We start from the raw sequence: 72,089 nt of genomic DNA on the forward strand, positions 1-72,089 counted from the left end.
AACTCCTTTACTACTTTAAGTGTCTCATTTCCTAATCTAATTCCCTCAGCATCACCCTACTTAATTCGACTACATTCCATTATCCTCCTTTTGCTTTTCTTGATGTTCATCTTACACCCTCCTTTCAAGACACTGTCCATTCCGTTCAACTGCTCTTCCAAGTCCTTTGCTGTCTCTGGCCGAATTACAGTGTCATCGGCGAACCTCAAAGTTTTTATTTCTTCTCCATGGATTTTAATACCTACTCCGAATTTTTCTTTTGTTTCCTTTACGGCTTGCTCAATATCAGGGAGAGGCTACAGCCCTGTCTCACTCCCTTCCCAACCACTGCTTCCCTTTCATGTCCCTCGACTCTTATAACTGCCATCTGGTTTCTGTACAAATTGTAAATAGCCTTTCGCTTCCTGTATTTTACCCCTGCCACCTTTATAATTTGAAAGAGAGTATTCCAGTCAATGTGTGCCCTTATAAGAATTTATAAATGTTCTATAAATAATTCTGTGTATTTTTATGTATGTCATGATTTGTGTAACTACATGATCTGTAAATAGTGGTTATTTAGGTTATGTAATTTGTTTCCTATGATATGTGTTAATATGTCACCACTGAGAGCCACGAACTAGTGTTCTAAAATGAATGAACTTTTGGTCCAGGTGCAGGAATATAACAATGCGATTTACTAATGGCTACTTTCAAAAAAAATGGTTCAAATGGCTCTGAGCACTATGGGACTCAACTGCTGAGGTCATTAGTCCCCTAGAACTTAGAACTAGTTAAACCTAACTAACCTAAGGACATCACAAACATCCATGCCCGAGGCAGGATTCGAACCTGCGACCGTAGCGGTCTTGCGGTGCCAGACTGCAGCGCCTTTAACCGCACGGCCACTTTGGCCGGTGGCTACTTTCAGCATGCTTGATTTTCTTGTCGGTTGTTAGTACTTGTAGGATAATCTGCATATTGTTTTTTTCTGATTCTGTAGGTTAGTCTATTTTTTTGCAAGTTTATTTTTTTGTCTTAGCGTTAAGTGAGTTTCGAGGATTATTTCGTCTGAATAGAGTATCCTATCTCTTTTCCTGTTCTTTTGTCCTTTATTAGTCTAGTGCTCTAGTTGTTTTATAACTTTCAGATCGTTAGACAATTTTTTTTTTTTTTTTTTTTTTTTGGTGCTGATCAGGTTATGAGCGTATATTAGATCACAGACGGAAGCATTGTTGCTGTTTGACTGCAAAGGTAAAACTTGAAAATATTATTTTGTACATGTGATTGTTCTATAACATTATGTGTTGTTTTCTGTCGCGATTACTGTCTCTCGTGCTAACTTGTGACTGTTCTAGACAGTATTCTTAGGAATTGTGTGAAATCCCCTTCAGCGATATAAAGATAATGAACTTTGTCCTGTGATTTGTTTCAGGCCTGTGTCCTATCTGACAACGGAACTTCAGCGGAAGTGTTGTCGATTGACAATGATGTTGACTAGTGTAACTATGCAAAGACAGTGATCCATCCTGTTCATTCGCTAGTAGACATGTGACTGTTTTCACCAATCTTCTCTGAAGAACTCTAGTGTCATTTTTGAATGTAGCTGTGGATACTCTGGACAACGTATCTGGTGTTGCACAGTGTACATTGTTTTCACTGTGCTGTGAATGTTTTTCCTTCTTTTGTTTGTTTGTTTGATGAACACTCTGGAGGCAAGTACAAACATGAACCGAAGTGGACTGTTTATAAACAGAAGCGAGTTGGGTATAGTTGAACGCTAACCCGTTTTATTTCAGATAGGCCTTGTTGTATGTCGTGAGAGCTTCCACACTGGCGCTGTGAGGCCTTGGTAGTTCCATCCCAGACTCCAGTCCATCCAGTCCTTCACTAACAGCTTCGCATTTAACCACCTGACCAATCATCACCACCGACCGCCATTCCATCACGATGTCTTACAGCTTCTCGCCATCCTACTGTACCATCGGAATCGCACCGTCGATATCGTACCTTAATCACCGCATCGTCGACATAATATCCAGAACATGATTGTTAAATGAATCTTGAATTGTGTGAATAACGCCATTTTCAAAGTTTTTTGTTCCATACAAACTGAGAAACATATGTTTGATTCAAAGTTCTGGTGTTTTTGCAAAATATGATAATTACAGCCGGTCTTGGGTTTCCTCCGCCATCCGCGCTCGAATATGATAATTTGTGACAGTCGGTAATAAGAGTTGTTAAGAAACTACCTACAATGCAATGATATAACTTGTGTGTGGTTACATAAACGTTTTGTAAAGAAAGAAAAAAAATTGTGATTAAGAGAGGTCATGTAATGTCGCTATGTAATGTAATATACCGGCTGCGAGTACCAGCGATGATGCGCTACAGTAATAGAGACGACAACGCGCTTTGCCATCACGTCAACGCTCTTTTTTCTGTAAAAAAAAGGAGCTTCTATATCCTATGTTTGTGGTAATTGTTGGAGGTGTGCTGATTGGACATTGTGCTTTTTTGAGGTCAGATAAGTTTGCATATAGAAGTAATTTGAATTACAGACGTCAAATTGTAATAGCAATCATCAAGAATAAAAAAATTGAAGTTGTAAAAAAAAAGAAGGTAAATATCGTTTACGAACTTTTATTCGGTGTTAGGTCCCTGAACCGTCATAAAACGATTAGTGTGTTTAGCAATACACTGCATAGTGATTTCTTCGCAAATTAACAGTACTAGGCAAAACTGCTACTATCACGGTCCGAACGAGGCGCAATATCTCGCCGTCAGCTTGTGTGTTAAAGGCGTTCCCTAAGCGACCAGTTGGTTAGTCAGAAGATGTTATACTACTACTGTTGTTCAACCTTCTCATTCTGAAAGTGTTTCTAGAAAATCTTACGGCTACTGTAAGTACTTTAGCTGCCAAGAGAGACGGAATATTCATCGAGAGTCGTAGCAGTTTTCTCCGACCTTGCCTGGTGTTCTCTGAGAACCGGAGAAACGGAAACCTCCGACCGCCAACTAGTCCTATACCTAACCCGTTCTCTCGTCACAGCAGCCACGAAGAAAACATAATCATCTATAATCAATTTTTTTCACAGATTTTGATCTTAGACAGGTGAAAAATTTTAAAATGTATGCATCTAGGCAAAGAATGAAAAGAGAGTTTCAAATGTAGTACCTGTCTTATCTGAGTCAAAGACAAAGGTCAGGTTAGTAAGTTTATTATTTTTTTTCCCCTTTACGACGTAGCAGTATCATTTTAGGGTGCAGGCAGGCTATTCGGTAGGGATGTCCTGTCCTAGGTGTGATTGACTAAGTCATCCCCAGTCACCTGCTGATGGTTGGTGCTGAGGTCCTCCTGACCGGCCGCAACCTCAAACATTTGCACCTCCTATTGCCTACGACAACGTCTCGATTTTACACTGAGTACCTTCTGAAATTGCCTGCCCATACTTGGGAGTCCACGTGCTAGTAAGGTGCAGAAGGTTGAAGATGGTGCTAGGTCTGCGCGCACGTAAACTTTCAGCAGCACTATGTCCAGGGTAGCACCATGGGTTGCGAGGATCAAATGAGTGCTCCCCTGAGTCAACTGTCGGCATTATCTTGAGCAACTGCGTTTTGGATACCCTGACTATCCGCATGGCTTGCCGGTTTGATGCTGGATGGTAAGGGGTGGTAGTGAAATGCTCAGTGCCGACACTTTTACAACAATTCTGAAATGCAAACGTCGGGAATTAGAGCCGTTGTCGGAAAGCAGAGTTCGAGGTGCCCCCAGTATGGGGAGGGCTCGGATAGCAGATGTGATGGTGATGGTAGCCATCTGTGCCACAAAGTTATAGAGGGCATCGACTACTAGTAATCACATTTCTCCGTGGAATGATCTTGCAAATTAACATGTATTCTTTACTACGGGTGGTCAGGACGTGACTAATGGTTGAAAAGCTACTCCATAACATCATAACAAACAATATGCGCACCATGCTGTGTCTGTCGCCTTGGACTCCTCCTCCGGCTAACCCGACTGTACAGCAGACAATACCTGTTTCTGTTGCTCTTCACGTGCCGGTAACTGAGAAATCTTCGAGGGTTATCGTCTAACACAAAACACAACACTTCTCGCTTATCATACTCTATATTTGGTCCGCTCGGGCAAGCAGTAAGTGCGTACGCGTTTGAGCGCTGCGTGGTGCGCCTGTAATGGATCTTGTACTTACAGCTACTAAGGAACAATGCCCACTGTTGCAGTTATTACATCGTTTTATCGGGAAGTTACGTGTGGGAACCAAATAGTGAATGAGGGTCTTGTGATTAGCAATTAGGTGACACTTTCTACCATAGATATATATATATGAAACTTCTTGACGTTGTATACGGTACCCGATGTCTGTTCCTCTATGTGAGAGTAGTTTTGCTTTGCTATATTTAATGTTTAAATGCAAACACAATGGGCTGTTCTGTGCCATCGGCGTATTCATGGCATAGTACTGCATCGATGCCGCAGTCTAACGCATCGGTGGCAGTTGTTAAGTGTTTGCTCTGGTTGAACGTTACTAAACGAGGGTACAACTTAAGGCAGTTTTTAAATTGCACACCTCTGACCACACGAACTCAACTCCTTCTTTACGCTGTTGATTAAATGGATAAGAAACTTGGGCTACTTTGGAATGAATTTCGCATAACAATTAACTTTGACGGCCGGGGTGGCCGAGCGGTTCTAGGCGCTACAGTCTGGAATCGCGCGACCGCTACGGTCGCAGGTTCGAATCCTGCCTCGGGCATGGATGTGTGTGATGTCCTTAGGTTAGTTAGGTTTAAATAGTTCTAAGTTCTAGGGACTGATGACCTCAGCAGTTAATTCCCATAGTGCTCAGAGCCATTTTTTGAACCAATTAACTTTGTCCAGGAACGACTGTAGTCCTTCGAGGTTCTTAGGGGCTGGCAAGTTATTGTTTGCACCCACGTGGTACTCTGCTAGCGGAGGAGGAGGAGATTAGTGTTGAACGTCCCGTCAACAACGAGGTCATTAGAAACTTCCTGGCAGATTAAAACGGTGTGCCGGACCAAGACTCGAACTCGGGACCTTTGCCTTTCGCGGGCAAGTGCTCTACCAACTGAGCTACCCAAACACGACTCACGTCCCGTCCTCACAGCTTTAATTCCGCCAGTACCTCGTCTCCTACCTTCCAAACTTCACAGAAGCTCTCCTGCGAACCTTGCAGAACTAGCACTCCTGGAAGAAAGGATATTGCGGAGACATGGCTTAGCCACAGCCTGGGGGATGTTTCTAGAATGAAATTTTCACTCTGCAGCGGAGTGTGCGCTGATATTTCATATCAGCAATCGACCATATGTTAGCCCTGGAGATGGGCCCTGCGATGGGATGAAACCGGTCGGCACTAAATAAATAAAAAACGCGATTAAGACTGTTTTCTTAATACTTAGTTAATTTTTACTAATCGCTGTTACTTCATAACCATGTTGTCAAAACTGTTAGCTGTCGTCCAAGAGCTTACTATGAGAAGGATAATTTGCCAAAATACATTTTTATACTTGGGCGTCGATCTGAGCCCGCAACAAAATCAGCTGTCCGTCGTGCATGTCACCACTTTGCTCTGAGGATACCTCAGCTGTGTGGAGCCGACACCCTTGTCCTATTGGAATTGTGCCTTTATTCCATTAATTTCCAATTGTAGTATGAGCTTCTGCATTTGGTCAGCTGGCGCTGTTGGCACCGGAAGATAACGACCAGAACACTGGCGGCTGTTGTTATCACCCGTCAGCCTAGGCAGACACTTGCTACATGTGCCGGTTTGCGGCATGAAAAACAAGTGACGTGACAGAATAGGCAATGACGTTGTTGATGCCTTGGACCGCAGTGTGGATATGACTTGATTCCCTATCGTTTCTGACATTCTTTTACTACTCTCTCTCGTTTAGGAAAACGCTGACGGCCAACAAAGCGCTTCTGTTTATGCACGTCTACCAACGAGGAGAGCGGCGGACTAATAAGTAATGCACTAACTACTTGATCCCATTGCACCATATTACCGAATAATCGAGACCTTGGTAAATCAGATGATGATGTTGAATGGCTGTCATCAGTTTTGATCATAGACCACAACAGCGACTACCACTACTAAGAAAGTCGACACCGAAATTATTGTGAAAGATAACATGCGCAGATGCTGTTACTTCGTAAGCTTTAGTAATTTATAACACATCTCAGAGATTTGGATCAGGGGACTGTAAAGCCTTCGCGCTTACTTCTCTGTCAGCTTCTAGACATGCAATAACTTTTCGGATTAATAATACTGCATATGATGCGTCACACAGTCTATAGGCAAAATGTCATTTGGTTGCCAAACCTTGCAAATTAGGAGCTCGTCCTGCGTATGCTTGCTCATGTTACTTAACATGCTGATTAAATTTGAGTCTAGTTGCAGTCTTATGGGTTTGGGCACCGTAATAGTCAGTCAGAAAATCATAAACATCAGAAAATTTCGTACTACTGGGGTCTGAGAATGGACATCATTTTTTGCACCAGTTCTTACAAATCAGCACCAGGAGACAGTAACAATGCACTCTGACGTTCGGAGTCAGTTATTTGGCTTTCCCTGCTGTGAAGAACAAAATGACGGAAATAGATGCCTTGACTCTCGTTTTTGAAGCAAAAGAATAGTTGAGCGAAAGCAGTGATACTACAGCTGCGTATTGTTGCCAGTTTTCCATCAGTTGTAACAGTAATGTCTGTCGTTAGTGTTGCTGCTTTAGGAATTGCCACGTTTTTGCAATTGCTGCAGTTGTTGTTGCTGTTGCAGCAACTACTGCTGCTGCCACAACTTTTGAGACTCAGGGTGCATGCTTCATACTGAATAAGGTGCACAGTCAGAAATTCCTCGTCGTCAGTTTTCTATCCTACTCGGCGTAGGTGGAGCACAGTTTATGATCACTCCCACCGGTGGTGGCACAGAGACCGGTGGAAAGAACAGGGGGATCCTGTGACCGGTCTTGGTAGAGCTCACGAAGTGAACGGCTAGCCAGAAGCAAAGTCCAGAGCATAGTGAAAGTCGTTGTAAGTGTGTACATACTTTCTGTGGAGTGATACGAATTGAAAAACGTAAACACAATCTGGGTCAGTCGCTCTGCTACGACTGTGAGTATCAAGGACTTCAGAGAACAGCGAGATGTTCCAGGCAAGTGGCAAACGAAACACGCAGACTGATTTTATATGTTTCGATTGACAGTTGTTACATGTCTGAAGAGCACACGCTGCTCGTGAAGTCTTCTACGGAAACCATGCGCTATTATTGGTTGCCGTTACATACATGTACGAAAGGATGCTTTTTGTCGTTCATGCTACAGGGCCTGAAGATGAATAATAGCTTAAAGGAAAAGTTATAAAAATAACGGCTTTTGGCATATAATTTTTACAATTCATCGCTCAGCTGCAGTCCCACATTCTATAATTGCAGGACGGATCTATGTAAACTAAAGGTGGGTAGGTTATAGACCTATTGAGTTTTCCTCTCGGCTCCATTCTAAGTTCTGACGTTCAGAGTATTGTTCTGACTATAAATTATTGACAGTTGATGGCAGAGGAAAGAAAATTGCTGTTTGTTGTGCGATTGCATCTATGTTGCTCAATTCTTTCCCAATCGCTGATCGACGGTTGATTACTTCCTCCATTACGCTATCATGTGTCTCGTCAGTTTCCAAAAGTTTCAGTTATCCTGCTAAAACATCGACCCAGCTACCTACCTTTTTTACGCGATTGGAATATGAAGTATTTTGTATACCACAGCCGGCCGCGGTGGTCTCGCGGTTCTAGGCGCTCAGTCCGTAACCGCGCGACTGCTACGGTCGTAGGTTCGAATCCTGCCTCGGGCATGGATGTGTGTGATGTCCTTAGGTTAGTTAGGTTTAAGTAGTTCTAAGTTCTAGGGGACTGATGACCAGAGATGTTAAGTCCCATAGTGCTCATAGCCATTTGAACCATTTTTGTATATCACAAGACTCAGAAAGATTCCGGAAGCCTGCAATGAAAGCCATAGAAGCCTCTACGCCTCTTTATGCAGATCATGATTTCAGCACCTTATGGTTTAGGTGTCTGGCGTCTATAAGACTACACAAACTGTACGATTACTGGAGGCGACTGCGCAGTTTATCGTTGCAAAAGAATGAATGTGCCTACGCCGATTAAGATGTCGCGGCGGTTAGCGCTCTCAGTCAGCTCGGGTCAATAGTAGCGTAAGTATTTCGGTCATCTCCGGTCGCCTCTTCAGCGCGTGGTAATGACCATGACATTGGCGTTCGAGTCAGCACGCATCGCAAGCAAGGTGGCTCGCATGAGCACACGGCGTCCACCACCTCGGCACGAAAAAGGTAAGACTGTGCACGAGGTGAGCGAACCAGGTCCAGTCCGTCACTCATGGTCTAGTGGCTAACGTTGCTGCCTCTGGATCTCGGGGTCTCGGGTTCGATTCCCGGCCGGCTTGGGGATAGTCTCTGCCCGGGAACTGGGTGTTTGTGTTTTCCTCATCATTTCATCATCATCATCATCATCATTCGGACAGTTGTTAGATTGGACTGTGAAAGAAATTGGACTGTGTAAAAATTGTGACTTTGTCTGGGCGCTGATGACCGTGCAGTTGAGCACCCCACAAACCAAACATCATCATCATCATCATCGAACCAGGTCCATAACTTTGTTTCCTTCCTCTCTCCTCAGGCAGCAGCAGTGGCCAATAGAGTCTGGCCACACGGATATACGTCGTGAGGTAGTTATCTATTTGTGATCCAATTCTGATGTGAACAGGAATGCGTTATTATTCTTTCATGTATCCATTATACTAATTCCCTTATGCACTCGCATTAAATTCGCTCTTAATTTTCTGGGGAACTGTTTTCATCGGTAATAAAACATGGCGATGTCTCAGTGTATTACTTTTTGACAAGTAATGCCTTCTGACTTCCCAAGTTGCGCTCTATCAGAAAACATGATACAACAAATTAGTGAAGTTCAGTAACCATGTCAATAAGATCGAATCTTATTCAGCCTTTATGCACTCAGTTTAATTGCATATAGGGATTATATTCATACAGTCTGAGAGAAAAAGACCGCTTTACAAAACTTTTTTGAGTCATCATACCAATGGTTTGATGCGGTCCCGCCACGAATTCCTCTTCTGGCCAATCTTTTCATCTCAGAGCAGCAGCTGAAACATACATTCTCAATTATTTGCTGGATGTATTCCAATATCTGCAGCTTTTAGCATCTACAGCTCCCTCTAGTACCATGGAGTTTATTCCCTGATGCCTTAAGAGATGTTCTATATCCCGGCTCTTCTTCTTTTTAGTGTTTTCCATATACTCTTTTCCTCACCAATTCTGCGGAGAACCTCCTTATTCCGTACCGTATCAGTCCAACCAGTTCAAATGGTTCAAATGGCTCTGAGCACTATGCGACTTAACTTCTGAGGTCATCAGTCGCCTAGAACTTAGAAGTAATTAAACCTAACTAACCTAAAAACAGCACACACATCCATGCCGGAGGCAGGATGCGATCCTGCGACCGTAGCGGTTTTCTCGGTTCCAGACTGCAGTGCCTAGAACCGCACGGCCACTCCGGCCGGCCAGTCCAACCAGTTTTCATTATTGTTCTGTAGCATCACATCTCAAATACTTCGATTCTCTTATTTTCCTCCCACGTCCGGCCATCGTGATTTAGGTTTTCCGTGATTTCCCTAAATCGCTCCAGGCAAATGTTGGGATGGTTCCTTTCAAAGTGCACGGCCGACTTCCTTCCCTAATCCGATGAGTCCGATGACCTCGCTGTTTGGTCTCTTCCCCCAAAACAACCCAACAACCCAACTCTTATTTTACGGTTTTCCCACAGTCCATGTTTCACTACCATGCAAGGCTGTGCTCTAAACATACATTCTAAGAAATTTCTTCCTCAAATTAAGGCCGATGTTTGATATTAGTAGACATCTTTTGGCCAGGAATACCCTTTCAGCCAGTTCTAGTCTGCTTTTTATATCCTTCTTGCTCTGTCCGTCATGGGTTATTTCGCTGCCTAGGTATCAGAATTCCTGCCTCGTGATCGCCAATCCTGATGTTAAGTTTCTCGCTGTTCTCATTTCTGCTACTTCTCATTACTTCCGTCTTTCTTCGATTTACTGTCATCCGTACACTGCACTCATTAGACTGTTCATTCCATTCAGCAGATCATGTAATTCTTCTTCACTTTCACGCAGAATAGTAGTAACATCAGCGAATCTTATCGTTGATATCCTTTCACCTTCAATTTAATCCCACTCCTGAACCTTTCTTTTATATCCATCATTGCTTCTTCGATGTATCGATATCGATTGAACAGTAGGGGTGATAGACTACATCGTTCTCTTAAACCCTTATTTAATCCGATTACTTCGGTCTTAGTTTTCCACTGTTATAATCTACTCTCGGTTATTGAACGTATTATATATTACCCGTCTTTCCTTACAGATTACCCCAATTTTTCTTAGAATTTCGACCATCTTGGACCAATTTACATTGCCAAACACTTTTTCCAGCTCAACAAATCCTACGAACGGGTCTTGATTTTTCTTCAGTCTCTCTTCATTATCAACCACGACATCAGAATTGCCTCTCGTTGTCTTTACCTTTCGTAAAGACAAATTGATTGTCACCTAACAGACACTCACTTTTTGATTGTACGACGATTCTCCCTCTTGTCGACTCTTACTACCTTCAGAATTGTATGGATGATGTTTCTCTGGAAATCTGATAATACATCGGAAGTCTCATAATTACACAAAACAACACGAATAGTCGTTTTATTGCCACTACCCCCAATGATATTAGAAATTCCGATGTAATGTTATGTGTTCCTTCTGCCTTATTCGATTTTGTCCATTGCTCTTTTAAATTCTGAATCTAATATTAGATCCTCTATCTCTTACCTGTCGACTCCTGTTTCTACTTCCACCACGTTATAAATCAAGTCCTCCCTGTGATACAGGTCTTCATTGTACGCTGTCCACCTATCCGCTCACTCCATTGCATTTAATTCCCATTCTCATTTCACCCTTAATATTATCGCCCTCGCTTTTAGGTTCAGCAAATATTATTTTGACTCTTTTGTATGCAGATCAGTCCATCAACAATCATTTATTTTTCGATATCTTCGCATTTTTCATGCAGCAGTTTCGCTAAGTGACATGCATTTCTGTATTCCTGGTTTTCCTTCTTTCGTCGGTCAACTGTAGTATTTCTTCTGTTACTAATGATTTCTTCAGAGTTACCTTCCTTGTACCTATGTTTTCCTTTGCAACTTCTGTTATTGTACTTTTTAGACAAGTCCATTCCTCTTCAGCAGAACTGCCTGCTGAACTACTCATTACAGCAGCGTGTAGCTCAGAGAACTTCAAGCGTATCTTTTCAGTCCTTAGTACTTTCGTATCCCACATTACAACACTCATAATCTGATTAAGTTAAATAAATAAACTAATAAAATTTTAATTTCTTGTGTATAGCATTTAATTAAAAGACAACGTACCGGAAAGCAAAGGCTGTACAGTCTGTAAAATAAATTAGGAGCAGTTTTATTCAGAAATGGTTGCAAATGAGTTGGCGAGATAATAAAGTGGCAATGAAAAATACGGAAGCTTTCCATTCTTAGATAATTCCAGCCCCCGCATGTACTCTGAGACGGGTACACCTGTTCTTGAGGAAGGGCGGACAAACTTTTAATAAAGACGCGACCCATCCCTCACTCCGAATAATGGAGCACTACATTATCTGCCGGCCTGATGACGGCAAGAAATTCCTCGTTATAAAATCGGTGATCTCGCAGAATCTGCGCGTTCCGCAGCTGTGAAGCATTTTGCTGTAACGAGCCGCCACGCCTCCGTTGTATATTACAGGCTGTGTGATTAAAGGCTGTGGCGCGCGCGCACCCTGCAGGACTACCTGGAAATTCGGTGGTCGGCTGCGGAACACACTATGCTCTTCAAGTCCTTCCCCTCCTTCTTCTTCTTGGTAAGGTCTTCAACTAGGGGTTTACAGCCTGTAGGACGAGGGCAACTCAAAACATTTTTTTTTTCCTTGTCGGCCAATATTACCGGTTTAGTCCCTATAGTTTCACGAAGTTCCGATAAGAGATAGTGTTATATTTATCCTTTATACTTGGCCGACAAAATGGTGACTGTAGCAGTGGTGTGTTCCAAGCAGAGAGCTGTCTTTGAGTTCCTTTTGGTGGAAAATCAGAGCGTTGCAGATATTCATAAGCGCTTGCAGAATGTCGCTGGAGATATGGCTGTGAATAAAATCATGGTGAGTAGTTGGACGCGGCGTCTGTCATCACCGCAACAAGACCACACAAAACCGCCCAATCTCCCCCGTGCCAGCTGGCCGCACACAGCTCCTTCAATGTTGGAACGTGCAGACACTCTCATTCGCGTTGCTTGACGGATCACAGTCAAACACCTTGCTGCACAACTCAACATCTCTGTTGGTAGTGCTGACACAGTCATCCACTAGTTGGCGGTACTCAAAAGTGTGTATCCGCTGGGCTCCTCGCAGCCTGACATAAGACAATAAAGAGCACCGAAGGGCTACCTGTGCGGAATTGCTAACGCGTTATGATGCTGATCGTGACAATTTTTGTCGCTATGAAATATGGGTTCATCACTTTGAACCATGGACCTTGCCGTTGGTGGGGGGGGGGGGGGGGGGGGGGGAGAGGCTTGCTTGCCTCAGCGATACAGATAGCCGTACCGTAGGTGCAACCACGACGGAGGGGTACCTCTTGAGACGCCGGACCAACGTGTGGTTTCTAAAGAGAGGCAACAGCCTTTTCAGTAGTGACAAGGGCAACAATCTGGGTGATTAACTGATCTGGCCTTAACCGAAAAGACCTTGCAGTGCTGGTACTGGCTGAAAGCAAGGGGAAACTACAGCCAAAATTTTTCCAGAGGGCATGCAGTTTTACTTTGTGGTTAAATGATGATGAAGTCCTCTTGGGTAAAATATTCCGGAGGTAAAATAGTCCCCCATTCGGATCTTCGGGCGGGGACTACACAGGAGGACGTCGTTACCAGGAGAAAAGAAACTGGCGTTCTACGAATCGGAGTGTGGTACGTCAGACCCTTTAATCGGGCAGGTAGGTTAGAAAATTTAAAAAGGGAAATGGATAGGTTAAAGTTAGATATAGTGGGAACTAGTGCAGTTCGGTGGCAGGAGGAACAAGACCTTTGGTCAGGTGAAAACAGGGATATAGATACAAAATCAAATAGGAGTAATGCCGGAGTAGGTTTAATAATGAATAAAAAAAATAGGAGCGCTGGTAAGCTACTACGAACACAATAGTGAACGCATTATTGTAGCCAAGATAGACAAGAAGTGTACGCCTACCACATTAGTAGAAGTTTTATGCCAACTAGCTCCGCACTATCTGAATAATTTCTTTCATCTCCTTATACATTGTACGACGAAAATTTAATAATCATGGGGGACTGGAATTTGAGCGTAGGCAAAGGAAGAGAAGGCAAAGTAGTAGGTGAATATCGAATGGGGGTAAGGAATGAAAGAGGAAGCTGCCTGGTCGAATTTTGCACAGAGCATAAGTTAAACATAACTAACACTTGGTTTAATAATCATGAAAGAAGGTTGTATACTTGGAAGAGGCCTGGAGACATTGGAAGGTTTCAGATAGATTATATAATAGTAAAACAGAGATTAAGGAACCAGGTTTTAAATTGTAAGACTTTTCCAGGGGCAGATGTGGTATCTGACCACAATTTATTCGTTATGAACTATAGATTAAAACTGAAGAGACTGCAAAAAGGTGGGAATTTAATGATGTGGGACATGGATAAACTAAAAGAACCAGAGGTTTTAGAGAGTTTCACAGAGAGTGTTAGGGAACGATTGACAAGAACGGGGGAAAGAAATACAGTAGAAGAAGAATGAGTAGCATTGAGAGAGCAAATACTGAAGGCAGCAGAGGATCAAGTAGGTAAAAAGACGACGGCTAATAGAAATCATTGGGTAACAGAAGAGATATTGAATTTAATTGATGAAAGAAGAAAATACAAAAATGCAGTAAATGAAGCAGGCAAAAAGGAATACAAACGTCTCAAAAATGAGATCGACAGGAATTGCAAAATGGCTAAGCAGGGATGGCTAGAGGACAAATGTCAGGATGTAGAGGCTTATATCATTAGGGGTAAAATAGGTGCAGCCTACAGGAAAATTAGAGAGAGCTTTGGAGAAAAGAAAACCACTTGAATGAATATCGAGAGCTCAGATGGAAACCCAGTTCTAAGCAAAGAAGGGAAAGCAGAAGGGTGGAAGGAGTATATAGAGGGTCTACACAAGGGAGATGTACTTGAGGGCAATATTGTGGAAGTGGAAGAGGACGTAGATGAAGATGGAATGGGAGATATGATACTGGTTGAAGAATTTGAAAGAGTACTGGAAGACCTAAGTCGAAACAAGGCCCCGGAAATAGACAACATCCCTTTAGAACTACTGATAGCCTTAGGAGAGCCAGCCATGACAAAACTCTACCAAATGGTGAGGAACATGTATAAGACAGGCGAAATACCCTCAGACTTCAAGAAAATTATAATAATTCCAATCCCAAAGAGAGCAGTTGTTCACAGGTGTGAAAACTACCGAACTATGAGTTTAATAAGTCACGTCTGCGAAATACTAAACCAAATTCTCTACAGACGAATGTAAAAATTGGTGGAAGTAGACCTCGGGGAAGATCAGCCGTAGAAATGTTGGAACACGCGAGGCAGTACTGACCCTACGACATATCTTAGAAGATAGACTAAGGAAAGGCAAACCTACGTTTCTAGCATTTGTAGACTTAGAGAAAGCTTTTGACAATGTTGACTGGAATACTCTTTTTCAAATTCTGAAGGTAGCAGGGGTAAAATACGGGGAGCGAAAGGCTTTTACGGTTTGTGCAGAAACCAGATGGCAGTTATAAGAGTCGAAGAGCATGAAAGTGAAGCATGTGTTGGGAAGGGAGTGAGACAGTGTTGTAGCCTATCCCCGATGTTATTCAATCTGTATATCGTCAAAAGAAAAATTTGGCTTAGGAATTAAAATCCATGGAGAAAAAACAAAAAGCTTGAAGTTTGCCGATGACACTGTAATTCCGTCAGAGACAGCAAAGGACCTGGAAGAGCAGTTGAACGGAATGGACAGTGTCTTGAAAGGAGGATATGAAATGAACGTCAACAAAATGAAAACGAAGATAATGGAATGTAATCGAATTAAAATAGGTGATGCTGAGGGAATTAGATAAAATGAAATGAAATGATCGGATGGCATTGTCGGCCGGGAAGTCCCTGTCGGGTTCGGCCGCCAAGCGCAAGTCTTATTTCATTTTACGCTACATTGGGGTACTTGTGGTCAGTTATTGTTGTTGTGGTCTTCAGTCCTGAGACTGGTTTGATGCAGCTCTCCATGCTACTCTATCCTGTGCAAGCTTCTTCATCTCCCAGTACCTACTGCAATCTACATCCTTCTGAATCTGCTTAGTGTATTGATCTCTTGGTCTCCCTCTACGATTTTTACCCTCCACGCTGCCCTCCAATGCTAAATTTGTGATCCCTTGATGCCTCAAAACATGTCCTACCAACTGATCCCTTCTTCTAGTCAAGTTGTGTCACAAACTTCTCCCCAATCCTATTCAATACCTCCTCATTAGTTACGTGATCTACCCACCTTATCTTCAGCATTCTTCTGTAGCACCACATTTCGAAAGCTTCTATTCTCTTCTTGTCCAAACTGGTTATCGTCCATGTTTCACTTCCATACATGGCTATTGTGGTCAGTGATGAGGATGAAATGATAATTAGGAAAACACAACACCCAGTCGCCAAGCAGAGAAAATCTCGATCGCGGTCATGAATCGATGCTAGGCCCAGTGGGTGGGTGGCAAGCACCCAGCTAGCAGGCGGACAGAGAATTAGATTAGGAAATGAGACACTTAAACCAGTAAATATGTTTTGATATTTGGTGACCAAAATAACTGATGATGGTCGAAGTAGAGAGAATATAAAATATAGACTGGCTATGGCAAGGAAAGCATTTCTTAAGAAGAGAAATTTGTTAACGTCGAGCATAGATTTAGGTGTCAGGAAGTCTTTTCTCAAAATATTTGTATCGAGTGTGGCCATGTATGGAAGTGAAACATGGACGATAAATAGTTTAGACAAGAAGAGAATAGAAGCTTTCTAAATAAGGTGATACAAAAGAATGCTGAAGATTAGATGGGTCGATCACGTAACCAATGAGGAGGTAGTGAATAGAATTGGGGAGAAGAGGTATTTGTGGCACAACTTGAGTACAATTAGGGATCGGTTGGCAGGACATGTTCTGAGGCATCAAGGGATCACCAATTTAGTATTGGAGGGAAACTTGGAGGGTAAAAATTGTAGCGGGAGACCAAGGGATGAATACACTATGCAGATTCAGAAGGATGTAGGTTGAAGTTTTTACTCGGAGAAGAAGAGGCTTGCACAGGATAGAGTAGCGTGGAGAGCTGCATCAAACGAGTCGCTGGACTGAGGACCGCAACATCAACAACGACAACAGTTTTGAACCGGTAACAAAAGGAAATTCATGGAGAGGCGCCACACCACCTCTCCTCCAAAGAAACACCCTCAGCCGGTAAAGGCATGGCAACCGTCTTCTGGGACTCTGAAGAGGTTATTCCGTGTGATGTTCTCACTCACGGTGCAACGATCAACTTTGAAGTGTACTGTGCTATCCCCAGGAAACCGAAGAAGCGACTTCATCGTGTCCGTCGCCACAAAAATGCAAACGAACTTCTCCTTCTCCATGAAAACGCAAAGCCTCACACAAGTTTGCGCACCCGAGAGGGCTCCATTGGACTGTTCTTCCTCATCCATCCTACAGTCCGGATCTCGCACCTTCCGACTTCCATCTCTTAGGCTCAATGGAGGACGAACTCCGTGGGAAGCGTACGTCGATGCTGGGGAGGTTATTGATGCGACAAGACGTTGGCTCCGACGTCGACTTGTAGAGTGGTACCATGCGGGCGTACAGTCCCTCCCATTAAAGTCGTATAAGTCCGTCGCACTGAATGTGTATTATTTTTTTTTAAAGAAAGGTTTTTTTAGCCACGAGAGTGGGGATAATTTGGTGTATTGGAATCCTGAAGAAAACCAACCTGGTTTTAGAAAAACCCCCCGTAGTTATTAAATGAAGGCGTTGCTCATATTTTTGGCCGTAATAACTAGACAGACCTCGAAGAAAACGATCAATGGAAAAATTGCATGGATTCAGAAAATATCGTTTTTGCGCAACAACTAGCTCTTTATTCTGCTGAAATTATGAGTGGTATCGACAGGTAACTTCAAACTGATTCCTTATTTTTGTATTTACAGACGGCTCTTGGTACCGTTCCTCACAAGCAACTTCTAGTCAGACTGCGTGTCTACGGTGTACCGCCTCAGTTGTACGACTGGGTTCGTGATTTCTTGTCGGGAACTTTTCGTAGTGACTGACGGAAAGTCACTGAGTAACACGGAAGTGATATCTGGAGTTTGTATATGAAGTGTTATAGGCCCTCTGCAACTCCTAATCTTCGAAAACGATTTAGGAGACACTCTGGGCAGCCCTCTTAGATTGATTGCAGATGATAATGTCATTCACCGTATCGTAAATTCATCAGAAGATCGAAACTAATGTTTTAGACAAAAATCTATATTGTGCGAGAAGCAGCAATTCACCCTAAATAATGAAAAGTATGAGGTCATCCCCATGAGTACAAAAAGTAGTAAGTTATATTTCGGTTACACGATAAATCACGTAAATCTAAAGGCTGTCAGATCAACTAAATACCTAGGGGTAATAACTACGAACAACGCAAACTGGAAAGATCACAAACGATATTTGATAGAGAAGGTGAACCAACGACTGCGTTTCATTGGCAAAACACTTAGAACAGGTAACAAATCCCCTAAAGAGTCCGTGTATACTTCGTTCGTCATTCCTTTGATACAGTGTTATTGTGCGGTATGGGACCCTTACCAAATAGGGTTCACGGAGGTTATCCAAAAAGTCCAGAGAAGGGCAGCTCTTATTTTAGTGTCGCGAAATAGGGGAGAGAATGTCATGGATTCGATAAGTGGGTTGGGTTGGCAATCATAAAACAAAAACATTTTGCGATACGACAAAATCTTTTCATGAAATTACAATCTCCAACTTACTTCTCCGAATCCGACAATGTTTTGTTGTCACCTCCCTCCATAGGGAAATAATCATCGTAATAAAATGAGAGAAATCAGAGAGTTTCTCATCCGTGCTGTTCGAGAGTGGAACGATATATCAATAGGGTGAACTTGTTTGATGATCTCTCTATCAGGCATACTGGGAAGTCGTTCGATGAACCCTCTGCAGGCACTTAAGTGTGAATTGCAGGATAGTTACGTAGATGTAGACGTAAATTTAGATAAACACTCAAGTTAATGCGTCCCACACAGTTATTTGATTTTGGTGACAATGGATTTACACCACGCGAAACTGGTCGCCGAGACATCAACGTGAGTTCACTATAATCCACTTCAAACAACTGTAGCACGGTTCTAGCTCTGAGACACGGACAATTAAACTGGCGAAAAATGACGTTACCTTCGGGGAAGACATCAAGCGTAAAGAAATGCATGTGGTTCGCAGCTGTGTCTTCGATCACTACCACAGGTCCCATGCACGTGCAGGAGAATGTCTCCCGTAGCATAACATTGCTCCCACCACCCTGTGTCCGTGGCGCGCTGCACTTTTCTATCTGCCGTTCACCTCGATGACGGCGTTTGTGCAGACGAGCACCGACCTAGTATAGCAAAAATGTGATTCACCCGAAGAGCCGATACTTTTCCATCGATCGACCGTCGAATTCCGGTGGTCCTGTGCCCACTGCAATAGTAACTGACGATGTTGTTGGGTCATCATGTGAACACGTAGGGGTGGTCTACTGCGGAGTTCCATATCCAACAATGTACGATGAATGGTGTGCTCCGACACACTTGTTCATGCACAAGCATTGCGCTCTTTCGGCAGAGGTGCCAGGCATTATCATCTATCCTACTCTGCAGAGCAGACAAGCCTCCGAACCCCACGTTTTGTGAAGAGTCGTGGACAGCAGTATGTCTATGTTCGTTCTGGAACACTTGTATATACGCAGCGATTACGTGTACGCTACGGCACCGTACCCATATGAGTCACGCGCTCTGGCCGTTGTCCAATGTCGGGCAGCCGTCCAGATGAGTTTGTTACGTACACTCACACACACACACACACACACACACACACACAATGTTTACAATTACAGTTTGCTTTGTGATCAAATATACTTTGATTTGTTTCTTGAAAGGTCTTTAAAGGACGCACACGCACACACACACACACACACACACACACACAATGTTTAGAATTACAGTTTTCTCTATGATCAGTACACACACACACACACACACACACACACACACACACACACACACACACACACACATACACACACACACAATGATAACAATTACAGTTTTTTCTGTGTGTGTGTACAAGAGCTTAAAATTTGCATAATTTAATATGGGAATGTTGTGAACTTCTCTTTCTTACGAATTATCAGTTCAAGTATTAAAATGGTCGGTTTAGGCCGGTTGAGGTGGAAAAATGACACCTTGCGTGTGTCATTTTTCCAGTGTGTTGTGCAAGTGTAGGTTAGTTCGATTTGTGTACCACGGAAATAGGTCTATAGGTCAACCACTAACAAAGTTCGGTTTAAGTACCACGGAGATATTTCGTTCTGTGCACCACGGCCTGTGTACCACGGTTGATCAAGTCTGTCGCTATCCTTCGACTTTACCAGAAGAGTGGCGGCGGCAAGGAGAACTGGAGCGAAATGTAGCAGCCAAGATTCCTCACCCCTTGCAGTAATGAGAACTAAACCAAAAAGGTAACAGATAAGAGCTCGCCTGCGACCTCGCAAATTTTGGAAATAGATGACGTACCACCAATATCTGCATCTGAGAAACTGAACTTTACGTATTCTGAAAATTTCCGTTGACCAATTTGCAGTGTATCCTTTGTCAAAGACTGTCTTCTGTTTGCTAATACCGACATAATCGCCAATTTTAAGTTTCGAAGGGCGTGGATCGATCATTTTGATTTTATTATACACCTCCGCTGGCTGCATTTTAATTGTACTGTGTTTCGTGTGATTATATTGCTTTACGAATCCTTGTACAGTATTAATCAATTTGTAGGAGCCCTGAGCAGTAAATTTTCTGAACATAAGACTCTTGAGAGTTCTGCTGAAACGTTTAACTATGGAAGCTTTCATATTTGAAAAAATGGACTAATGATTAATTCTGAGATGTTGAATTAACTTTTTGAAACTAGTATTGTAGAATTATTTCCCAAGATCAGTTTGTAAGTGTACTGGAACCCGCCTGCTTTCTGTGTAAATTTTTTTAAGCGCGTTTACAACTGCAACACCGCCTTTAGTCTTCAGAGCGTATTTGGAATAAGCATCAACCACTGTTAATAAATATTTATTTCCAGAATTCCATTTCGAATATGCAATCATGTCAGTTTAGTATGCTTGATGGAGGTTGCCAAATCCTTTTGTGATAACTGCCCACCTAGGATACGTTAATGGGCAGGACCATGAAGCTCATCAGCAATCACAGCTTGCAACTCTCTTTAACTTGATGCTTATTGAAAACATCTGCCCAAGCCCAATTCAACGCCGTTTGCTACTCAACAAAAGGAGGCCCCTACTGTTAGTAATAATGCCTCTACTCAGGTATTAGGGGAAATGGAATTAATGATGGACGACAAAATGAAAGAATCGCAAAGGCAGTTACAATCTGTTCGGGAGGAAAACAAAGAAATGTGGGAGGAAAACAAACAAATTCAGGAGAAAATCAGTTCTAAATTGAACACGTTAACAGATACTGTCAATCATTTGCGATCCTAGCTTACTGAGATGTTCGATGAAAAACATGATCAGCTCAGATAGGGATGTACAGTCAAACGCGAAGAAATCGAAACGGAAACCCAAGAATTTCGGACCCACATTGACAAAAAAAAATGCAAACAAATAATTAAAATGGTTAGTAAAGCTCTTGAGAAAACACAGGCGCAAATGATGAGATAATTAAAATCAATAATACAAGCAAAAAGGACAAAAATCGATGAGTATAATGGTTAACGGCGTACGGTTAGTGCAACGAATTGAACAATGAAGTAGACAAAATCCGTAACATAACTACTGGCAGTAACGAAAAGTCAGGCGCATTTAGTAAAGAGAATTTGCGTAACGAAATTAATGCTGTGAGTTCAGAACTCACAGAAGTTACGACTTTAAATCACAAATTTAATTGAAATATCTACAACTAGTGACAGAATACTACTAGTGCTGCACAGCAATAAGGGCAAACAATATGAAAATTGTCAAGAAAAAAATTCAGAATATGAAAAAGTACTTATTTTTCGTAAGTCAAGTTAAAGTGCCACCTCCAGCATGTGACCAGATTAGAAAAAACACCGATTCCAAGAACTATCCCACTAGAGATGCATTAAAGTAAAATGCAAGACACGTCTAAAGGAAATAAAATACACTGCAGCAAGAAAAGAGGGGTTTTTTTTTTTATAATACGAATATCTCTTCGCAATGTTCGCTCGAAAACTCGTTGAAACGGATCTGTGTTCACTGACAACAGAAATTCCTGTCAACTTTAGAGCTTCGTAGGCACGTTGAACAGTCCGCGTTGATATACCAACAAATCTATCTTCTATGATACTGTATCTGTACGCTGAGCAAATAGTACAGGCAAAAACGGAGACATTTGAAAAGGGAATTAAACTTCAAAGAGAAGAAATGAAAACTTTCGAGTTAACAAGATTAGCATTTCTCAAAACACAAAATTTGCGTACATCGAATATCAAATAAAGTGTTACGAATTCATTTCACAGTTCAGACAAGGAGAGAATATTTGAACAATGGTGTTACAGAAAGGTGGTTATATACCTAGAAGAGACCTTGAGACAGTGGAAGGTTTCAGATTGATTATATAATGGTAAGACAGAGATTTCGGAAGCAGGTTTTAAATTTTAAGGCATTTCCTGGGACAGATGTGGACTCTGCCAACATTTTATTGGTTATGAGCTGCAGATTAAAAGCGAAGATACTGCAAAAAGGTTGGAATTTAACGAGGTAGGACCTGGATAAACTAAAAGAACCAGAGGTTGTACAGAGCTGCAGAGGGAGCATTAGGGAACGACTGACAAGAACAGGGGAAATGAATACAGTACAAGGAGAATGGGTGGCTTTGAGAGACGAAATAGTGAAGGCAACGAGGACCAAGTACGTACAAAGATGAGGGCAGTAGAAATCCATGGCTAACACAAGAGATACTGAATTTAATCAATGAAAGGAGAAAATATAAAAAAATGCAATAAGAGGCAAGTGAAAGGGAATACAAACGTCTAAATGAGATCTACAGGAAATGCAAAATGACTAAGCAGGAATGGCTAGAGGACAAATGTCAGGATGTAGAGGCGTGTATTATTAGTGGTAAGATAGATGCTGCATAAGGGAAACTTAGAGACCTTCGGAGGAAAGAGAACCACTTGTATGAATATCAAGAGCTCAGATGGAAAACCAGTCCTAAGCAAGGAAGGGAAAGCAGAAAGGTGGAAGGAGTGTATAGTGAGTGTATACATCGGTGATGTACTTGAAGGCAATACTACGGAAATTTTGAAGAGGACGTAGATGAAGATGAAGTGGGAGATATGGTACTGCGTGAAGAATTTGACAGAGCACTAAAAGACCTAAGTCGAAACAAGGTCCCGGGAGTAGGCAACATTCCGTTAGAACTACTGATAGCCTTGAAAACTGTAATTATGTGTGTGTGATTTGTGTGTATATGTGTGTGAGTGTGTGTGTGTGTACTGATCACAGAGAAAACCGTAATTGTAAACATTGTGTGTGTGTGTTTGTGTGTGAGTGTACGTAACAAACTCATCTGGACGGCTGCCCGACATTGGACAACGGCCAGAGCGCAATGACTCATATGGGTACGGTGCCGTAGCGTACGCGTAATCGCTGCGTATATACAAGTGTTCCAGAACGAACATAGACATACTGCTGTGTACGTTCTACCATTTAGCGCCTTGTGTTAGTTTCACTGTCCTTCTACCTCTTCCCGCATATGATTACGACAGTAGCACATTGAAGATTCGACGAACTTCGTCGTTTGCGAAATACTCGTTCACAGGCTTTACGTAATAATCTATCCTTTGTGAAAGTCACGTAACTCAAAGGATTTCCCCATTTACAGGTTATACTTCGCTAGGGTGATCCCGGTCCGTATGGGCTCCGGTTAGATACTTATGTTACTACATCACGTGCCCGCAACGTCACCAGGCGGCATCCAGCGCCGAGGTGAGCAGTGGTCATAATGTTTTGGTTTATCAATGTATATTGTGACTGGGTCACCATGAGGTGAACACTCCAATAAAACTAGCGTTTATTAAAACAACGTTACTAGCACTCGTAGCAGAACATTGGCGCCGTATTACACCCTTTAGCTCGTTTAACATATTGCTGGTAACAGCACGTATGTCTCGCAGTAAGTTACAGCTATAGATGAAATATTAGTGGTGTTTAATCTCTGCGGGCAGAAAAGATTTCCAACACAGCTACCAGTAATGAAAATGGCATACTATTCCAGCTGTTCACCTTATCAGCAGTCTAAAGTAGAAGTTAACGAACCAACCCTACACTAGACGTGAGCTTCACCACGTCTCTACTGCAAGTGATGTCTATCACTTCTCTCTCAGAATTGAGGTTTCCCATGTCTCTTATGGAACTGAGTGCCACCATGTTTTCACTACAAGTGACAGCACAGCATGGCTTAAGAAACGCCAGACAGCCACACAACGGTCTTCGCCCCCTCGCTGCCTACTTTTAATATAGCACGTTAGGGTTTTGCCCATACCTGATGAGCAGTACCATTGCGACGACCGGCCTCCGCTTGATTGAATGATACCTGCTGGCTTTGTCGGCATGTACTCTGTAAGCTACTGTTTCTCTCCATAAAGGTTTGTTCTTATTTTTGGTGTGTTACCTTCATTTTCCCCTGTTTTATCGTGTGCTGGGGCGCACTGTGGGTACTGTGGGCTACCCATCCCCGGGACCACTGTTGGGTGTCCTAGGAGTACCTACGTTGTGGCCTCCTATGTGGGAATGTTGCGAGAAGCTAAAGGGCCTTTGATCAGCAAGCAGTACCGCTCGCTCACCACAACCGCCCTGCAGAGCCCAGAAAACCCAACACACAAAAAGCGAGTCCCAAGCCTCTTTAATTTATTTTTAATAATTTCAAATGATATTTACAATCGTTAAAGACAAGTAACGGAACAATGAAATCACTTAAGAAGATTATTTTTTTTTGTAAGACTGCAGGCTTTCGTGGCCGTTGTCACTAAAATTAAATTCTTCTGGGTTCTTAGGCCGCATCATATTTCCTTCTAAAGTAATCGACGTTTCGACTCCTCTGATGGGACATTCTTCAGGATGTTTCGGTGTCCACTACTGCTAGAATACTGTCAGAGACCAGTGTCGCGTTCTCTTATAATGGGGAGTTTTCCCGATTTTGTGCTGGAGAAGTGGGAGTAACGGTTAAAATTCTTGTGGCTACAACTGGTGGGCAATCGTCATAGGCTGATATTCCCGCGCTGATGCTGTAGAAGGGATGCTATTGGCGAAACTCTTGTGGATACTATTGGTGGCCCATCGTCATTGGATAGAAAGACACTGTTGTACACTTACGCTGGAGAAGAGTTATTGGTTGAAATTCCTCCTGCTATTATTGGTTGGCCATCATCATTGGCTAGATGCGAAACGGGCAGAGCAAGAGAGGGAGAATGTTTACGTAAGATATTATTGTCCGCCGAGGTGACTTCCAGCGCTTTGTTTGTATTGGTCGGAAACCGCGGCCGTATATTTACTTCCTTGATGGCCGGAAGCCACGATGCCGTAAGCCTATAGCCGTCCTCCCTATTGAAATTACATGCATTCTTGAAAATTTCAGCCGCTTCTCGGACCTTCCTTCTATAAATGTTTTGATAAAGATCTGATAACACTCTAGGTCGCAGAATGTAAAGCAAGCAGTGTTCAATACTCTGTCTTCACGTGCCTTCCATATCAGCGGTGACGACAACCTGGAATCGGAGTTGAGTTTTTAAAGGAGGACAATGATGGCAAATGGCTATGATAGCTGTTCAATCGACAGGGCTGATAGGCGGAATATTAATCACGGTAATAAGAATGACGAGGAACCACCTTCTCACTCTTTTAGGTTACCGTTCGTTTCTGGGGTCACTGAACGCATAAGTAGAATTCTAAATAAAAATGGTTTCCAGACATTTTTCTTTAGTCAAAACAAAATAAAAAAAATTTCCAACGAAAAACGGATGTCCTGATTGCCTCCACAATGCAGGCGTCTATCAGGTGACGTGGCTGCGGCAAAGTGTATACAGGCGAAACAGGAAGAAATGTTAAAGAACTCATTAAGAAACACGAACGGCACACGCGGCTAATACAAAGTTTAAAATCGGCAGTAGCGTAACATCATGAGAAATGTGGCTCTGAAATCGATTTTAATAACGTACGTGAGCTGGCTAAGGAAACCAACATTTATAGAAGAAAGGTTTGAGAAACCAATGAAATTTCCAAGAATGCATGTAATTTCAAGAGAGAGGCCGGCTATAGGCTTCCGGCTTCGTGGCTCCCAGCCATCAAGAAAGTAAATAGGCGGCCGCGGTGTGCGAGCAATTCCAGCCGCGGGCGCCGAGCGGTTCTAGGCGCTTCAGTCAGGAACCGCGCGACTGCTATCGTCGCAGGTTCGAATCCTGCCTCGGGCATGGATGTGTGTGATGTCCTTAGGTTAGTTAGGTTTAAGTAGGTCTAAGTTCTAGGGGACTGATGACCTCAGCAATTAAGTCCCATAGTGCTCAGAGCCATTTGAACCATTTTGTGCGAGCAATCCAAACAACGCGCTACAAGTCCCCTTGGCGGACAATAATACTTTGGGTAAACATTCCCCCCTCTCTTGCTCTGTCCGTTTCGCGTCTAGCCATTGATGATGGCCAACCTATAGTAGCAGGAGGAATTTCAACCAATAACTCTTCTCCTGCGTAAGTGTGGAATAGTGTATTTCTATCCAATGACTATGGGCCCCCAATAGTGTCCACACAAGTTTAGCCAATAACGCCCCTCCTGCATCAGCACGTGAATTTTAGCCTATGACGATGGCCACCAATGACAGCCACGATAATTTAAACATTACTTCCACCTCTCCAGCACAAACACGGGAAAACTCCCCTTTATAAGAGAACGCGACACTGGTCACTGACAGTCTTCTAGCAGAAGTGGACACCGAAACATCCTGAAGAAGATCCCAGCAGAGGGGTCGGAACGTCGATTACTTTAGAAGGAAATATGACGCGGCCTAACAACCAAGAAGATTTCCTCTTCTCCTTTCTCACTCAGAGTAGGGAAATTATAAAGTCGAAGTAAAGTAGTATGGCACGACTGGTTGAGAGACCTCGAGGGGAAAGTTCAATCACCTAATTAGAAAGGTTTCTTCCATTATTCGCGCACACTGGCACCTTTCCTTCACTAAGTATGATTTTTGAGTTTTAATTGTATGTGATACATATAGATAACTTGAAACGCGTACGTTTCATATGTATTCATTACCAGCGATGGCGAGGCATGACAGAATCTCTGACCAGAGAGTTATTTATCGTTGCTAGTCTGCGCTTGACCGCGCGAGTGTTCAGTTGCGAGCGGCACTCTGTCGGCAGTAGTAGTCTGGTGCAGTTGCGAGTTGCACTCTGTCTGCAGTAGTTGTCAGTCGGCAGTAGTTGTAGCGAGTGGACGGTTGTACTGAGCGGCCGTCGGCATGTTTCGGCGGCGTGCTCTCCTTTCATCTCTGGTCACGGTTCGGGACGAGGTATATTGTAATAGAAGGTAATGAAGCAGCATTGCGCTCAGCTAATAACATATGTTAATTGTAATTAATTTGTTCAAGAATTACCCCAATAATAATTTTCTTATAAAGTAACTGTTTTAAAGAAAAAATTCATTTCAAGTTAAATAATACTTCCTATGCATTCCCTCCAAGAATCAAAATTAAATATGGGCCAGCACTGCACGGAGCTGTGCCGGAATTTTTTTTTTAAAATAAGAGCAGATACAGATGCAGTTTTACTGAGGTAAGAATTTATCAGGTTTAATTATCTCACAGGGCCGAAGGTCAGCGCAGCTGGCCTTATAAGATTTATCAGGTCTAATTATTGCTGTTGAGATGTTACATTCAGTTCATAGATCATTATTTAATTAATATTATTGTGGGTTTTATGAGCAATCATCTTAACATTAATTTTGTGGTGACTTTACATTTGGGCCATTATTATTCTAACAGGTGGCGGGACACAGCGTACTTCTCTCGAATGGCACCAAGAGGGGACCCCGTGATTGATGCTCCCATCCGACGAACGGATCACCATCGCCAGTGCCACATGCCTATGAGACACTGGAGAGAAGTTTGAAATTTTAATCCAGGATATTGGCGAAAAATATGGTGATCACGGACTCTACTCGGTCAACACTCCTTCCCTTTGCCGGAAAGGCAAAGAGAAATTGTCAGCAGCGCACAAAGTACCCGCGGGCTTAGGCACCCAAGTACTGGCCACACCCGCCGTTGCTTATCTTCGGTGATCTGACTTGAATCGGTGTATACAATGAGGCAAGGCCATTGGCAGGGATATTATTATATTCAACAGCATGTGAGCGTAAGCAAAGATGTGTCAGTCTGTCATGAAAAGTTATTAAACTATAATGGTTTGCTTGCTTCAGACTCGTTCTTCTGCAGCCTGCCATCTCAATGAAGAATACGGAGAAATATCGTCGTCAGAAGTGTGGGCAGTTTTGGAACGTCTCTTCCAGATACACTGCTCGCAAACATGTGTCGTTGTCCATTAGGTCTTATAATTAGTCAGCAAGGTGTCAGTTATCAAGCATCATAGCTAGAGAGAACTCAATGATTTCAAATGCCAGGGACCGGCATATCCTTGAGAGCGTGGACGTTGCTGCACATAGGACAAGAGTACCACTGCTAAGTTTTCTGAAAATGATGTTGGAAAACACACGGACAGCGTAAAACTTGTACCGGCTTCCATAAACTGTCAGCTAAAATAGAGGACAGATCTAACAGTCCCACACATTTACATTCAGCTGCTTATAACGTACAAACTGCCTCATCAGTGTAAACTATCAGCGGCCCAGTAACACATATTACTTGCATTCATCCCTCCGTTATGGTCGTAACAGAGGTGTTGGAACGCTAAGGTTGTTGAATGATTTGATGATACAAATGATGTGACTGATCAGCCAAAATATTTCACTTTTATTGATAATGGCTACAAAACGTATATGAACTTTTGCAGAGTGTTTCCATGATGATCATCATACAACGCTGAAGGTGACTGAGAGCAAAGGACCCATCTTGAGATAAATAATTTTGGTCAGAAATGGCTGAATTCAAATTTAAAATCGAAAACGAGAGAATTTAAAATTTACATTTGGGTTTCTGTTGATAATAAAAATCTTTGTCCAGTGATTTTTTCTTATCTTTACAGCTTACAAGAAGTTCTGCATTCGCAATAGTTCTTCAAAACATCCTCACCTTCTATGCAGACATGACTTCATCAAGCAAAGTTTCATGGTACACATTCGAACGACCCCTCTGTCCTTCGAACAACGTAGTAGGCAGCGACAATTCTCACCTCGTGAATTCCCACCAAGACGTTTCACTTGACTCCACACGAAGAAGTATAATGAGACCGGATGATGCAAAAGAGTTGTTCACGAAAGAGAACAGTCTTTCTGTAGTCACCTCATAGGGAACCTCTGACACGTGTGCAGAGTGAACTGGACTCCATTAGGTGGGCGGATGGGTGGCAGAGGAACACTAACAATTGACCATTCAATGATTATACCCATCGACAAGTTCGCCGTGAACCCGTGTTGATGACTCTTCAAAACAAGTTTGGAGCTTAACTCACATTACGTTTAGTTACGTAGCTTTCGACAGAGTCACTTTCATACAAGCATTCCGTCTCGCCGCTGATATGGCAGCGTATACACTTCAGAGGGAGTGGAGATGTGTGCAGTTGTCAAAAACGCGTTAGTGACATTTGAGAACTCCAAAGCTACTAAAGACAGTGTAAATAGTAAAGGTCTTCTTAAGCCGTTAAAGGAGCTGGGGATACAACCAAACGTAATAAGACTCGTGAAAATAAGTCCACGTAACACCAACTGCAAAGTAAAAGCTAAAGGCAAATATTCCAATGATTTTCTGACCTTCTGCGTCACCCAGTTTATTTAACTTGGCTCTGGGGGCTATCATGCGAAAACTGCCAAGCAAAACATGTGGTAATATTTTCAGCAGAACGACTCAGAACACGGCGGACGACGTAGCCATTCCTGGGAGGAACAGAGAATATCTACAGGGAAACTATGTAGTTTTCGGATGCGAAGAGGTTGCAGTTGGCTTGGTCTTAAGTAAGAAAAAGACGAAATATATGATAGACGCAGAAACAAAAGAAGGTGGAGAGGCGTTAAGCAGTTTGAAGTGTTTGAGAGAGTAAATAAATTTAAGTATTTGGGAGGAATTATTATGGAAGATACAATGAAACAAAAGATATAAAGACAAGGGTAGCAGCAGCTAAAAGTGCTATTTCAGCTTTCTTAATCTGCTGCGATCCTCCAAATAGTCCTCCAAGCGGCCCTTCGAGTCAGTTGAAGATAACGATTATAAAACCCGAAATGTTCGGATGCAAGGGGACGCAAAGTTTTGCGCAAGATGTAATGGGCAATATGTGATGAGGGCTAATGCAGAACTGAATGAACTCTATAAGAAATCATCAGTCACCGTCGATACAAAGGTACAATGGTTACAGTGGTTGGGAACTGTACAGTGAATGTAAGAACAGCGAGCCCAAAGAAGGTGGTAACTGCAAAGCCAGAGGGTAGTCGCTCAATGGGAATACCAAGATTACGATGGCTAGGTGATCTAGAGACGGATCTGAGAAGACGATGAGTGTGGAACTGGATACGGGTGATGAAGCCGAGAGATGTATGGAGGAGACAGGTGTTCAATAGGGTCTTTGCCTCCCATGGGCTCTAACGCTGGAAAATAACGAGAAGACATACACTGCGGAAAAAAAATGTTATGCCGTCAAGGGCAAGATCATTTTATTGACAAGTGAGGTGACAGGTAGTTCAACTCTGTCGGAGTATAAGTTAACAAATTTAGACTAAACGAAACAAGCGACAAAGTAAAGGGTGCCCAAACAGTCTCTTCGGTAGACAGTGCAGCCCCCTTCTCCCCCCCCCCCTCCTCCCACACCACGCCTCTGGCTGCAAACCACGAGGGTAATCCCAAAAGTAAGGTCTCCTATTTTTTTATAAGTACATAGACCTGTTTATTTCTACAATGGTTTACATCAGTTTACAGCTTGAACATTTAGCTATTTTTTGACATAATCACCATTTCTGTCGATGATTTTTTGTAGACGCTGTGGCAGTTTTTGTATGCCCATGTCATACCATCTCGCCGCCATGGTGTTCAGAAATTAATGAACCCCTTGTTTCACCTCGTCGTCGGAGCTGAATCTCTTTCCGGCCAAATGTTCTTTTAACCTAGGGAACAGGTGATAGTCACTGGGCGCTAAGTAAGGACTGTTGCAGGAGAGCAACGGTTTGCCAAGCGATGTGTGGGCGAAAGTTGTCATGGAGAATGTGTGCACCCTTGATCAACATTCCTCCTCTCCGGTTCTGAATTGCCCATTTGAGTTTTTTCAGAGTCTCACAGTACCTGCCAGCGTTAATTGTGGTCCCAGCGATTCAGCTCCGACGACGAGTTGAAAGAAGAGGTTCATAACTTTCTGAATAGCATGGCGGCGAGCTGGTATGACATGGGCATACAAAAACTGCCACAGCCTCTACAAAAATGCATCGATAGAAATGGTGATTGTGTCGAAAAATAGCGAAATGTTCAAGCTGTTAACTCATGCAAACCACTGTAAAAATAAACAGGTCTATCTACTTATAAAAAATAGGAGAACTTAGTTTTGGGATTACCCTAGTACCATAAAGATGCCGAATGGCATCGCTCGATACATCCAGTAAGTTCCCGCTTCGCCACCTCCCAAGCGTTTTCAGTTGACGAGACATCTGGCGAGCTTCCTGACCAGGACAGCTGCTGTACGCCACGAACAGCACGTTGCGTTTCACCAGCCGTGTGTGGACAATCATTGTCCTGCTGAAAAAGCAGTTGAGGAAATGGCAGTAGCACGGGGATAACAGCCTGTGCAATGTAGTGGGCACTGGTTACTTTACCCTGTAGAAACACCAAATATGACCACCGATGCACTGCATCCAACAAGTGGAGCACTACGTCCATTCCTCCATTCAGCCTCCCACAGGTCCTCAATGTGACCCCGTTCAAAGTACTGAAGTCGTTCAACAGGAATACCTACTCATCGGTGGGGCACGGTTGTAAGCTAGAATGAATGTTCCAAATACTTTTCGCCTCTAAATACAGCAAAGGTTCTGCCTGTACAGTTAAAACAGATCGCCGACGGTCATGACAAATGAATCGCTAACTATACATCCCTTCAGTATGCACACATTATTCTCTGGCCCCAATGAACCCAATCTTTGAGGTTGTTGCATGACATTTTTGCCTGTTTAAGTCAGCGTTAAGGCAAATATGTTTAATACATCAGAGAGCAAGATGATAAAAAGACATATTGTCCAATACCACAAGCTTGTCCTCATTGAACGAAACTAGTATCACGTTTCAATAACGTTTATACGGCAGATTATGGTTTATATAAAGAAGTCTGTCATTAAACACCTTACAGCTGTGGTGTAGCGCCATATAAGGTTCTTTCGTAGATTCACTAGAATCTTAAGCCCTTCCATTGTTCCGAATGTTTTTAGGGACACTCAGCTGCATTTTTAATTTGTAGAACTTAAGTGACTCCTCAAAATAAGCTTTTAGATTTAATTATTTTATATCGATAAAGTGAAGCAAAACAAAGAAATCAATAAAGTGCAGTATGAAGCCACAAAGTCACGGGAGTGTGGAAGGTTGGAAATAGTTGTTGTGCATCCAAGATGACAAGTGCTCCATACAGTTTTCAATTTTTTGGTCCTGTCCTCCTCAGTTGCGCGTAATACTACGGTATGTTGATGATTTTCACTTATGGACCGTCTGACAGCAACTAAATAAAACACAATTTTAGTGCCATACGCGTTTCGCCTTTATTTTCTGCAAGGCATCATCAGTGGCCTGTAATATGTACATATGTTAGCTATTTTATTTACATTTTTGTCACTGTGCCTATAGGTTATAAACAGTTCTGGTGGTTGGTATTTCCTATTAAGTAGTAAGTTTTGAACTGTACTTACAGGTTGCGTAGACAGTTTCTTACATATTACGCTCCTGTTGCATTTTTGGTCTTGTTCTTCTTCCTATGAGCGCCAATTTGCTGTTTTTTCTGCATTCCACAGCACTATGCACTGAACGCTTTTTTTTAATGCAATGTTTTGGTTTCTGTTGCCGACTGTCAAATGTTTTTGCCAAAGATCGAATATTACTGCCAAACTTATGAGTGTAACTATCGAAGTATCTGTGGTGTGTGTGTGTGTGTGTGTTATATACTTTTTTATGTTATCATTTCCTTTATTAAGTGTAGTAAGGAGCCTGTGCTGATGTGTGTTTGTTCATTTATCACATGTTTGTTTTCTGCTATGGCTTTCTGGATGTGGAAGTTTTCTTGCATTTGTATAATAAGATGTTTGTCATGGTTGCTTATTCTCATTATTTTCATTTCTTGTTCCATGTTTGTAGGATGATGGTTGTAGTGTCTTAAATGCTCTGCAAATGTGGAACGGTTTGTTTCATACTTCCAACATCTGATATGTTCTTTGTATCTTGTTTCAAAATTCCTGCATGTCATGCCTATGTATACTGCATCACAACTTTGACATTCAAGTTTATATATTCCTGATTGTTGGAATTTGTCCCTCTTGGTAGCTGGCTGGCTTAGGTGTGATTGAAGGGTTTGCCCAGGCTTATATGCTATTTTGAAGCCCTGTCTCTTTAGGATGTTTGCAACTCTGTGTGTTAGTTTATGTGTGTAGGTCATGGTGTACCATCTGATTCTTTTCTGTGTGGTGTTGTCATTGTGTGTGTTTGTTGAGTGTGTTTGTAAGTTTTCAGCTTGTGAGTTCTTTTGTATTGTGGAAATGTTGTGTTTGTTTTTTATTTGTGTTTTTATTTTTTGATTGAGCCTGTGTACCACATGTGTGTCATACCCGTTGTTCCTAGCTATTTGTATGATCGTGTTCATTTCTTGTTCATAGTTTCTCTTACTGAGTGGGATTCTGTTTAATCTATGTAACATGTGTCTTAGTGCTGCAAATTTCTGGCTTTGGGGGTGGTTGGATGTGGAATGTATTATTGTGTCCGTGGCTGTTGGTTTTCTAAAGATGTTAAATGTATGTTTTCCATTTTCTTTTTTAATTGTAATGTCAAGAAAATTTATTTGATTTTCTTTTTCTTTCTCAAGTGTGAATTTTATGTTCTTATGAGCTTTGTTTATTTCTGAATGGAGTTCATCTATTTTTTCACTTGGCTCGTCTACCAAACAAATAATGTCATCCACGTATCTGTACCAATATATGATTTTGAAACATTCATTTGTGGTTATCTTATCAAATATCTGATTCTCAAGGTGACTGATGAAAATGTTTGCTAGTGTTCCTGATGTTGGGGATCCCATGGGCAGTCCATCAGTTTGTAGATAATATTCTTCCTCAAACTGAAAGTAGTTTTGTTCAGTTGTCAGTCTGAGCATATCTGTTATTTCTTTTATTGCGTCTGTGGTGAGGTTGCTGTGGGATGAGAGATTCTGTTCTATGATTTCTATTGTTTCTGTGATAGGGATGGAGGTATACATATTTTCTATATCGAATGAAATCAGTGATGCTCTGTGTGGTACCTGTATGTTCTGTATATTTTCTATTAGGTTTCCTGTGTTTATCACTGTTCTGTTGTTTTCTACTTTATAGTGTTTTGTAACTAACTTTTGGAGGTGTTTGGCTATGCGGTATGTTGGGGCTTTCTTGAAGTTGATAACAGGTCTCATTGGCATTCCGTCTTTATGTACTTTCGGTTGACTGCGGAGTGTTGGTGTTTGTGGGTTTTTCTGTGTTAAGTAGTATGTTTGTTTGTCTGTGAGTGTGTGTTCAATGTTTTTCAGTGTTCGTTTCACATTTGCCTGGAATCGTGTAGTTGGATCTGACTTCAGTTTTTGTATTGCGTTGGTGTTTATGTATTCCTTGGTTTTTGTGATGTATTGCTCTTTATCCATGAGTACTGTTACATTTCCCTTGTCTGCTCTTGTTATTAATACGTTGTTGTTTGTTAACTTTTGTTTTAACCTTTTCATAGTAGCTGCTTCTGTTTGGTTGTTCTTATTGTGTGTCTGCTGTGTTTGTTTTATTATGCCTTTTATTTCTTCTTTTACTAGTTCTCTTGTCAGTCCTATGTTTATTTCACAATTATTTTGTTGTTCTTCACGTGTAAGGATGTGTTCGGTTTCTACTATGAGATTTTCTATGTATTGATTGTTCACCTTGCTATTGGTGCAGTGTTTCAAACCTTTTTCCAAGAGCATTTTTTCGTTTTCGTGTAGCTCTGTCTCTGTTAGGTTAACTAAGCGTGGATGGAATGAGTGTTGGTGTTCATGTGGTTTCACATTTAAAATGTAAATGTATTTTTGCGTCTTTTTTACTGTTAGTTTCATTATCTTATGTTAGTGTTTGTTTTGTAAATGTTTCATTGCTATGTATGTGTTGTGCTCAGTTTTTTCTACTAGTGCCATGAAAACCTCGGCGTTTCCTACGTTTTTTGCCAATTCTAGATGAGTTTCATAGAGCATCATGTTTAGGTGCTGTTTTTTCGAATAGAGCATCTTAATTTCATGTAGTAACCAATATCGTTCTGCAAATGATTTCGACTTTTGTGCCACTGTAGAACTGTTTTTAACCTTTACATTAATGTAGCTTGGAATTAAATCGTTCTTTTTGCATGTTCTGTTGAATTTTATGTGCTGTATCGTCTTATGGAGTCTCAGATGTATTTTCTTGAACCTGCTGTACACGTTGACGGGGAATGCTTGACATAGCTGTATTGACATCTTCAATTTTTTGGTCCTGTCCTCCTCAGTTGCGCGTAATACTACGGTATGTTGATGATTTTCACTTATGGACCGTCTGACAGCAACTGAATAAAACACAATTTTAGTGCCATACGCGTTTCGCCTTTATTTTCTGCAAGGCATCATCAGTGGCCTGTAATATGTACATATGTTAGCTATTTTATTTACATTTTTGTCACTGTGCCTATAGGTTATAAACAGTTCTGGTGGTTGGTATTTCCTATTAAGCAGTAAGTTTTGAACTGTACTTACAGGTTGCGTAGACAGTTTCTTACATATTACGCTCCTGTTGCATTTTTGGTCTTGTTCTTCTTCCTATGAGCGCCAATTTGCTGTTTTTTCTGCATTCCACAGCACTATGCACTGAACGCTTTTTTTTAATGCAATGTATTGGTTTCTGTTGCCGACAGTCAAATGTTTTTGCCAAAGATCGAATATTACTGCCAAACTTATGAGTGTAACTATCGAAGTATCTGTGGTGTGTGTGTGTGTTATATACTTTTTTATGTTATCATTTCCTTTATTAAGTGTAGTAAGGAGCCTGTGCTGATGTGTGTTTGTTCATTTATCACATGTTTGTTTTCTGCTATGGCTTTCTGGATGTGGAAGTTTTCTTGCATTTGTATAAGATGTTTGTCATGGTTGCTTATTCTCATTATTTTCATTTCTTGTTCCATGTTTGTAGGATGATGGTTGTAGTGTTTTAAATGCTCTGCAAATGTGGAATGGTTTGTTTCATACTTCCAACATCTGATATGTTCTTTGTATCTTGTTTCAAAATTCCTGCATGTCATGCCTATGTATACTGCATCGCAACTTTGACATTCAAGTTTATATATTCCTGATTGTTGGAATTTGTCCCTCTTGGTAGCTGGCTGGCTTAGGTGTGATTGAAGTGTTTGCCCAGGCTTATATGCTATTTTGAAGCCCTGTCTCTTTAGGATGTTTGCAACTCTGTGTGTTAGTTTATGTGTGTAGGTCATGGTGTACCATCTGGTTCTTTTCTGTGTGGTGTTGTCATTGTGTGTGTTTGTAAGTTTTCAGCTTGTGAGTTCTTTTGTATTGTGGAAATGTTGTGTTTGTTTTTTATTTGTGTTTTTATTTTTTGATTGATCCTGTGTACCACATGTGTGTCATACCCGTTGTTCCTAGCTATTTGTATGATCGTGTTCATTTCTTGTTCATAGTTTCTCTTACTGAGTGGGATTCTGTTTAATCTATGTAACATGTGTCTTATTGCTGCAAATTTCTGGCTTTGGGGGTGGTTGGATGTGGAATGTATTATTGTGTCTGTGGCTGTTGGTTTTCTGAAGATGTTAAATGTATGTTTTCCATTTTCTTTTTTAATTGTAATGTCAAGAAAATTTATTTGATTTTCTTTTTCTTTCTCAAGTGTGAATTTTATGTTCTTATGAGCTTTGTTTATTTCTGAATGGAGTTCATCTATTTTTTCACTTGGCTCGTCTACCAAACAAATAATGTCATCCACATATCTGTACCAACATATGATTTTGAAACTTTCATTTGTGGTTATCTTATCAAATATCTGATTCTCAAGGTGACTGATGAAAATGTTTGCTAGTGTTCCTGATATTGGGGATCCCATGGGCAGTCCATCAGTTTGTAGATAATATTCTTCCTCAAACTGAAAGTAGTTTTGTTCAGTTGTCAGTCTGAGCATATCTGTTATTTCTTTTATTGCGTCTGTGGTGAGGTTGCTGTGGGATGAGAGATTCTGTTCTATGATTTCTATTGTTTCTGTGATAGGGATGGAGGTATACATATTTTCTATATCGAATGAAATCAGTGATGCTGTGTGTGGTACCTATATGTTCTGTATATTTTCTATTAGGTTTCCTGTGTTTATCACTGTTCTGTTGTTTTCTACTTTATGGTGTTTTGTAACTAACTTTTGGAGGTGTTTGGCTATGCGGTATGTTGGGGCTTTCTTGAAGTTGATAACAGGTCTCATTGGCATTCCATCTTTATGTACTTTCGGTTGACTGCGGAGTGTTGGTGCTTGTGGGTTTTCCTGTGTTAAGTAGTATGTTTGTTTGTCTGTGAGTGTGTGTTCAATGTTTTTCAGTGTTCGTTTCACATTTGCCTGGAATCGTGTAGTTGGATCTGACTTCAGTTTTTGTATTGCGTTGGTGTTTATGTATTCCTTGGTTTTTGTGATGTATTGCTCTTTATCCATGAGTACTGTTACATTTCCCTTGTCTGCTCTTGTTATTAATACGTTGTTGTTTGTTAACTTTTGTTTTAACCTTTTCATAGTAGCTGCTTCTGTTTGGTTGTTCTTATTGTGTGTCTGCTGTGTTTGTTTTATTATGCCTTTTATTTCTTCTTTTACTAGTTCTCTTGTCAGTCCTATGTTTATTTCACAATTATTTTATTGTTCTTCACGTGTAAGGATGTGTTCGGTTTCTACTATGAGATTTTCTATGTATTGATTGTTCACCTTGCTATTGGTGCAGTGTTTCAAACCTTTTTCCAAGAGCATTTTTTCGTTTTCGTGTAGCTCTGTCTCTGTTAGGTTAACTAAGCGTGGATGGAATGAGTGTTGGTGTTCATGTGGTTTCACATTTAAAATGTAAATGTATTTTTGCGTCTTTTTTACTGTTAGTTTCATTATCTTATGTTAGTGTTTGCTTTGTAAATGTTTCATTTCTATGTATGTGTTGTGCTCAGTTTTTTCTACTAGTGCCATGAAAACCTCGGCGTTTCCTACGTTTTTTGCCAATTCTAGATGAGTTTCATAGAGCATCATGTTTAGGTGCTGTTTTTTCGAATAGAGCATCTTAATTTCATGTAGTAACCAATATCGTTCTGCAAATGATTTCGACTTTTGTGCCACTGTAGAAATGTTTTTAACCTTTACATTAATGTAGCTTGGAATTAAATCGTTCTTTTTGCATGTTCTGTTGAATTTCATATGCTGTATCGTCTTATGGAGTCTCAGATGTATTTTCTTGAACCTGTTGTACACGTTGACAGGGAATGCTTGACATAGCTGTAGTGATATCTTCAATTTTTTGGTCCTGTCCTCCTCAGTTGCGCGTAATACTACGGTATGTTGATGATTTTCACTTATGGACCGTCTGACAGCAACTGAATAAAACACAATTTTAGTGCCATACGCGTTTCGCCTTTATTTTCTGCAAGGCATCATCAGTGGCCTGTAATATGTACATATGTTAGCTATTTTATTTACATTTTTGTCACTGTGCCTATAGGTTATAAACAGTTCTGGTGGTTGGTATTTCCTATTAAGCAGTAAGTTTTGAACTGTACTTACAGGTTGCGTAGACAGTTTCTTACATATTACGCTCCTGTTGCATTTTTGGTCTTGTTCTTCTTCCTATGAGCGCCAATTTGCTGTTTTTTCTGCATTCCACAGCACTATGCACTGAACGCTTTTTTTTAATGCAATGTTTTGGTTTCTGTTGCCGACTGTCAAATGTTTTTGCCAAAGATCGAATATTACTGCCAAACTTATGAGTGTAACTATCGAAGTATCTGTGGTGTGTGTGTGTGTGTGTGTTATATACTTTTTATGTTATCATTTCCTTTATTAAGTGTAGTAAGGAGCCTGTGCTGATGTGTGTTTGTTCATTTATCACATGTTTGTTTTCTGCTATGGCTTTCTGGATGTGGAAGTTTTCTTGCATTTGTATAAGATGTTTGTCATGGTTGCTTATTCTCATTATTTTCATTTCTTGTTCCATGTTTGTAGGATGATGGTTGTAGTGTTTTAAATGCTCTGCAAATGTGGAATGGTTTGTTTCATACTTCCAACAACTGATATGTTCTTTGTATCTTGTTTCAAAATTCCTGCATGTCATGCCTATGTATACTGCATCACAACTTTGACATTCAAGTTTATATATTCCTGATTGTTGGAATTTGTCCCTCTTGGTAGCTGGCTGGCTTAGGTGTGATTGAAGGGTTTGCCCAGGCTTATATGCTATTTTGAAGCCCTGTCTCTTTAGGATGTTTGCAACTCTGTGTGTTAGTTTATGTGTGTAGGTCATGGTGTACCATCTGGTTCTTTTCTGTGTGGTGTTGTCATTGTGTGTGTTTGTTGAGTGTGTTTGTAAGTTTTCAGCTTGTGAGTTCTTTTGTATTGTGGAAATGTTGTGTTTGTTTTTTATTTGTGTTTTTATTTTTTGATTGAGCCTGTGTACCACATGTGTGTCATACCCGTTGTTCCTAGCTATTTGTATGATCGTGTTCATTTCTTGTTCATAGTTTCTCTTACTGAGTGGGATTCTGTTTAATCTATGTAACATGTGTCTTAGTGCTGCAAATTTCTGGCTTTGGGGGTGGTTGGATGTGGAATGTATTATTGTGTCCGTGGCTGTTGGTTTTCTAAAGATGTTAGATGTATGTTTTCCATTTTCTTTTTTAATTGTAATGTCAAGAAAATTTATTTGATTTTCTTTTTCTTTCTCAAGTGTGAATTTTATGTTCTTATGAGCTTTGTTTATTTCTGAATGGAGTTCATCTATTTTTTCACTTGGCTCGTCTACCAAACAAATAATGTCATCCACGTATCTGTACCAATATATGATTTTGAAACTTTCATTTGTGGTTATCTTATCAAATATCTGATTCTCAAGGTGACTGATGAAAATGTTTGCTAGTGTTCCTGATATTGGGGATCCCATGGGCAGTCCATCAGTTTGTAGATAATATTCTTCCTCAAACTGAAAGTAGTTTTGTTCAGTTGTCAGTCTGAGCATATCTGTTATTTCTTTTATTGCGTCTGTGGTGAGGTTGCTGTGGGATGAGAGATTCTGTTCTATGATTTCTATTGTTTCTGTGATAGGGATGGAGGTATACATATTTTCTATATCGAATGAAATCAGTGATGCTGTGTGTGGTACCTGTATGTTCTGTATATTTTCTATTAGGTTTCCTGTGTTTATCACTGTTCTGTTGTTTTCTACTTTATAGTGTTTTGTAACTAACTTTTGGAGGTGTTTGGCTATGCGGTATGTTGGGGCTTTCTTGAAGTTGATAACAGGTCTCATTGGCATTCCGTCTTTATGTACTTTCGGTTGACTGCGGAGTGTTGGTGCTTGTGGGTTTTTCTGTGTTAAGTAGTATGTTTGTTTGTCTGTGAGTGTGTGTTCAATGTTTTTCAGTGTTCGTTTCACATTTGCCTGGAATCGTGTAGTTGGATCTGACTTCAGTTTTTGTATTGCGTTGGTGTTTATGTATTCCTTGGTTTTTGTGATGTATTGCTCTTTATCCATGAGTACTGTTACATTTCCCTTGTCTGCTCTTGTTATTAATACGTTGTTGTTTGTTAACTTTTGTTTTAACCTTTTCATAGTAGCTGCTTCTGTTTGGTTGTTCTTATTGTGTGCCTACTGTGTTTGTTTTATTATGCCTTTTATTTCTTCTTTTACTAGTTCTCTTGTCAGTCCTATGTTTATTTCACAATTATTTTGTTGTTCTTCACGTGTAAGGATGTGTTCGGTTTCTACTATGAGATTTTCTATGTATTGATTGTTCACCTTGCTATTGGTGCAGTGTTTCAAACCTTTTTCCAAGAGCATTTTTTCGTTTTCGTGTAGTTCTGTCTCTGTTAGGTTAACTAAGCGTGGATGGAATGAGTGTTGGTGTTCATGTGGTTTCACATTTAAAATGTAAATGTAGATTTGCGTCTTTTTTACTGTTAGTTTCATTTTCTTATGTTAGTGTTTGTTTTGTAAATGTTTCATTGCTATGTATGTGTTGTGCTCAGTTTTTTCTACTAGTGCCATGAAAACCTCGGCTTTTCCTACGTTTTTTGCCAATTCTAGATGAGTTTCATAGAGCATCATGTTTAGGTGCTGTTTTTTCGAATAGAGCATCTTAATTTCATGTAGTAACCAATATCGTTCTGCAAATGATTTCGACTTTTGTGCCACTGTAGAACTGTTTTCAACCTTTACATTAATGTAGCTTGGAATTAAATCGTTCTTTTTGCACGTTCTGTTGAATTTTATATGCTGTATCGTCTTATGGAGTCTCAGATGTATTTTCTTGAACCTGTTGTACACGTTGACAGGGAATGCTTGACATAGCTGTAGTGATATCTTCAATTTTTTGGTCCTGTCCTCCTCAGTTGCGCGTAATACTACGGTATGTCGATGATTTTCACTTATGGACCGTCTGACAGCAACTGAATAAAACACAATTTTAGTGCCATACGCGTTTCGCCTTTATTTTCTGCAAGGCATCATCAGTGGCCTGTAATATGTACATATGTTAGCTATTTTATTTACATTTTTGTCACTGTGCCTATAGGTTATAAACAGTTCTGGTGGTTGGTATTTCCTATTAAGCAGTAAGTTTTGAACTGTACATACAGGTTGCGTAGACAGTTTCTTACATATTACGCTCCTGTTGCATTTTTGGTCTTGTTCTTCTTCCTATGAGCGCCAATTTGCTGTTTTTTCTGCATTCCACAGCACTATGCACTGAACGCTTTTTTTTTAATGCAATGTATTGGTTTCTGTTGCCGACGGTCAAATGTTTTTGCCAAAGATCGAATATTACTGCCAAACTTATGAGTGTAACTATCGAAGTATCTGTGGTGTGTGTGTGTGTGTGTGTGTGTGTGTGTTATATACTTTTTTATGTTATCATTTCCTTTATTAAGTGTAGTAAGGAGCCTGTGCTGATGTGTGTTTGTTCATTTATCACATGTTTGTTTTCTGCTATGGCTTTCTGGATGTGGAAGTTTTCTTGCATTTGTATAAGATGTTTGTCATGGTTGCTTATTCTCATTATTTTCATTTCTTGTTCCATGTTTGTAGGATGATGGTTGTAGTGTTTTAAATGCTCTGCAAATGTGGAATGGTTTGTTTCATACTTCCAACATCTGATATGTTCTTTGTATCTTGTTTCAAAATTCCTGCATGTCATGCCTATGTATACTGCATCACAACTTTGACATTCAAGTTTATATATTCCTGATTGTTGGAATTTGTCCCTCTTGGTAGCTGGCTGGCTTAGGTGTGATTGAAGGGTTAGCCCAGGCTTATATGCTATTTTGAAGCCCTGTCTCTTTAGGATGTTTGCAACTCTGTGTGTTAGTTTATGTGTGTAGGTCATGGTGTACCATCTGGTTCTTTTCTGTGTGGTGTTGTCATTGTGTGTGTTTGTTGAGTGTGTTTGAAAGTTTTCAGCTTGTGAGTTCTTTTGTATTGTGGAAATGTTGTGTTTGTTTTTTATTTGTGTTTTTATTTTTTGATTGAGCCTGTGTACCACATGTGTGTCATACCCGTTGTTCCTAGCTATTTGTATGATCGTGTTCATTTCTTGTTCATAGTTTCTCTTACTGAGTGGGATTCTGTTTAATCTATGTAACATGTGTCTTAGTGCTGCAAATTTCTGGCTTTGGGGGTGGTTGGATGTGGAATGTATTATTGTGTCCGTGGCTGTTGGTTTTCTAAAGATGTTAAATGTATGTTTTCCATTTTCTTTTTTAATTGTAATGTCAAGAAAATTTATTTGATTTTCTTTTTCTTTCTCAAGTGTGAATTTTATGTTCTTATTAGCTTTGTTTATTTCTGAATGGAGTTCATCTATTTTTTCACTTGGCTCGTCTACCAAACAAATAATGTCATCCACGTATCTGTACCAATATATGATTTTGAAACTTTCATTTGTGGTTATCTTATCAAATATCTGATTCTCAAGGTGACTGATGAAAATGTTTGCTAGTGTTCCTGATATTGGGGATCCCATGGGCAGTCCATCAGTTTGTAGATAATATTCTTCCTCAAACTGAAAGTAGTTTTGTTCAGTTGTCAGTCTGAGCATATCTGTTATTTCTTTTATTGCGTCTGTGGTGAGGTTGCTGTGGGATGAGAGATTCTGTTCTATGATTTCTATTGTTTCTGTGATAGGGATGGAGGTATACATATTTTCTATATCGAATGAAATCAGTGATGCTGTGTGTGGTACCTGTATGTTCTGTATATTTTCTATTAGGTTTCCTGTGTTTATCACTGTTCTGTTGTTTTCTACTTTATAGTGTTTTGTAACTAACTTTTGGAGGTGTTTGGCTATGCGGTATGTTGGGGCTTTCTTGAAGTTGATAACAGGTCTCATTGGCATTCCGTCTTTATGTACTTTCGGTTGACTGCGGAGTGTTGGTGCTTGTGGGTTTTTCTGTGTTAAGTAGTATGTTTGTTTGTCTGTGAGTGTGTGTTCAATGTTTTTCAGTGTTCGTTTCACATTTGCCTGGAATCGTGTAGTTGGATCTGACTTCAGTTTTTGTATTGCGTTGGTGTTTATGTATTCCTTGGTTTTTGTGATGTATTGCTCTTTATCCATGAGTACTGTTACATTTCCCTTGTCTGCTCTTGTTATTAATACGTTGTTGTTTGTTAACTTTTGTTTTAACCTTTTCATAGTAGCTGCTTCTGTTTGGTTGTTCTTATTGTGTGCCTGCTGTGTTTGTTTTATTATGCCTTTTATTTCTTCTTTTACTAGTTCTCTTGTCAGTCCTATGTTTATTTCACAATTATTTTGTTGTTCTTCACGTGTAAGGATGTGTTCGGTTTCTACTATGAGATTTTCTATGTATTGATTGTTCACCTTGCTATTGGTGCAGTGTTTCAAACCTTTTTCCAAGAGCATTTTTTCGTTTTCGTGTAGCTCTGTCTCTGTTAGGTTAACTAAGCGTGGATGGAATGAGTGTTGGTGTTCATGTGGTTTCACATTTAAAATGTAAATGTATTTTTGCGTCTTTTTTACTGTTAGTTTCATTTTCTTATGTTAGTGTTTGTTTTGTAAATGTTTCATTGCTATGTATGTGTTGTGCTCAGTTTTTTCTACTAGTGCCATGAAAACCTCGGCTTTTCCTACGTTTTTTGCCAATTCTAGATGAGTTTCATAGAGCATCATGTTTAGGTGCTGTTTTTTCGAATAGAGCATCTTAATTTCATGTAGTAACCAATATCGTTCTGCAAATGATTTCGACTTTTGTGCCACTGTAGAACTGTTTTCAACCTTTACATTAATGTAGCTTGGAATTAAATCGTTCTTTTTGCATGTTCTGTTGAATTTTATATGCTGTATCGTCTTATGGAGTCTCAGATGTATTTTCTTGAACCTGTTGTACACGTTGACAGGGAATGCTTGACATAGCTGTAGTGATATCTTCAATTTTTTGGTCCTGTCCTCCTCAGTTGCGCGTAATACTACGGTATGTCGATGATTTTCACTTATGGACCGTCTGACAGCAACTGAATAAAACACAATTTTAGTGCCATACGCGTTTCGCCTTTATTTTCTGCAAGGCATCATCAGTGGCCTGTAATATGTACATATGTTAGCTATTTTATTTACATTTTTGTCACTGTGCCTATAGGTTATAAACAGTTCTGGTGGTTGGTATTTCCTATTAAGCAGTAAGTTTTGAACTGTACATACAGGTTGCGTAGACAGTTTCTTACATATTACGCTCCTGTTGCATTTTTGGTCTTGTTCTTCTTCCTATGAGCGCCAATTTGCTGTTTTTTCTGCATTCCACAGCACTATGCACTGAACGCTTTTTTTTAATGCAATGTATTGGTTTCTGTTGCCGACGGTCAAATGTTTTTGCCAAAGATCGAATATTACTGCCAAACTTATGAGTGTAACTATCGAAGTATCTGTGGTGTGTGTGTGTGTGTGTGTGTGTTATATACTTTTTTATGTTATCATTTCCTTTATTAAGTGTAGTAAGGAGCCTGTGCTGATGTGTGTTTGTTCATTTATCACATGTTTGTTTTCTGCTATGGCTTTCTGGATGTGGAAGTTTTCTTGCATTTGTATAAGATGTTTGTCATGGTTGCTTATTCTCATTATTTTCATTTCTTGTTCCATGTTTGTAGGATGATGGTTGTAGTGTTTTAAATGCTCTGCAAATGTGGAATGGTTTGTTTCATACTTCCAACATCTGATATGTTCTTTGTATCTTGTTTCAAAATTCCTGCATGTCATGCCTATGTATACTGCATCACAACTTTGACATTCAAGTTTATATATTCCTGATTGTTGGAATTTGTCCCTCTTGGTAGCTGGCTGGCTTAGGTGTGATTGAAGGGTTAGCCCAGGCTTATATGCTATTTTGAAGCCCTGTCTCTTTAGGATGTTTGCAACTCTGTGTGTTAGTTTATGTGTGTAGGTCATGGTGTACCATCTGGTTCTTTTCTGTGTGGTGTTGTCATTGTGTGTGTTTGTTGAGTGTGTTTGAAAGTTTTCAGCTTGTGAGTTCTTTTGTATTGTGGAAATGTTGTGTTTGTTTTTTATTTGTGTTTTTATTTTTTGATTGAGCCTGTGTACCACATGTGTGTCATACCCGTTGTTCCTAGCTATTTGTATGATCGTGTTCATTTCTTGTTCATAGTTTCTCTTACTGAGTGGGATTCTGTTTAATCTATGTAACATGTGTCTTAGTGCTGCAAATTTCTGGCTTTGGGGGTGGTTGGATGTGGAATGTATTATTGTGTCCGTGGCTGTTGGTTTTCTAAAGATGTTAAATGTATGTTTTCCATTTTCTTTTTTAATTGTAATGTCAAGAAAATTTATTTGATTTTCTTTTTCTTTCTCAAGTGTGAATTTTATGTTCTTATTAGCTTTGTTTATTTCTGAATGGAGTTCATCTATTTTTTCACTTGGCTCGTCTACCAAACAAATAATGTCATCCACGTATCTGTACCAATATATGATTTTGAAACTTTCATTTGTGGTTATCTTATCAAATATCTGATTCTCAAGGTGACTGATGAAAATGTTTGCTAGTGTTCCTGATATTGGGGATCCCATGGGCAGTCCATCAGTTTGTAGATAATATTCTTCCTCAAACTGAAAGTAGTTTTGTTCAGTTGTCAGTCTGAGCATATCTGTTATTTCTTTTATTGCGTCTGTGGTGAGGTTGCTGTGGGATGAGAGATTCTGTTCTATGATTTCTATTGTTTCTGTGATAGGGATGGAGGTATACATATTTTCTATATCGAATGAAATCAGTGATGCTGTGTGTGGTACCTGTATGTTCTGTATATTTTCTATTAGGTTTCCTGTGTTTATCACTGTTCTGTTGTCTTCTACTTTATAGTGTTTTGTAACTAACTTTTGGAGGTGTTTGGCTATGCGGTATGTTGGGGCTTTCTTGAAGTTGATAACAGGTCTCATTGGCATTCCGTCTTTATGTACTTTCGGTTGACTGCGGAGTGTTGGTGCTTGTGGGTTTTTCTGTGTTAAGTAGTATGTTTGTTTGTCTGTGAGTGTGTGTTCAATGTTTTTCAGTGTTCGTTTCACATTTGCCTGGAATCGTGTAGTTGGATCTGACTTCAGTTTTTGTATTGCGTTGGTGTTTATGTATTCCTTGGTTTTTGTGATGTATTGCTCTTTATCCATGAGTACTGTTACATTTCCCTTGTCTGCTCTTGTTATTAATACGTTGTTGTTTGTTAACTTTTGTTTTAACCTTTTCATAGTAGCTGCTTCTGTTTGGTTGTTCTTATTGTGTGCCTGCTGTGTTTGTTTTATTATGCCTTTTATTTCTTCTTTTACTAGTTCTCTTGTCAGTCCTATGTTTATTTCACAATTATTTTGTTGTTCTTCACGTGTAAGGATGTGTTCGGTTTCTACTATGAGATTTTCTATGTATTGATTGTTCACCTTGCTATTGGTGCAGTGTTTCAAACCTTTTTCCAAGAGCATTTTTTCGTTTTCGTGTAGTTCTGTCTCTGTTAGGTTAACTAAGCGTGGATGGAATGAGTGTTGGTGTTCATGTGGTTTCACATTTAAAATGTAAATGTAGATTTGCGTCTTTTTTACTGTTAGTTTCATTTTCTTATGTTAGTGTTTGTTTTGTAAATGTTTCATTGCTATGTATGTGTTGTGCTCAGTTTTTTCTACTAGTGCCATGAAAACCTCGGCTTTTCCTACGTTTTTTGCCAATTCTAGATGAGTTTCATAGAGCATCATGTTTAGGTGCTGTTTTTTCGAATAGAGCATCTTAATTTCATGTAGTAACCAATATCGTTCTGCAAATGATTTCGACTTTTGTGCCACTGTAGAACTGTTTTCAACCTTTACATTAATGTAGCTTGGAATTAAATCGTTCTTTTTGCATGTTCTGTTGAATTTTATATGCTGTATCGTCTTATGGAGTCTCAGATGTATTTTCTTGAACCTGTTGTACACGTTGACAGGGAATGCTTGACATAGCTGTAGTGATATCTTCAATTTTTTGGTCCTGTCCTCCTCAGTTGCGCGTAATACTACGGTATGTCGATGATTTTCACTTATGGACCGTCTGACAGCAACTGAATAAAACACAATTTTAGTGCCATACGCGTTTCGCCTTTATTTTCTGCAAGGCATCATCAGTGGCCTGTAATATGTACATATGTTAGCTATTTTATTTACATTTTTGTCACTGTGCCTATAGGTTATAAACAGTTCTGGTGGTTGGTATTTCCTATTAAGCAGTAAGTTTTGAACTGTACATACAGGTTGCGTAGACAGTTTCTTACATATTACGCTCCTGTTGCATTTTTGGTCTTGTTCTTCTTCCTATGAGCGCCAATTTGCTGTTTTTTCTGCATTCCACAGCACTATGCACTGAACGCTTTTTTTTAATGCAATGTATTGGTTTCTGTTGCCGACGGTCAAATGTTTTTGCCAAAGATCGAATATTACTGCCAAACTTATGAGTGTAACTATCGAAGTATCTGTGGTGTGTGTGTGTGTGTGTGTGTGTGTGTTATATACTTTTTTATGTTATCATTTCCTTTATTAAGTGTAGTAAGGAGCCTGTGCTGATGTGTGTTTGTTCATTTATCACATGTTTGTTTTCTGCTATGGCTTTCTGGATGTGGAAGTTTTCTTGCATTTGTATAAGATGTTTGTCATGGTTGCTTATTCTCATTATTTTCATTTCTTGTTCCATGTTTGTAGGATGATGGTTGTAGTGTTTTAAATGCTCTGCAAATGTGGAATGGTTTGTTTCATACTTCCAACATCTGATATGTTCTTTGTATCTTGTTTCAAAATTCCTGCATGTCATGCCTATGTATACTGCATCACAACTTTGACATTCAAGTTTATATATTCCTGATTGTTGGAATTTGTCCCTCTTGGTAGCTGGCTGGCTTAGGTGTGATTGAAGGGTTAGCCCAGGCTTATATGCTATTTTGAAGCCCTGTCTCTTTAGGATGTTTGCAACTCTGTGTGTTAGTTTATGTGTGTAGGTCATGGTGTACCATCTGGTTCTTTTCTGTGTGGTGTTGTCATTGTGTGTGTTTGTTGAGTGTGTTTGAAAGTTTTCAGCTGGTGAGTTCTTTTGTATTGTGGAAATGTTGTGTTTGTTTTTTATTTGTGTTTTTATTTTTTGATTGAGCCTGTGTACCACATGTGTGTCATACCCGTTGTTCCTAGCTATTTGTATGATCGTGTTCATTTCTTGTTCATAGTTTCTCTTACTGAGTGGGATTCTGTTTAATCTATGTAACATGTGTCTTAGTGCTGCAAATTTCTGGCTTTGGGGGTGGTTGGATGTGGAATGTATTATTGTGTCCGTGGCTGTTGGTTTTCTAAAGATGTTAAATGTATGTTTTCCATTTTCTTTTTTAATTGTAATGTCAAGAAAATTTATTTGATTTTCTTTTTCTTTCTCAAGTGTGAATTTTATGTTCTTATTAGCTTTGTTTATTTCTGAATGGAGTTCATCTATTTTTTCACTTGGCTCGTCTACCAAACAAATAATGTCATCCACGTATCTGTACCAATATATGATTTTGAAACTTTCATTTGTGGTTATCTTATCAAATATCTGATTCTCAAGGTGACTGATGAAAATGTTTGCTAGTGTTCCTGATATTGGGGATCCCATGGGCAGTCCATCAGTTTGTAGATAATATTCTTCCTCAAACTGAAAGTAGTTTTGTTCAGTTGTCAGTCTGAGCATATCTGTTATTTCTTTTATTGCGTCTGTGGTGAGGTTGCTGTGGGATGAGAGATTCTGTTCTATGATTTCTATTGTTTCTGTGATAGGGATGGAGGTATACATATTTTCTATATCGAATGAAATCAGTGATGCTGTGTGTGGTACCTGTATGTTCTGTATATTTTCTATTAGGTTTCCTGTGTTTATCACTGTTCTGTTGTCTTCTACTTTATAGTGTTTTGTAACTAACTTTTGGAGGTGTTTGGCTATGCGGTATGTTGGGGCTTTCTTGAAGTTGATAACAGGTCTCATTGGCATTCCGTCTTTATGTACTTTCGGTTGACTGCGGAGTGTTGGTGCTTGTGGGTTTTTCTGTGTTAAGTAGTATGTTTGTTTGTCTGTGAGTGTGTGTTCAATGTTTTTCAGTGTTCGTTTCACATTTGCCTGGAATCGTGTAGTTGGATCTGACTTCAGTTTTTGTATTGCGTTGGTGTTTATGTATTCCTTGGTTTTTGTGATGTATTGCTCTTTATCCATGAGTACTGTTACATTTCCCTTGTCTGCTCTTGTTATTAATACGGTGTTGTTTGTTAACTTTTGTTTTAACCTTTTCATAGTAGCTGCTTCTGTTTGGTTGTTCTTATTGTGTGTCTGCTGTGTTTGTTTTATTATGCCTTTTATTTCTTCTTTTACTAGTTCTCTTGTCAGTCCTATGTTTATTTCACAATTATTTTGTTGTTCTTCACGTGTAAGGATGTGTTCGGTTTCTACTATGAGATTTTCTATGTATTGATTGTTCACCTTGCTATTGGTGCAGTGTTTCAAACCTTTTTCCAAGAGCATTTTTTCGTTTTCGTGTAGCTCTGTCTCTGTTAGGTTAACTAAGCGTGGATGGAATGAGTGTTGGTGTTCATGTGGTTTCACATTTAAAATGTAAATGTATTTTTGCGTCTTTTTTACTGTTAGTTTCATTTTCTTATGTTAGTGTTTGTTTTGTAAATGTTTCATTGCTATGTATGTGTTGTGCTCAGTTTTTTCTACTAGTGCCATGAAAACCTCGGCTTTTCCTACGTTTTTTGCCAATTCTAGATGAGTTTCATAGAGCATCATGTTTAGGTGCTGTTTTTTCGAATAGAGCATCTTAATTTCATGTAGTAACCAATATCGTTCTGCAAATGATTTCGACTTTTGTGCCACTGTAGAACTGTTTTCAACCTTTACATTAATGTAGCTTGGAATTAAATCGTTCTTTTTGCATGTTCTGTTGAATTTTATATGCTGTATCGTCTTATGGAGTCTCAGATGTATTTTCTTGAACCTGTTGTACACGTTGACAGGGAATGCTTGACATAGCTGTAGTGATATCTTCAATTTTTTGGTCCTGTCCTCCTCAGTTGCGCGTAATACTACGGTATGTCGATGATTTTCACTTATGGACCGTCTGACAGCAACTGAATAAAACACAATTTTAGTGCCATACGCGTTTCGCCTTTATTTTCTGCAAGGCATCATCAGTGGCCTGTAATATGTACATATGTTAGCTATTTTATTTACATTTTTGTCACTGTGCCTATAGGTTATAAACAGTTCTGGTGGTTGGTATTTCCTATTATGCAGTAAGTTTTGAACTGTACATACAGGTTGCGTAGACAGTTTCTTACATATTACGCTCCTGTTGCATTTTTGGTCTTGTTCTTCTTCCTATGAGCGCCAATTTGCTGTTTTTTCTGCATTCCACAGCACTATGCACTGAACGCTTTTTTTTAATGCAATGTATTGGTTTCTGTTGCCGACGGTCAAATGTTTTTGCCAAAGATCGAATATTACTGCCAAACTTATGAGTGTAACTATCGAAGTATCTGTGGTGTGTGTGTGTGTGTGTGTGTGTTATATACTTTTTTATGTTATCATTTCCTTTATTAAGTGTAGTAAGGAGCCTGTGCTGATGTGTGTTTGTTCATTTATCACATGTTTGTTTTCTGCTATGGCTTTCTGGATGTGGAAGTTTTCTTGCATTTGTATAAGATGTTTGTCATGGTTGCTTATTCTCATTATTTTCATTTCTTGTTCCATGTTTGTAGGATGATGGTTGTAGTGTTTTAAATGCTCTGCAAATGTGGAATGGTTTGTTTCATACTTCCAACATCTGATATGTTCTTTGTATCTTGTTTCAAAATTCCTGCATGTCATGCCTATGTATACTGCATCACAACTTTGACATTCAAGTTTATATATTCCTGATTGTTGGAATTTGTCCCTCTTGGTAGCTGGCTGGCTTAGGTGTGATTGAAGGGTTAGCCCAGGCTTATATGCTATTTTGAAGCCCTGTCTCTTTAGGATGTTTGCAACTCTGTGTGTTAGTTTATGTGTGTAGGTCATGGTGTACCATCTGGTTCTTTTCTGTGTGGTGTTGTCATTGTGTGTGTTTGTTGAGTGTGTTTGAAAGTTTTCAGCTTGTGAGTTCTTTTGTATTGTGGAAATGTTGTGTTTGTTTTTTATTTGTGTTTTTATTTTTTGATTGAGCCTGTGTACCACATGTGTGTCATACCCGTTGTTCCTAGCTATTTGTATGATCGTGTTCATTTCTTGTTCATAGTTTCTCTTACTGAGTGGGATTCTGTTTAATCTATGTAACATGTGTCTTAGTGCTGCAAATTTCTGGCTTTGGGGGTGGTTGGATGTGGAATGTATTATTGTGTCCGTGGCTGTTGGTTTTCTAAAGATGTTAAATGTATGTTTTCCATTTTCTTTTTTAATTGTAATGTCAAGAAAATTTATTTGATTTTCTTTTTCTTTCTCAAGTGTGAATTTTATGTTCTTATTAGCTTTGTTTATTTCTGAATGGAGTTCATCTATTTTTTCACTTGGCTCGTCTACCAAACAAATAATGTCATCCACGTATCTGTACCAATATATGATTTTGAAACTTTCATTTGTGGTTATCTTATCAAATATCTGATTCTCAAGGTGACTGATGAAAATGTTTGCTAGTGTTCCTGATATTGGGGATCCCATGGGCAGTCCATCAGTTTGTAGATAATATTCTTCCTCAAACTGAAAGTAGTTTTGTTCAGTTGTCAGTCTGAGCATATCTGTTATTTCTTTTATTGCGTCTGTGGTGAGGTTGCTGTGGGATGAGAGATTCTGTTCTATGATTTCTATTGTTTCTGTGATAGGGATGGAGGTATACATATTTTCTATATCGAATGAAATCAGTGATGCTGTGTGTGGTACCTGTATGTTCTGTATATTTTCTATTAGGTTTCCTGTGTTTATCACTGTTCTGTTGTCTTCTACTTTATAGTGTTTTGTAACTAACTTTTGGAGGTGTTTGGCTATGCGGTATGTTGGGGCTTTCTTGAAGTTGATAACAGGTCTCATTGGCATTCCGTCTTTATGTACTTTCGGTTGACTGCGGAGTGTTGGTGCTTGTGGGTTTTTCTGTGTTAAGTAGTATGTTTGTTTGTCTGTGAGTGTGTGTTCAATGCTTTTCAGTGTTCGTTTCACATTTGCCTGGAATCGTGTAGTTGGATCTGACTTCAGTTTTTGTATTGCGTTGGTGTTTATGTATTCCTTGGTTTTTGTGATGTATTGCTCTTTATCCATGAGTACTGTTACATTTCCCTTGTCTGCTCTTGTTATTAATACGTTGTTGTTTGTTAACTTTTGTTTTAACCTTTTCATAGTAGCTGCTTCTGTTTGGTTGTTCTTATTGTGTGCCTGCTGTGTTTGTTTTATTATGCCTTTTATTTCTTCTTTTACTAGTTCTCTTGTCAGTCCTATGTTTATTTCACAATTATTTTGTTGTTCTTCACGTGTAAGGATGTGTTCGGTTTCTACTATGAGATTTTCTATGTATTGATTGTTCACCTTGCTATTGGTGCAGTGTTTCAAACCTTTTTCCAAGAGCATTTTTTCGTTTTCGTGTAGTTCTGTCTCTGTTAGGTTAACTAAGCGTGGATGGAATGAGTGTTGGTGTTCATGTGGTTTCACATTTAAAATGTAAATGTAGATTTGCGTCTTTTTTACTGTTAGTTTCATTTTCTTATGTTAGTGTTTGTTTTGTAAATGTTTCATTGCTATGTATGTGTTGTGCTCAGTTTTTTCTACTAGTGCCATGAAAACCTCGGCTTTTCCTACGTTTTTTGCCAATTCTAGATGAGTTTCATAGAGCATCATGTTTAGGTGCTGTTTTTTCGAATAGAGCATCTTAATTTCATGTAGTAACCAATATCGTTCTGCAAATGATTTCGACTTTTGTGCCACTGTAGAACTGTTTTCAACCTTTACATTAATGTAGCTTGGAATTAAATCGTTCTTTTTGCATGTTCTGTTGAATTTTATATGCTGTATCGTCTTATGGAGTCTCAGATGTATTTTCTTGAACCTGTTGTACACGTTGACAGGGAATGCTTGACATAGCTGTAGTGACATCTTCAATTTTTTGGTCCTGTCCTCCTCAGTTGCGCGTAATACTACGGTATGTTGATGATTTTCACTTATGGACCGTCTGACAGCAACTGAATAAAACACAATTTTAGTGTCATACGCGTTTCGCCTTTATTTTCTGCAAGGCATCGTCAGTGGCCTGTAATATGTACATATGTTAGCTATTTTATTTACATTTTTGTCACTGTGCCTATAGGTTATAAACAGTTCTGGTGGTTGGTATTTCCTATTAAGCAGTAAGTTTTGAACTGTACATACAGGTTGCGTAGACAGTTTCTTACATATTACGCTCCTGTTGCATTTTTGGTCTTGTTCTTCTTCCTATGAGCGCCAATTTGCTGTTTTTTCTGCATTCCACAGCACTATGCACTGAACGCTTTTTTTTAATGCAATGTTTTGGTTTCTTTTGCCGACTGTCAAATGTTTTTGCCAAAGATCGAATATTACTGCCAAACTTATGAGTGTAACTATCGAAGTATCTGTGGTGTGTGTGTGTGTGTGTGTGTGTGTGTGTGTGTGTGTGTGTGTGTGTTATATACTTTTTTATGTTATCATTTCCTTTATTATGTGTAGTAAGGAGCCTGTGCTGATGTGTGTTTGTTCATTTATCACATGATTGTTTTCTGCTATGGCTTTCTGGATGTGGAAGTTTTCTTGCATTTGTATAAGATGTTTGTCATGGTTGCTTATTCTCATTATTTTCATTTCTTGTTCCATGTTTGTAGGATGATGGTTGTAGTGTTTTAAATGCTCTGCAAATGTGGAATGGTTTGTTTCATACTTCCAACATCTGATATGTTCTTTGTATCTTGTTTCAAAATTATGGCATGTCATGCCTATGTATACTGCATCACAACTTTGACATTCAAGTTTATATATTCCTGATTGTTGGAATTTGTCCCTCTTGGTAGCTGGCTGGCTTAGGTGTGATTGAAGGGTTAGCCCAGGCTTATATGCTATTTTGAAGCCCTGTCTCTTTAGGATGTTTGCAACTCTGTGTGTTAGTTTATGTGTGTAGGTCATGGTGTACCATCTGGTTCTTTTCTGTGTGGTGTTGTCATTGTGTGTGTTTGTTGAGTGTGTTTGAAAGTTTTCAGCTTGTGAGTTCTTTTGTATTGTGGAAATGTTGTGTTTGTTTTTTATTTGTGTTTTTATTTTTTGATTGAGCCTGTGTACCACATGTGTGTCATACCCGTTGTTCCTAGCTATTTGTATGATCGTGTTCATTTCTTGTTCATAGTTTCTCTTACTGAGTGGGATTCTGTTTAATCTATGTAACATGTGTCATAGTGCTGCAAATTTCTGGCTTTGGGGGTGGTTGGATGTGGATTGTATTATTGTGTCCGTGGCTGTTGGTTTTCTAAAGATGTTAAATGTATGTTTTCCATTTTCTTTTTTAATTGTAATGTCAAGAAAATTTATTTGATTTTCTTTTTCTTTCTCAAGTGTGAATTTTATGTTCTTATGAGCTTTGTTTATTTCTGAATGGAGTTCATCTATTTTTTCACTTGGCTCGTCTACCAAACAAATAACGTCATCCATGTATCTGTACCAATATATGATTTTGAAACTTTCATTTGTGGTTATCTTATCAAATTTCTGATTCTCAAGGTGACTGATGAAAATGTTTGCTAGTGTTCCTGATATTGGGGATCCCATGGGCAGTCCATCAGTTTGTAGATAATATTCTTCCTCAAACTGAAAGTAGTTTTGTTCAGTTGTCAGTCTGAGCATATCTGTTATTTCTTTTATTGTGTCTGTGGTGAGGTTGCTGTGGGATGAGAGATTCTGTTCTAAGATTTCTATTGTTTCTGTGATAGGGATGGAGGTATACATATTTTCTATATCGAATGAAATCAGTGATGCTGTGTGTGGTACCTGTATGTTCTGTATATTTTCTATTAGGTTTCCTGTGTTTATCACTGTTCTGTTGTTTTCTACTTTATAGTGTTTTGTAACTAACTTTTGGAGGTGTTTGGCTATGCGGTATGTTGGGGCTTTCTTGAAGTTGATAACAGGTCTCATTGGCATTCCGTCTTTATGTACTTTCGGTTGACTGCGGAGTGTTGGTGCTTGTGGGTTTTTCTGTGTTAAGTAGTATGTTTGTTTGTCTGTGAGTGTGTGTTCAATGTTTTTCAGGCCTACATGTGACTGTGGAACTGAGTGCAACGGTCTTGAAACTGCATTTGAGATGTGCAACGCTGGACTCGAAATAAGTGTGAGGGAAGAACTGCAAAGTGACTTAAGTAAAGCTAGACAATATGCAGAAATGCTGAAAAGTTTGATCGACTATATGGACCTTCCCACAGATAAGCAAACAGGCAAACGAGAGTGTGTATATACTAGGCCTAAGAAAATCTCTCGACCTGTCTTAAATACCAATGTTTTTCGTGTTCCACTAATGAATAAATACGATGTTCTAAGTGCAGACAGCTCAGAATCACGGACAAAAAATCTCAGTGTAACAGGTAACTGCTCGGAAAGATCTGTTGAACAAAAAAGTGCCAGCAGAAACACGTTACCATCAAATACTATTAAACGAAAAAATCGTGTGAGAGCAACCTGTAATAAAACTGAACACGAGACAAAAAAGGAAACAGAGAAGAAGAAGGAAGAAATATACATATTATCGACGAGTCATGGCAAGGGACTGGCTACAATCATGTCTGATATGCAGTCCGAATATAAAGTGATTGGAATTTCGAAACCTGGTGCTCCTCTACGAGAAGTGCTGAAAAACTGTGAAAGTTCCGTGAAAAGCGACGTCAACTGTGTCATAATCGGAGGGGAAAACGATGTCTATAAAAATGAAAGCAGCCTTGCTGTAAGAACACTGAAAGAATCGCTAGGAAAAATTTCACAGGCGAAGGTATTTGTTGTAAACATTCCCTACAGACACGACTTAACGGAAGACTCGTGTGTAAACAGAGAAATCATCGCGACAAATCGGAAATTCAGGAAGATTTGTAGCAGTTTTGTGCACACAACTTTCATTGAAGCAACGAGTTCAGTAAGAGAGCATTTTACTAGACATGGACTGCACAGAAACAACCTAGGCAAGAAAGTGCTGGCGAAAGAAATTCTCCAGGTGATAAAGACAGCAGGAGTGGGTGCCTATGTAAAAATAGCACTACCTGCAACAGGTTTTCTGCCAATGACAACAGAAAAGAAAAGTGCACCAACAGCATATGAGGAAGAAACATCTGCAGATACACCCTATGATGAAAAAATTACAACTGTGCAAACATGTAAAGCGTCACAGTCACCAGTGCCATTATCAGTAGCAGCAGTGGAAAAGGAAGTAACAGTAGCATCAACAGCAGAAGTTTCACCAGCAACAGTAACTATAGTGCCTCTAAAAAGAGAAATGAGAATTGCAGCAGGAGAAGCAGTATCAAGTGTTACGTGTAGACGGAAAACAGCACCTCCTGTCCGTCTAAATGATTTTTTAGTGGAAGGCAGCAGGATGAAGCAGCCCAGGAGATAAGTAGTGTAACAAATTTCACAACACCTCACCAAAACGTTCAATCTAAAATAAACAACAATTATGATCTTAAAATTTGCTATCTGAATGTTCAAGGACTAATAGATAAAGAATTTATTGTAAACAGTTTTGGACTAGATAACAAATTTGATATTTTCTGTCTGAGTGAACATTGGGTTACTGAGAGTGTACTTACAGTTGTCAAACTTGATAACTATAATGTAGCAAATAGTTACTGTAGAAAACTGCATATAAGAGGTGGTGTGGCAATATATATTAATCAGTCATTCAGCTGCTCCATTGTTAAGTTGGACCTAGATTATTTATGTGAGGAACAGAACTTTGAAGCCACCGGTATAGTTATGGACAGTCTTAAGTTAGTAATAGTATCCCTTTACAGGTCACCTAAGGGTATCATCAATGTATTTCTAGAAAAATTGGACATGCTGTTAGATGTACTAAGAGGGACCAGATGGTTGCATTATGACATAGTAATTGGTGGAGATCTGAATGCAGATTTTGATATGACAACACATAAACGTACTGTGACTGAGTTGAAAAACCTTTTAAGACAGTGCAATTTGCACTCAATCAATAACAGGCCCACAAGAGATAAAGCATGTCTTGACAATATTTTTGTCAACTTTAAAACTACAGAAGAATCATGTGCTGTTACAGCGTTTCCATTTTCAGATCATGACTCTGTATCTTTAAACTATAGAAGTAGGTTCTGTATTGATAATAGTAATATTCCTAAGCCTGTCCCAAAAGTTATAATCACCAGGCCTGTCACAGATGACAAAATTGTTCAGCTCTGTAAGTCCCTTGCTGAGAGAGACTGGTTCAACCAATGTCATGGTGACACAAGTTATAGTCTTAGTGCTGATTTGTCAGGGAAACTATTATTTGAGAGATTTTTTAAAACATTTCTGACACAATTTAATGACAATATCCCCATAAAGAAATGCAAATTAACTGACAAAGGCTTTACAAACAGGGCTACAAACAGACAAAATTCATGGTTCACTAAACAATTATCAAGTATGAAAAACCAAGTTATGGTGTTGCACAATATATGTAGCAATCAGAAAACAGAACATGCCAGATTAGCCTATATAAAATGCAGGAATGAGTATAAAAAAGCCATCGTGGAAGCAAAAAAAGCACATAATTTCAATACCATTGATAATTCTACAAATAAGTGCAAAGCTGCATGGAAATTAATAAATGGTGTTGCTAAAGATGTAAGAAGCAAAAAAATTAATATAAGTCCCCAAAAATTCAGTGATTTCTTTATTAAATCTGTTGAAAATGTAGGAAATACTATAATCAAACCTGATATCAATTCATCAGAGCTACTTTCTAAAAATGTTTGCAGAACACCAACAGACACAGGTACGTTTATGTTCTCCGAGGTCTCACCTGGTCATGTCATAAGCATTGTAAAACGGATGAAATCTTCAGACGGTGTAGATATATACGACATATCCTGTAATTTACTAAAGAAAGTAATAGACTATATTGTGTACCCCTTAACATTCTGTATAAATAAATGCATATCTGAAGGATATTTTCCCGAAGAACTCAAAGTGGCTAGGGTAATTCCAATATATAAAAAGGGAGATATGGACTCACCTTGCAGTTACAGACCAATCTCCATAGTCCCAGCTTTTTCTAAAATACTGGAATGTGTAATTTACCAACAGCTATCTGTCTATTTTGAAAAATTAGGAATAATTAGTGAATCTCAGTATGGTTTTAGGAAAAAGTTGTCTACTGTGGATGCTATAGACTTTGTAGTCAAATACTTACATCAAGTGTTTGAGGATAAGGGCTATGCTCAACTCACATTTTGTGATCTAAGCAAAGCTTTTGACTGTGTAAAGCATAAGCCACTCCTAGAAAAACTGGAATTCTATGGCATTAGACATAACAGCCTCAAATTAATAAAATCATATCTTCAGAATCGTAAGCAAGTTGTTTGTGTAGGGAGAGAAATGTCGAGTATAGAGCAAGTCAAGGTAGGTGTTCCGCAGGGATCTGTGCTGGGCCCCTTTTTGTTCCTGATAATGATAAATGATCTGCCGTCATTTATCAAGTCCACCACTGTGTTGTATGCAGATGATACAACATTTCTTCATGCTAGTGAGGATTTCAATAGCCTTAAAACTTGTGCAGCAAAGACAATTGACCAAGCATCCTATTGGTTCAAGGCAAATGGATTCCTGCTGAATGAAAACAAAACACAGCAGATGGTCTGTAGTCTTAGAGACAAGCTTCTGTCAGACGATCCAAGTTATGTCAAATTTTTGGGGGTATACATTGATGATAAATTATCTTGGGGTCAACATGTACAATATATTAGTGGTAAATTGTCTAAAGTTATTTACCTGTTAAGGCGACTTATGGATTGTGTTCCTGAAAAATATGTTAGAACAGCCTATTTTTCATTCTTTCAGAGTATAATAACATATGGAATTATTTTGTGGGGGAACTCTAGCTGTGTACATGACATATTAATACTGCAAAAAAAAGCTATTAGGATAATTACTGGTTCTGCATATAAGGCACACTGTAAACCATTGTTCTGTGAACAGAAAATCATGACTGTTATAAACTTGTACATATACTATGTTCTAATTTATACGAAGAAGAAATTACCAGAAACAAAAACCAGAGAAAATGTACACAGCCACAATACAAGATGGAATAGGTGCCTCTATATTCCTTACCACAGGTTGTCAAAGTCACTCAACAGCTACGAAATCATGGGGTACAAACTATTTAATAAACTTCCTCAATCTGTTCAAGAATTACCTGAACAATTATTCAAACAAACAATTCATGACTGGCTAGTCCTCCACCCATTCTATGACATAAGAGAATTTATCAACTGTAATATAATACTATAATGTTAACAAGAAACCTGTTGTTTCTTTCAAACTATTAATTGTATTTTAGTATGTATATGACGTTGTCTATTGCTGTAATGGCCGAATGACAATAAAATTATTATTATTATTATTATTATTATTATTATTTGCCTGGAATCGTGTAGTTGGATCTGACTTCAGTTTTTGTATTGCGTTGGTGTTTATGTATTCCTTGGTTTTTGTGATGTATTGCTCTTTATCCATGAGTACTGTTACATTTCCCTTGTCTGCTCTTGTTATTAATACGTTGTTGTTTGTTAACTTTTGTTTTAACCTTTTCATAGTAGATGCTTCTGTTTGGTTGTTCTTATTGTGTGTCTGCTGTGTTTGTTTTATTATGCCTTTTATTTCTTCTTTTACTAGTTCTCTTGTCAGTCCTATGTTTATTTCACAATTATTTTGTTGTTCTTCATGTGTAAGGATGTGTTCGGTTTCTACTATGAGATTTTCTATGTATTGATTGTTCACCTTGCTATTGGTGCAGTGTTTCAAACCTTTTTCCAAGAGCATTTTTTCGTTTTCGTGTAGCTCTGTCTCTGTTAGGTTAACTAAGCGTGGATGGAATGAGTGTTGGTGTTCATGTGGTTTCACATTTAAAATGTAAATGTATTTTTGCGTCTTTTTTACTGTTAGTTTCATTATCTTATGTTAGTGTTTGTTTTGTAAATGTTTCATTGCTATGTATGTGTTGTGCTCAGTTTTTTCTACTAGTGCCATGAAAACCTCGGCGTTTCCTACGTTTTTTGCCAATTCTAGATGAGTTTCATAGAGCATCATGTTTAGGTGCTGTTTTTTCGAATAGAGCATCTTAATTTCATGTAGTAACCAATATCGTTCTGCAAATGATTTCGACTTTTGTGCCACTGTAGAACTGTTTTTAACCTTTACATTAATGTAGCTTGGAATTAAATCGTTCTTTTTGCATGTTCTGTTGAATTTTATATGCTGTATCGTCTTATGGAGTCTCAGATGTATTTTCTTGAACCTGCTGTACACGTTGACGGGGAATGCTTGACATAGCTGTATTGACATCTTCAATTTTTTGGTCCTGTCCTCCTCAGTTGCGCGTAATACTACGGTATGTTGATGATTTTCACTTATGGACCGTCTGACAGCAACTGAATAAAACCCAATTTTAGTGCCATACGCGTTTCGCCTTTATTTTCTGCAAGGCATCATCAGTGGCCTGTAATATGTACATATGTTAGCTATTTTATTTACATTTTTGTCACTGTGCCTATAGGTTATAAACAGTTCTGGTGGTTGGTATTTCCTATTAAGCAGTAAGTTTTGAACTGTACTTACAGGTTGCGTAGACAGTTTCTTACATATTACGCTCCTGTTGCATTTTTGGTCTTGTTCTTCTTCCTATGAGCGCCAATTTGCTGTTTTTTCTGCATTCCACAGCACTATGCACTGAACGCTTTTTTTTAATGCAATGTATTGGTTTCTGTTGCCGACGGTCAAATGTTTTTGCCAAAGATCGAATATTACTGCCAAACTTATGAGTGTAACTATCGAAGTATCTGTGGTGTGTGTGTGTGTTATATACTTTTTTATGTTATCATTTCCTTTATTAAGTGTAGTAAGGAGCCTGTGCTGATGTGTGTTTGTTCATTTATCACATGTTTGTTTTCTGCTATGGCTTTCTGGATGTGGAAGTTTTCTTGCATTTGTATAAGATGTTTGTCATGGTTGCTTATTCTCATTATTTTCATTTCTTGTTCCATGTTTGTAGGATGATGGTTGTAGTGTTTTAAATGCTCTGCAAATGTGGAATGGTTTGTTTCATACTTCCAACATCTGATATGTTCTTTGTATCTTGTTTCAAAATTCCTGCATGTCATGCCTATGTATACTGCATCACAACTTTGACATTCAAGTTTATATATTCCTGATTGTTGGAATTTGTCCCTCTTGGTAGCTGGCTGGCTTAGGTGTGATTGAAGGGTTAGCCCAGGCTTATATGCTATTTTGAAGCCCTGTCTCTTTAGGATGTTTGCAACTCTGTGTGTTAGTTTATGTGTGTAGGTCATGGTGTACCATCTGGTTCTTTTCTGTGTGGTGTTGTCATTGTGTGTGTTTGTAAGTTTTCAGCTTGTGAGTTCTTTTGTATTGTGGAAATGTTGTGTTTGTTTTTTATTTGTGTTTTTATTTTTTGATTGAGCCTGTGTACCACATGTGTGTCATACCCGTTGTTCCTAGCTATTTGTATGATCGTGTTCATTTCTTGTTCATAGTTTCTCTTACTGAGTGGGATTCTGTTTAATCTATGTAACATGTGTCTTAGTGCTGCAAATTTCTGGCTTTGGGGGTGGTTGGATGTGGAATGTATTATTGTGTCCATGGCTGTTGGTTTTCTAAAGATGTTAAATGTATGTTTTCCATTTTCTTTTTTAATTGTAATGTCAAGAAAATTTATTTGATTTTCTTTTTCTTTCTCAAGTGTGAATTTTATGTTCTTATGAGCTTTGTTTATTTCTGAATGGAGTTCATCTATTTTTTCACTTGGCTCATCTACCAAACAAATAATGTCATCCCCGTATCTGTACCAATATATTATTTTGAAACTTTCATTTGTGGTTATCTTATCAAATATCTGATTCTCAAGGTGACTGATGAAAATGTTTGCTAGTGTTCCTGATATTGGGGATCCCATGGGCAGTCCATCAGTTTGTAGATAATATTCTTCCTCAAACTGAAAGTAGTTTTGTTCAGTTGTCAGTCTGAGCATATCTGTTATTTCTTTTATTGTGTCTGTGGTGAGGTTGCTGTGGGATGAGAGATTCTGTTCTATGATTTCTATTGTTTCTGTGATAGGGATGGAGGTATACATATTTTCTATATCGAATGAAATCAGTGATGCTGTGTGTGGTACCTGTATGTTCTGTATATTTTCTATTAGGTTTCCTGTGTTTATCACTGTTCTGTTGTTTTCTACTTTATAGTGTTTTGTAACTAACTTTTGGAGGTGTTTGGCTATGCGGTATGTTGGGGCTTTCTTGAAGTTGATAACAGGTCTCATTGGCATTCCGTCTTTATGTACTTTCGGTTGACTGCGGAGTGTTGGTGCTTGTGGGTTTTTCTGTGTTAAGTAGTATGTTTGTTTGTCTGTGAGTGTGTGTTCAATGTTTTTCAGTGTTCGTTTCACATTTGCCTGGAATCGTGTAGTTGGATCTGACTTCAGTTTTTGTATTGCGTTGGTGTTTATGTATTCCTTGGTTTTTGTGATGTATTGCTCTTTATCCATGAGTACTGTTACATTTCCCTTGTCTGCTCTTGTTATTAATACGTTGTTGTTTGTTAACTTTTGTTTTAACCTTTTCATAGTAGCTGCTTCTGTTTGGTTGTTCTTATTGTGTGCCTGCTGTGTTTGTTTTATTATGCCCTTTATTTCTTCTTTTACTAGTTCTCTTGTCAGTCCTATGTTTATTTCACAATTATTTTGTTGTTCTTCACGTGTAAGGATGTGTTCGGTTTCTACTATGAGATTTTCTATGTATTGATTGTTCACCTTTCTATTGGTGCAGTGTTTCAAACCTTTTTCCAAGAGCATTTTTTCGTTTTCGTGTAGCTCTGTCTCTGTTAGGTTAACTAAGCGTGGATGGAATGAGTGTTGGTGTTCATGTGGTTTCACATTTAAAATGTAAATGTATTTTTGCGTCTTTTTTACTGTTAGTTTCATTATCTTATGTTAGTGTTTGTTTTGTAAATGTTTCATTGCTATGTATGTGTTGTGCTCAGTTTTTTCTACTAGTGCCATGAAAACCTCGGCGTTTCCTACGTTTTTTGCCAATTCTAGATGAGTTTCATAGAGCATCATGTTTAGGTGCTGTTTTTTCGAATAGAGCATCTTAATTTCATGTAGTAACCAATATCGTTCTGCAAATGATTTCGACTTTTGTGCCACTGTAGAACTGTTTTTAACCTTTACATTAATGTAGCTTGGAATTAAATCGTTCTTTTTGCATGTTCTGTTGAATTTTATATGCTGTATCGTCTTATGGAGTCTCAGATGTATTTTCTTGAACCTGCTGTACACGTTGACGGGGAATGCTTGACATAGCTGTATTGACATCTTCAATTTTTTGGTCCTGTCCTCCTCAGTTGCGCGTAATACTACGGTATGTTGATGATTTTCACTTATGGACCGTCTGACAGCAACTGAATAAAACACAATTTTAGTGCCATACGCGTTTCGCCTTTATTTTCTGCAAGGCATCATCAGTGGCCTGTAATATGTACATATGTTAGCTATTTTATTTACATTTTTGTCACTGTGCCTATAGGTTATAAACAGTTCTGGTGGTTGGTATTTCCTATTAAGCAGTAAGTTTTGAACTGTACATACAGGTTGCGTAGACAGTTTCTTACATATTACGCTCCTGTTGCATTTTTGGTCTTGTTCTTCTTCCTATGAGCGCCAATTTGCTGTTTTTTCTGCATTCCACAGCACTATGCACTGAACGCTTTTTTTTAATGCAATGTTTTGGTTTCTTTTGCCGACTGTCAAATGTTTTTGCCAAAGATCGAATATTACTGCCAAACTTATGAGTGTAACTATCGAAGTATCTGTGGTGTGTGTGTGTGTGTGTGTGTTATATACTTTTTTATGTTATCATTTCCTTTATTAAGTGTAGTAAGGAGCCTGTGCTGATGTGTGTTTGTTCATTTATCACATGTTTGTTTTCTGCTATGGCTTTCTGGATGTGGAAGTTTACTTGCATTTGTATAAGATGTTTGTCATGGTTGCTTATTCTCATTATTTTCATTTCTTGTTCCATGTTTGTAGGATGATGGTTGTAGTGTTTTAAATGCTCTGCAAATGTGGAATGGTTTGTTTCATACTTCCAACATCTGATATGTTCTTTGTATCTTGTTTCAAAATTCCTGCATGTCATGCCTATGTATACTGCATCACAACTTTGACATTCAAGTTTATATATTCCTGATTGTTGGAATTTGTCCCTCTTGGTAGCTGGCTGGCTTAGGTGTGATTGAAGGGTTAGCCCAGGCTTATATGCTATTTTGAAGCCCTGTCTCTTTAGGATGTTTGCAACTCTGTGTGTTAGTTTATGTGTGTAGGTCATGGTGTACCATCTGGTTCTTTTCTGTGTGGTGTTGTCATTGTGTGTGTTTGTTGAGTGTGTTTGAAAGTTTTCAGCTTGTGAGTTCTTTTGTATTGTGGAAATGTTGTGTTTGTTTTTTATTTGTGTTTTTATTTTTTGATTGAGCCTGTGTACCACATGTGTGTCATACCCGTTGTTCCTAGCTATTTGTATGATCGTGTTCATTTCTTGTTCATAGTTTCTCTTACTGAGTGGGATTCTGTTTAATCTATGTAACATGTGTCTTAGTGCTGCAAATTTCTGGCTTTGGGGGTGGTTGGATGTGGAATGTATTATTGTGTCCGTGGCTGTTGGTTTTCTAAAGATGTTAAATGTATGTTTTCCATTTTCTTTTTTAATTGTAATGTCAAGAAAATTTATTTGATTTTCTTTTTCTTTCTCAAGTGTGAATTTTATGTTCTTATGAGCTTTGTTTATTTCTGAATGGAGTTCATCTATTTTTTCACTTGGCTCGTCTACCAAACAAATAATGTCATCCACGTATCTGTACCAATATGTGATTTTGAAACTTTCATTTGTGGTTATCTTATCAAATATCTGATTCTCAAGGTGACTGATGAAAATGTTTGCTAGTGTTCCTGATATTGGGGATCCCATGGGCAGTCCATCAGTTTGTAGATAATATTCTTCCTCAAACTGAAAGTAGTTTTGTTCAGTTGTCAGTCTGAGCATATCTGTTATTTCTTTTATTGCGTCTGTGGTGAGGTTGCTGTGGGATGAGAGATTCTGTTCTATGATTTCTATTGTTTCTGTGATAGGGATGGAGGTATACATATTTTCTATATCGAATGAAATCAGTGATGCTGTGTGTGGTACCTGTATGTTCTGTATATTTTCTATTAGGTTTCCTGTGTTTATCACTGTTCTGTTGTCTTCTACTTTATAGTGTTTTGTAACTAACTTTTGGAGGTGTTTGGCTATGCGGTATGTTGGGGCTTTCTTGAAGTTGATAACAGGTCTCATTGGCATTCCGTCTTTATGTACTTTCGGTTGACTGCGGAGTGTTGGTGCTTGTGGGTTTTTCTGTGTTAAGTAGTATGTTTGTTTGTCTGTGAGTGTGTGTTCAATGTTTTTCAGTGTTCGTTTCACATTTGCCTGGAATCGTGTAGTTGGATCTGACTTCAGTTTTTGTATTGCGTTGGTGTTTATGTATTCCTTGGTTTTTGTGATGTATTGCTCTTTATCCATGAGTACTGTTACATTTCCCTTGTCTGCTCTTGTTATTAATACGTTGTTGTTTGTTAACTTTTGTTTTAACCTTTTCATAGTAGCTGCTTCTGTTTGGTTGTTCTTATTGTGTGTCTGCTGTGTTTGTTTTATTATGCCTTTTATTTCTTCTTTTACTAGTTCTCTTGTCAGTCCTATGTTTATTTCACAATTATTTTGTTGTTCTTCACGTGTAAGGATGTGTTCGGTTTCTACTATGAGATTTTCTATGTATTGATTGTTCACCTTGCTATTGGTGCAGTGTTTCAAACCTTTTTCCAAGAGCATTTTTTCGTTTTCGTGTAGTTCTGTCTCTGTTAGGTTAACTAAGCGTGGATGGAATGAGTGTTGGTGTTCATGTGGTTTCACATTTAAAATGTAAATGTAGATTTGCGTCTTTTTTACTGTTAGTTTCATTTTCTTATGTTAGTGTTTGTTTTGTAAATGTTTCATTGCTATATATGTGTTGTGCTCAGTTTTTTCTACTAGTGCCATGAAAACCTCGGCTTTTCCTACGTTTTTTGCCAATTCTAGATGAGTTTCATAGAGCATCATGTTTAGGTGCTGTTTTTTCGAATAGAGCATCTTAATTTCATGTAGTAACCAATATCGTTCTGCAAATGATTTCGACTTTTGTGCCACTGTAGAACTGTTTTTAACCTTTACATTAATGTAGCTTGGAATTAAATCGTTCTTTTTGCATGTTCTGTTGAATTTTATATGCTGTATCGTCTTATGGAGTCTCAGATGTATTTTCTTGAACCTGTTGTACACGTTGACAGGGAATGCTTGACATAGCTGTAGTGACATCTTCAATTTTTTGGTCCTGTCCTCCTCAGTTGCGCGTAATACTACGGTATGTTGATGATTTTCACTTATGGACCGTCTGACAGCAACTGAATAAAACACAATTTTAGTGCCATACGCGTTTCGCCTTTATTTTCTGCAAGGCATCATCAGTGGCCTGTAATATGTACATATGTTAGCTATTTTATTTACATTTTTGTCACTGTGCCTATAGGTTATAAACAGTTCTGGTGGTTGGTATTTCCTATTAAGCAGTAAGTTTTGAACTGTACATACAGGTTGCGTAGACAGTTTCTTACATATTACGCTCCTGTTGCATTTTTGGTCTTGTTCTTCTTCCTATGAGCGCCAATTTGCTGTTTTTTCTGCATTCCACAGCACTATGCACTGAACGCTTTTTTTTAATGCAATGTTTTGGTTTCTTTTGCCGACTGTCAAATGTTTTTGCCAAAGATCGAATATTACTGCCAAACTTATGAGTGTAACTATCGAAGTATCTGTGGTGTGTGTGTGTGTGTGTTATATACTTTTTTATGTTATCATTTCCTTTATTAAGTGTAGTAAGGAGCCTGTGCTGATGTGTGTTTGTTCATTTATCACATGTTTGTTTTCTGCTATGGCTTTCTGGATGTGGAAGTTTACTTGCATTTGTATAAGATGTTTGTCATGGTTGCTTATTCTCATTATTTTCATTTCTTGTTCCATGTTTGTAGGATGATGGTTGTAGTGTTTTAAATGCTCTGCAAATGTGGAATGGTTTGTTTCATACTTCCAACATCTGATATGTTCTTTGTATCTTGTTTCAAAATTCCTGCATGTCATGCCTATGTATACTGCATCACAACTTTGACATTCAAGTTTATATATTCCTGATTGTTGGAATTTGTCCCTCTTGGTAGCTGGCTGGCTTAGGTGTGATTGAAGGGTTAGCCCAGGCTTATATGCTATTTTGAAGCCCTGTCTCTTTAGGATGTTTGCAACTCTGTGTGTTAGTTTATGTGTGTAGGTCATGGTGTACCATCTGGTTCTTTTCTGTGTGGTGTTGTCATTGTGTGTGTTTGTTGAGTGTGTTTGAAAGTTTTCAGCTTGTGAGTTCTTTTGTATTGTGGAAATGTTGTGTTTGTTTTTTATTTGTGTTTTTATTTTTTGATTGAGCCTGTGTACCACATGTGTGTCATACCCGTTGTTCCTAGCTATTTGTATGATCGTGTTCATTTCTTGTTCATAGTTTCTCTTACTGAGTGGGATTCTGTTTAATCTATGTAACATGTGTCTTAGTGCTGCAAATTTCTGGCTTTGGGGGTGGTTGGATGTGGAATGTATTATTGTGTCCGTGGCTGTTGGTTTTCTAAAGATGTTAAATGTATGTTTTCCATTTTCTTTTTTAATTGTAATGTCAAGAAAATTTATTTGATTTTCTTTTTCTTTCTCAAGTGTGAATTTTATGTTCTTATGAGCTTTGTTTATTTCTGAATGGAGTTCATCTATTTTTTCACTTGGCTCGTCTACCAAACAAATAATGTCATCCACGTATCTGTACCAATATGTGATTTTGAAACTTTCATTTGTGGTTATCTTATCAAATATCTGATTCTCAAGGTGACTGATGAAAATGTTTGCTAGTGTTCCTGATATTGGGGATCCCATGGGCAGTCCATCAGTTTGTAGATAATATTCTTCCTCAAACTGAAAGTAGTTTTGTTCAGTTGTCAGTCTGAGCATATCTGTTATTTCTTTTATTGTGTCTGTGGTGAGGTTGCTGTGGGATGAGAGATTCTGTTCTAAGATTTCTATTGTTTCTGTGTTAGGGATGGAGGTATACATATTTTCTATATCGAATGAAATCAGTGATGCTGTGTGTGGTACCTGTATGTTCTGTATATTTTCTATTAGGTTTCCTGTGTTTATCACTGTTCTGTTGTTTTCTACTTTATAGTGTTTTGTAACTAACTTTTGGAGGTGTTTGGCTATGCGGTATGTTGGGGCTTTCTTGAAGTTGATAACAGGTCTCATTGGCATTCCGTCTTTATGTACTTTCGGTTGACTGCGGAGTGTTGGTGCTTGTGGGTTTTTCTGTGTTAAGTAGTATGTTTGTTTGTCTGTGAGTGTGTGTTCAATGTTTTTCAGTGTTCGTTTCACATTTGCCTGGAATCGTGTAGTTGGATCTGACTTCAGTTTTTGTATTGCGTTGGTGTTTATGTATTCCTTGGTTTTTGTGATGTATTGCTCTTTATCCATGAGTACTGTTACATTTCCCTTGTCTGCTCTTGTTATTAATACGTTGTTGTTTGTTAACTTTTGTTTTAACCTTTTCATAGTAGCTGCTTCTGTTTGGTTGTTCTTATTGTGTGTCTGCTGTGTTTGTTTTATTATGCCTTTTATTTCTTCTTTTACTAGTTCTCTTGTCAGTCCTATGTTTATTTCACAATTATTTTGTTGTTCTTCACGTGTAAGGATGTGTTCGGTTTCTACTATGAGATTTTCTATGTATTGATTGTTCACCTTGCTATTGGTGCAGTGTTTCAAACCTTTTTCCAAGAGCATTTTTTCGTTTTCGTGTAGTTCTGTCTCTGTTAGGTTAACTAAGCGTGGATGGAATGAGTGTTGGTGTTCATGTGGTTTCACATTTAAAATGTAAATGTATTTTTGCGTCTTTTTTACTGTTAGTTTCATTATCTTATGTTAGTGTTTGTTTTGTAAATGTTTCATTGCTATGTATGTGTTGTGCTCAGTTTTTTCTACTAGTGCCATGAAAACCTCGGCTTTTCCTACGTTTTTTGCCAATTCTAGATGAGTTTCATAGAGCATCATGTTTAGGTGCTGTTTTTTCGAATAGAGCATCTTAATTTCATGTAGTAACCAATATCGTTCTGCAAATGATTTCGACTTTTGTGCCACTGTAGAACTGTTTTTAACCTTTACATTAATGTAGCTTGGAATTAAATCGTTCTTTTTGCATGTTCTGTTGAATTTTATATGCTGTATCGTCTTATGGAGTCTCAGATGTATTTTCTTGAACCTGTTGTACACGTTGACAGGGAATGCTTGACATAGCTGTAGTGACATCTTCAATTTTTTGGTCCTGTCCTCCTCAGTTGCGCGTAATACTACGGTATGTTGATGATTTTCACTTATGGACCGTCTGACAGCAACTGAATAAAACACAATTTTAGTGCCATACGCGTTTCGCCTTTATTTTCTGCAAGGCATCATCAGTGGCCTGTAATATGTACATATGTTAGCTATTTTATTTACATTTTTGTCACTGTGCCTATAGGTTATAAACAGTTCTGGTGGTTGGTATTTCCTATTAAGCAGTAAGTTTTGAACTGTACATACAGGTTGCGTAGACAGTTTCTTACATATTACGCTCCTGTTGCATTTTTGGTCTTGTTCTTCTTCCTATGAGCGCCAATTTGCTGTTTTTTCTGCATTCCACAGCACTATGCACTGAACGCTTTTTTTTAATGCAATGTTTTGGTTTCTTTTGCCGACTGTCAAATGTTTTTGCCAAAGATCGAATATTACTGCCAAACTTATGAGTGTAACTATCGAAGTATCTGTGGTGTGTGTGTGTGTGTGTGTGTTATATACTTTTTTATGTTATCATTTCCTTTATTAAGTGTAGTAAGGAGCCTGTGCTGATGTGTGTTTGTTCATTTATCACATGTTTGTTTTCTGCTATGGCTTTCTGGATGTGGAAGTTTACTTGCATTTGTATAAGATGTTTGTCATGGTTGCTTATTCTCATTATTTTCATTTCTTGTTCCATGTTTGTAGGATGATGGTTGTAGTGTTTTAAATGCTCTGCAAATGTGGAATGGTTTGTTTCATACTTCCAACATCTGATATGTTCTTTGTATCTTGTTTCAAAATTCCTGCATGTCATGCCTATGTATACTGCATCACAACTTTGACATTCAAGTTTATATATTCCTGATTGTTGGAATTTGTCCCTCTTGGTAGCTGGCTGGCTTAGGTGTGATTGAAGGGTTAGCCCAGGCTTATATGCTATTTTGAAGCCCTGTCTCTTTAGGATGTTTGCAACTCTGTGTGTTAGTTTATGTGTGTAGGTCATGGTGTACCATCTGGTTCTTTTCTGTGTGGTGTTGTCATTGTGTGTGTTTGTTGAGTGTGTTTGAAAGTTTTCAGCTTGTGAGTTCTTTTGTATTGTGGAAATGTTGTGTTTGTTTTTTATTTGTGTTTTTATTTTTTGATTGAGCCCGTGTACCACATGTGTGTCATACCCGTTGTTCCTAGCTATTTGTATGATCGTGTTCATTTCTTGTTCATAGTTTCTCTTACTGAGTGGGATTCTGTTTAATCTATGTAACAAGTGTCTTAGTGCTGCAAATTTCTGGCTTTGGGGGTGGTTGGATGTGGAATGTATTATTGTGTCCGTGGCTGTTGGTTTTCTAAAGATGTTAAATGTATGTTTTCCATTTTCTTTTTTAATTGTAATGTCAAGAAAATTTATTTGATTTTCTTTTTCTTTCTCAAGTGTGAATTTTATGTTCTTATGAGCTTTGTTTATTTCTGAATGGAGTTCATCTATTTTTTACTTGGCTCGTCTACCAAACAAATAATGTCATCCACGTATCTGTACCAATATGTGATTTTGAAACTTTCATTTGTGGTTATCTTATCAAATATCTGATTCTCAAGGTGACTGATGAAAATGTTTGCTAGTGTTCCTGATATTGGGGATCCCATGGGCAGTCCATCAGTTTGTAGATAATATTCTT

The sequence above is a fragment of the Schistocerca piceifrons genome, chromosome 7 (genome assembly GCF_021461385.2).
Source record: "Schistocerca piceifrons isolate TAMUIC-IGC-003096 chromosome 7, iqSchPice1.1, whole genome shotgun sequence".
Classification (NCBI taxonomy): Eukaryota; Metazoa; Arthropoda; class Insecta; order Orthoptera; family Acrididae; genus Schistocerca; species Schistocerca piceifrons.